This window comes from Microcaecilia unicolor, chromosome 2 (assembly GCF_901765095.1).
Source record: "Microcaecilia unicolor chromosome 2, aMicUni1.1, whole genome shotgun sequence".
Classification (NCBI taxonomy): Eukaryota; Metazoa; Chordata; class Amphibia; order Gymnophiona; family Siphonopidae; genus Microcaecilia; species Microcaecilia unicolor.
The window spans coordinates 130,592,487-130,664,575 of NC_044032.1; the positions used below are offsets into that span (position 1 = coordinate 130,592,487).

General features: G+C 43.2%; 1 protein-coding gene across 2 annotated transcripts; it reads right to left on the bottom strand.

Moving 5' to 3' along the window:
• Nucleotides 1-2,059: 2,059 nt before the first annotated feature.
• On the bottom strand, nucleotides 2,060-42,765 carry MARVELD2 (MARVEL domain containing 2). 2 transcript variants are annotated; one of them, XM_030193324.1, is made up of 7 exons: nucleotides 42,639-42,765; nucleotides 21,208-22,412; nucleotides 16,625-16,660; nucleotides 10,810-10,952; nucleotides 8,383-8,554; nucleotides 6,443-6,493; nucleotides 2,060-3,213 (listed from the first exon to the last, which is right to left on the bottom strand). In XM_030193324.1, the coding sequence occupies exons 2-7, from the start codon at nucleotides 22,396-22,398 to the stop codon at nucleotides 3,094-3,096; spliced, it is 1,713 nt and encodes a 570-aa protein (XP_030049184.1). In that variant the 5' UTR covers nucleotides 22,399-22,412; nucleotides 42,639-42,765; the 3' UTR covers nucleotides 2,060-3,093. The 2 variants fall into 2 exon arrangements, with proteins under 2 accessions (XP_030049184.1, XP_030049183.1); XM_030193323.1 differs by having other exon boundaries at nucleotides 42,586-42,765.
• Nucleotides 42,766-72,089: the final 29,324 nt, after the last annotated feature.

A 72,089-nucleotide genomic window follows, 5' to 3' on the forward strand; every position in this document is an offset into this window, starting at 1 on the left:
GCCCGGTAAAAGAGAGAGGGGGCCGGCGGGGGCGGAGGATGGCAGGAGGCGGAGCTGAGAAGAGAGGAAGGGAGGGGGGCCAGGGCAGCTTAAAGTTTTGATTTTTGGGAAGCGGGGAGCAGCGGAGACCTCGGGTGGGGCGGGGGGGGGGGCAAGGACATCCATAAAGGACGCTCCTGATGAGCGCCTTTGCCACCTCCTGATCCTTTTTTTTTTTACATTGTGGATTAATGCCGATAACGTGTGCTTTCTGTGTGCATGCGTTTCCTACTCCGCTACGGGGGATTGCACCAGATTAGCGAAACTTTCATGCATCAGACTTTTGAATACCGTACCGAACATTTGTGAGGTGTGTTTTTAGTGCATTCTTTGTTTTTTTCAAATTCGGTAAGCATTTTTACATTTTAGATTCTTTTACGTTTGGTTGATGCATCTTGCCCTGGGTGCATTATATGCAGCTTTCAAAAGCTTACAAGTGTGGCTTGGGTATCCTGTTTTGGCTGTTTATGTTAAACACAGTCATATCTTTCTAACAAAGTTGTAGCCAAGTTGTTCCCATGTAATTCACAAAGTGTATGGGTTATTTATTAATTTGGGTTCAAAGTGAGAAGGGGGCTAGGGTAGGGTGTTACAGCTGCCTATATTAACAGTAAGCTCTAGCTATACAATTCACAAACATGGAGTGGAAGGAGGATTGGTAATTGAAGAGTTTCTAATGTCATTTGTCGTGCAGTAAAATTTTACAGTAACAAGTAGGCACACTGCAACCAGCTTGGACCCTTATCTACAGTATATATACACAACAGATTAACCTGAATCAGTTCCATATTTCTTTAGAAAAGCAGATAACTTTTTTTTTTTGTTTAGTACCACAGCTAGCTTTCCCTAGGAAATGTGGGGGAGGGTGAGAGTTCTTCCATTAGAGAGGGGCCATGAGAAGGGGTAGGATCATCCCTTGATGAGCCCCTGATGACTACTGCAGGCTCTGCAATACACCTTACCCATACCTAGGGAACAGGTATGGGACTTAGCTCCCCCAACTCAACACTAAGGGTGTGCACGCTGTGTGAGACTGAAAGGGAGAGAAAAATGACCGATGCGTGTTAAGAAGAGTTTTGTGGTAAGCACAGTTCTTGTACACATCAGTGGCACAGCTACAGGGGGGGCACAGGGGCCTGGGCCCCCCAAAACTGGCTCCGGGGGCCCTGGTTGGGCTGGCGGGGGTCCCCAACCCCCACCAGCTAAGATGCTTGTCCTGCGCTGGTCTTACTTTGACACTGCCTGCCATCCTGTCTTGTTTTTCAGCATCGTCCATGCTCAGTTTCATTAAAACAAGCATGCACGGTGCTGAAAACAGGACAGGGCACCAGGCAAAGCGAGACTGGTGCAGGACAAATGCTTTAGCTGGTGGGGGGGTTGGGGACCTCCACCAGCCAAGGCACCTTCCGCGGGCGGTGGGGAGGCAGAAGCAGTACTTTCCGGTGGTGGTGGGGGGGGGGGGGGTAAGCGGGCCAAAATATGCTCCCCCCACCTTGGGCTCTGGCACCCCCTCCCATCGAGATCTGGCTACGTCCCTGGTACACATGCCCAAGGCAAAGCTGGAAGTAAAGCACAGATCCCATTCCTCTGCACCTTTAAATATAAGCTTTTCAAATTTTTTTTCACTTTAAGTGCAGAAAACAGGCACCAATGTGTGCTTTCATTTTTGGGTTTGCTCAGACCGCACACATTTGTTTTTCACTCCCCCCCCCCCCCCCCCCCCCCACACACACACACTTTAGAGGCTTTCACAGGCTTCCTTCTGCTTCAAGACTGACCAATTTTAAGCTGGGAAAAAAAAATTAGAAATCCTCTTTCAAAACACCCCAACACCAGCTCTGAGCTGGCATTCAGGTTTCCAGCAGTAAGGGCAAGGTTTGTTTGTGCGCAGTTCTGAGCTTTGGGAGGGAATAGCAAACGACTTCCTTTACATCTCTTTGACTACATTTAAATACAATTTGCAATTATCTTTAGCAAGCACATGGTTTTCTGCACTGAAGCCCTCTGAACATCCTGCACAGATTAACATTGGCGCTAGTCCAGCACTAATTTGCTCTACTAGCGGTGTTACGTTCTGAGCATCAACCCATGAGACTGGCTGTGCTAATTTTGTGCATTACAGGGTCAAGCACAATGTAGGTATACATTTTGAAAATAGAGGGTATGACAAGCAACTGGTATACCACAGAGTATGGCTTTGTATGCTATACATAACACAGGGTGCCAGCTCCTTTGCTTTAGGGACCACAGCTCAGTGTTTAAGTGCTATAGTTATCCCACATGGTAATGGATATCATAGCACAGCCTCCAGGCAGGCATTCATTGATTGATTGATGCTGGTAGGGAAAGGTAATTGTAAAATGTTGTACCAAATCCACTGAAATCAGCACAATTGATTTGATGAAGGCAGGATAACTCTCAAAAGTTTGTCAAAGCTACATTTTTTAGTCCAAGAAAAAGAAATCACATACAACTTGGTTGTACACGTTTTAAAAACTTGCAAGACATGAGGTTCTAGTGTTACCAAATCTATATTCAGGAAACATTTTAAAATATCTTCTAGATTATAACTTAACCTAATACATATGATACATCAGTGCTCCCTTGTGCGCCCTACCAGCAACCTAGATCCTGTATTTCTAGTGCTGCCTCAGACCATGCCAACAATACACCATTACAGGATGTGCCAGGCTGTCGCAAGAACAAATACAAAATATATCAAATCCTGTGTACATCTTGTCCAGGTTCCCAGCAGCAATTTAAAAAAGTACCACAAATTATAAAACCTCTTCTAGTACATAATACAGAAAGAATTGGTACTGATCTGCAGTGCCACTGACAAAAATTATGAAATGTTCTATAAAATACGCCATAATTCATCATTTCTACAACTGCGATGTCATTCTTACTGAACACTTTGCTTACATTTCTTTACAAAATTATTCCTTACATATGAAGAGGAATAAAATTAAGAGGCTTAACACACTGAGGAAATTCATTTCACATTTTTCCAATCTCTGAAGATGTGTGGCAGCAAATGGCAGGTGCCATGCTTTATCTGTATCCATCGTTCCAGTTCATAACTTTATCATATTCCTGGATTCTTTGTTTAATGTGAGATAGTTTATTCTTCAGATATTCGCAACGCTCCTTTTTCTCCAAAAATGTAGGATCCTGTAGGAAAAAATGAGGTAAATGAAACCGGGCTACCAGCAACACAACTAATGCCCCCCCCCCCCCCCAAATCACTGTTCAAAACAAAATGCAGGGATATTATTAGTTTGATATTGCGATAGACTTATTCTTTAAAGAATAAGAACAGAGTGGGAGGGTGGACATCCTAATTTCCTTAAGCGACAAATACCTATGATGCTAGCAGACCATACTGACACAGCACTTAGACATTGCGAAGGCATAGAGAAGACAACCCTAGGACAACCCTAGGACACAGTATGGGGGCTAATTTTCAAAGCACTTAGACTTACATGGAGGGGCATAATCAAACGCGATCGCCCATCTCCATGGGCTCCTATCTCCGAGGATGGGTACGCGAAGGGGCGGGACAGACCGTATTTTCGAAAAAGATGGGCGTCCATCTTTTGTTTCAATAATACAGTTGGTGCCGGGCAAATGCATCGGATTTGGGCGGATTTGAGCTGGGCGGTATCGGTTTTCAGCGATAATGGAAACCGAAGGCGGCCAGCTCAAAAATGAACAACTCCAAGGCATTTGGTCATGGGAGGGGCCAGGATTTGTAGTGCATTGATCCCCCTCACATGCCAGGACACCAACCGGGCACCCTAGGGGGCACTTGTAAAAAGTAACAAAAGTCCATTGCTCCCTTCCTATGGGTGCTGAGCCCCCCAAATCCCCCCCCCAAAACCCACTGCCCACAACTCTACACCATTACCATAGCACTTATGGCTGAAGGGGGGGCACCTAGATGTGGGTACAGTGGGCTTTGGGGGCGGTTTGGAGGGCTCCCATTTACCAGCACAAGTGTAACAGGTAGGGGGGGGATGGGCCTGGGTCCACCTGCGTGAAGTCCACTGCACCCACTAACAACTGCTCCAGGGACCTGCATACTGCTGTGATGGAGCTGGGTATGACATTTGAGGCTAGCATACAGGCTGGCAAAAAAAAGTTTTTAAAGTTCTTTTTTTTTTTTGGTGGGAGGGGGTTAGTGACCACTGGAGGAGTCAGGTGAGGTCATCCCCGATTCCCTCCGGTGGTCATCTGGGCAGTTGGGGCACTTTTTGGGGACTTGTTAGTGAAAAAAAAAAGGGTCCAAAAAAAGCGGCCCCAATTCTCGCTTCTGCCGCCCTTCTTTTTTCCATTATCGGCTGAGCGCGCCCATCTCTCCTCGGCCGATATAATCTACATCATTTATTTTGTGTGGCAGAACACTGCAAGACCACATCAAAAGGAGCAAAAAGTGGGCTACATTTCATTTAGATTAAAATGAACCAAATGAAATTAAGATATATTTCTCAGCTTGCAAAACACAAACTCTTTTTCTATCCAATATGGACTAATTTTAGGGTTAGAACTCAGCACTCTGTATCATATTGTGTGTTTTGTTCTGTTCTGTTGCATTTTCTGTGGTGTATTGTTATGATTTAATACATTTATTATAAAATTAAAAAAAACCCTCAAGTTTGGCTTTAAACTTAAATTGTGATTAATTTTGTACAGTTACATGAAGACAGAACTGTCTGACAAACTGACAACTTCAAGTGTAGTGATATTTCAGCAGCAATATAACAATAGCTCCAGTTTATATTACATATAATTTATTTCCATTTGCTACATGGTTCTTCATAACTAGAAATCAAGGTGATTGACAATCTCAGTGAAAAAAAAATAACTCCTTCCACATAGATAGGAAGGCACAAAGATTAAGTAGGATGTCCAGGAGAATCTGAGATGCCTCCTACTGCTGCAATCTGTGATGGGAAACTGCTTGGAATTGATTTTCCACTTTCATAAGAACTGAATCTCATGGATAAGAGGGAAGAGGCAGTGTTCACGAGTAGACGTTGGCTGCTCCCTGGTGTGCATTCGATCGAGAAGCAATATGCAGCTGGTTTGAATGTATTATCTACTTATGCTAGAAACCTTTATGAGAGAGATTCTGCTCTAATCAGTCGTAAATCAATGGTTCTCACACCCAGCCCTCAGGATCCTCATCCCAGTGAACATGCAGGATATATTTTATTTCTGGATCAAAGTTTGGATGAAATCAGCAAGAATCAAGGTAGCAAATGAGGGGAAAACAATCCATTATGGTTTGGAAGACAAAACGCACACACAGCAATTGGGAAAAAAGGGAATCCATACATTTTGTCATCTAACTTTGTTGTTCGATGGCACAATTTAAGCAAATCAAGCAGCACTATGTAACTGACTGCCTGAACTCAATGTTTCCTTGTTTACCATGCAAGTATAATGTTATTGTTTACACTAACTGTGAAAATGGTGTTTACTGATAAAAGTTACCACCAAGTTCTTGTGACAAATACATGTTACCACACTCTACTACTGTAGTCTCAAAAATTGGAACTAAATAGTTGTCCAGCATACATTTAGCAAAGTTTTTTCAATTAGAAATAGCTTCTCCTGCAAAGTAAACAATGTAAATTTTAGTTGGTTTATTCTCAAGTCCTCCACAGGCAGACACACAAGCATGGTCAATCACACATTGATCAAGTTCTTTCCATGCAGTCACTACCTTTCCGATGTACCAGCTTCATCAGTTTTTTCCAGATGTTTATTTAAACCTCCAATGTCCAGTTCTTTGTTGAAAATTCAGCAATCATTTCGCACCATAATCTGTTATCATTGTCTAGTTTTCAGAACATTTCGGACCATTCCCTGAAAAGTGTGTGTAAGGCCGCTGAGAGACAGGGCCACCGTGCCCCCCACCCCATTACCTTCCTGAGTCTGCTCCTCCCATGGTCTGCCACTCTCCTGCTCCTCTGTGTACCAGGACCCAGGTTAATGCGTTAACGCAATCACCTAGGTCCCGACACACAGGAGCAGGAAAGAGACAGACCGAGGAAGCAGAATGCCCGAGGAATCTTCCCTACCCTCTCTGCAGCCCTGTCTGTGTGTTCATTCCAATTTCTCAGTCTTGCATTTTAGAAGATATAGGACAACAGCAGTAGAATGTTCTTATGTGTATTATCATTGCTTGGTTTTCAGTACATTTCTGCACATTTACTAAAAAGTGTGAGTGTCTGAGTGACAAAACAAAAAGTATAAGCTATATGCAATATGCAAATTAACACACCTCCTCTTTAAATCTAATAACCAGACAATTCTACCTCTTGCCCAGCAATAAAAAAGGATACACAGAGATGGACATACTAATACAATGTAATATAAAAGGTGTTCCACTCACATTCTTTTTCTTTTTGTACTCCTGAAGAACATTTGAAATCCTGTCATACTCCTACAAAAAAGAGATACAAAATAAAAGAATGTATGCATTTTATAACACACATCCCCCATTAGGCTCTGTGTTTTCATTTTGTTCCATTCATTTGAGTTACAAGGAAATTGTTGGGGGCTGCTGCATAGCTGATATTTCTAACCCTGAGGCAAACTGAAACAGCTAAGACACACCAAGCAGGGCTATGGCTGTATGAGTCAGAGCTGCTGCACCACAATGAAAAGTGGAAATTAAACCAGGAGAAACCAAAGAAGCATCACACAGTAAGCATCCTCAGAACCTGTGTAGACACTGGCAACAAGACAATCAACTGAACCTTTGAGTTACAAGCAGTAAACGGTAACTGGATCATTTTTTTTGCAACCTGTTCTCCCTTTTTCATTTGATTTTCCTAAATTTGGAAGGGAGTTATATAGCTTAGGGGCAAATATCCCTGGGTAGTTACAGTTCCATGAGCCTTCATTTGCAACTCAATAGAGGCTGAAAGCCCTAAGGAGCAGGAGGAACTAACAGGTCAAAGGACAAGACACTGTTTTTGATTCACAGGTTAAATGAACAGATCGTCTGAAGCTCCCAGGGAAGACACAATTCCATGGCTGGAGTTACACGTTCTACAGAGCATTTTTTACCAAAACATCCTTATACCTAGAGTATTCATGCAGTGGAGGAGTAGCCTAATGGTTAGTGCAATGGCCCGAGTTTGATTCCCACTAGAGAATGACATGGGGATGCTGACAAACTTTGTCTCAGTGTCATTTTCTACTTTGAAGCCTGTTAACGAACTGGACTGTTATTTATGTTCGAGTGATGCATACAACAATATTTTGATTTTTTTTGGGGGAAAAAAACAAGCAAACATGCTGGCCACAACTAGCAAAATTTGCATGGGGGATCCTGTACATTCCTGCTAACAGCACATCTTCTAAGAAGACAAACTGCTCGTTTTTATTATTGTTTTCTATTTGTGATTTATAAACAACAGTTGCACAGCATATTGCTCCTTTTCATACTTCAATAAAAAGATTTAAATATAAAATCATAAATGTTCGAGGCTTCTGCAGATGAGGACAGAGCCGATGGGGATGAGGTTCAGACAGAGACAGAACCCAGGGGGACAAACTTTGACCTCGTGTCATTCTCTAATTCCCACTGCAGCTCCTTGTGACCCTGGGCAAGTCACCTAACCCTCCACTGCCCCAGGTATAAAATTTAGCTTGTGAGCCCACTAGGGACAGGGAAAGTACCTGTATATATGTAAACTGCTTTGGCAGTACCACAGAAAGGTGGTATTATCAAATCCATGACCCTATAGAGTAAGTGGCTTCAAATAACTTTTGCATGTTGCTGAATCCATTTTTCTAAATTACAAGAGAGTTACCATCACTCATGAAATTAGGAAAGCAAAATGTATTAGTACCAAAATAACCATTTAATCGCTGTGCCACTGCAGAGGGTGACTTAAGTGCTGTTGCTAGGACTCAGCTGGTCCCTATTTCCCTCTGTCAGAGGACAAAAGTCAGGCATGTTTCACAAAAGACAAATAATAAGCTGATGCAGTAGGCAAACCCAATCTTGAGGGCACAGCTCTGGCAGAGACTGGATTCATCTGGCTTAGAAGCTGGTCTTGGTGTTACTGTATTAAATGTTATTTTTGAGGTAAGCCTGGCCTTTCCACCCTGTGATTACATTCTTTGTTCTGTAAGCTCTGTGCTGCTAGAGCACTTTGGACCTTTCTTTGCCCATTTCCATATGCTGCTTTGGAGAACTAGTTGAGCTCTGAAGTCAATTGTACTTATTAGTTTTAAACATGAAAAGCACATGTCAAACCAAGCTCTTCTTTACACATACACACACAACTGCAGGCTGGCTTTTTGCGTTTAGACACTCACAAGCTGGTTGTCAGGACGAAGAGGCAACTTGCTCATAACCGCATCCAGGTCATCAAATTTCTTTAGCACTGCCTGAACTTCAGCAGAGAGCTCCTTATACTCGGAATACTGGTCATTGAAAACAGCTTTGTAACGCTCCCGTTCATCATCTGTCTTAATTGCAGGGTATTTTCTGTGAGAAAAACACAGGGGGATTAAATAAGTCGGCGATCAACTGAATGTGCTGTCCTGGCTTTTTGTGCCAATGTGGCGTGTAAACTTTTACACGAGGTATATCATCATCAGATTTGAGGTTTAGCTTTTCAGTAATAGAAGTATTTTAGGCTGATGTCATCCTTTTCTTTTTGGATAAAGGACAACTGTGCTGCAATACTTATTTGACACCCCCACGCAGGTAGTGAGGTATTAGCATTGAAAAAAAGGTCATTCCAAAAATGCCTGCCTGAAGAAAATACTGGGTATAATATGCACCATCTTTCAATAAAGCCAAAAAAGTTAAGCATAATTTGTTCTTAACTTCTGCAGAAATCTCACAAGGCCACTGCTTGAAATCTCGACAGCCATTTTGAAATAGCACCAGGAACGAGAGAGAGGTCTGCAGAAGGCGCCGGGCAGGAAAGAGGGAGGCCACTAGATCACCAGGACACAAAAATAAGGTACATGATTAACCAAACCAAACCACAGGGCTGTTCACAGAAACTATGCAAACTATCCTCGAGCACATGGCAAGACAGGTTATCAGTACACTTCCCAGCCACTGAGCTACTTCAGTCTCTTCTGGAAAGACATTACTGGGAAAGTCCCTGCCCAAAGCAATGCTGTATTCTGAAGCATAAAACATGCCATGGACTCCCTCATTCTGTTATCAGAGCCAAATGTCAGCCAGTGGGGAGGGTAACAAGTTTAAAATCTGAGCAAGTTGCTTTTATAAAAAGTGGAGGAGAAGATACAGTATGTTTTCTCAAATATGAGGGCATCTCAGTTATTCTGCGAGACAGATGACTGCTCGCACAAGCACTAAAGCGCCAAACAGAAGTAAGGGAAAGGCATTCTGAGTAATGTGGAGTGGAGGAGTGGCCTAGTGGTTAGAGCACCGGTCTTGCAATCCAGAGGTGGCTGGTTCAAATCCCACTGCTGCTCCTTGTGATCTTGGGCAAGTCACTTAACCTTCCATTGTTTTAGGTACAAACTTAGATTGTGAGCCCTCCTGGAACAGAGAAATATCCAGAGTACCTGAATGTAACTCACCTTGAGCTACTACTGAAAAAGGTGTGAGCAAAATCCAAATTAAAAAAAAAAATGTGCACACTAACAACAAGGAGATTTCTGAGCTGCACCAACATAACAGGCAAAAGTATGGCTGGCTGTTTTGGGATCTTGCCAGGTACTTGTAACCTGATTAGCCACTGTTAGAAACAAGATGCTGGGCTTGATGGACCTTCGGTCTGTCCCAGTATGGCAATACTTACGTACTTACTAGGAAAAAAGGCCCGTTTCTGAAATCAAGGAAACGGGCGCTAGGCAGGCAATCCCCCACCCTCCCTTGGTGTTTCACAGTCTGCCCTCCCTCCGTTTTCAACCCCGCCCCCGCGTTGCGGCCCGTGGACCCCCCCTTCCGCGACCCTGTCGCCCCCCCCCCCCTTCCCGGCGAAAACCGCCCCCCCCCCCCCCCCCGCCGTTGTCTACTACCTGTGCTGACTGGGGACCCAAACCCCCGACAGCCGAAGGGCTGTTCTGCCCTTCGCGTTGGTTCCTCAATGCTCTTCTCAATCTCTTCAAGTTTCTGCGCGTGCATCTGAGACGTCAGACGCATGCACAGACGCACGCACAGAAACCTGAAGAGCTTGAGAAGAGCACTGAGGAACCAATGCGAAGGGCAGAACAGCACTTCGGCTGTCAGGGGTTTGGGTCCCCCGTCAGCACAGGTAGTCTACAACGGCGGCGGTTTTTGGCGCTAAGGGGGGGGGGGTTGCCAGGTTCGCGGAAGGGGGGTCCAGGGGGCCATAATGCGGGGGTGACAGCCGATTCCGAGACTGGGGGAGGACGCTCCGCGTGTTTCCCTACTCCTCCCCTTGGTTTCAAATCAGCTGTCATTGACGTCAGTGCGTGCCTGCCTAGCAGACCACCTCCGAGGGAGGCACGGTCCCTGGCACATTCGAATGTTGGCGGTGAGAGTTATTATATAGGATGGTTCTACTTGCACATCCTGGGAGTCTTCCTACCCTGCCAAAAATCTTAACTGTAGTACAAGCTAAAGCTTTACCCTAAGGTTATCAGGATACCTTAGAAACGTCTTTCACTCGTTAGGGAAATCTTTCTGCTTCAGTTCAATACCCTTCAGCCAGATTGTGGAGAGTACCTTAACAAGCAGAGCAATTTCACAGCCACTTCACATACAGAGAATTCCTTCCCTGCAACCATACTTACGCAATATAGTCTGGCATCACTATGGGCTTGGGTATATGTCCCGCTGGTATGGGTCCACTAAGAAGCTCTGGTTTCAGCTGGACAGGCTTAAACTCTGAGGAACTGACTTCTCTTGAAGAATCATTACCTAAGGACACTTTGTGCTAAATGAAAAACAGGCAGTTCGTCAGAATAGTAAGCATACAACTTAAAAACAAAAAAAATTTCAACTCCTCCCCCTTGCTGGGCTTCATTACTTGATTTATCTGCTACCCCCAATGCCATTCAGGGCTGCAACTAAGGGCAGGATGAAAAACAGGCAGGCAGTCAGATTTTAAATATTTTTAGTAGAGAGGTGTGGTAGCCGTGTTAGTCCACTTTTCAAGGTAATCAATAGAAACAAAATAAAACATGGAAAAGAAAATAAGATACCTTTTTTATTGGACATAATACATTTCTTGATTAGCTTTCGAAGGTTGCCCTTTTTTGTCAGATCGGAAATAAGCAAATGTTGGTAGATGACAGTATATACAAGTGAAACATCAAAGCATTTCAGTGACAGTCTAACAGGATGGGGGTGCATATCTCCCTGTCTCTCATCCACCCGACTCTTCCTGTCTGTCACCTATCCACCCCCATCCTGTTAGACTGTCACTGAAATGCTTTGATGTTTCACTTATATATACTGTCATCTACCAACATTTGCTTATTTCCGATCTGACGAAGCAGGGCAACCTTCGAAAGCTAATCAAGAAAATGTATTATGTCCAATAAAAAAGGTATCATCTTATTTTGTTTTATTTCTATTGATTACCTAAATATTTTTCGTAATCATACAACTTATAAACAAAATAATTTCATCCCCTCCCCCTTGCTGGGCTTCATTACTTGATTTATCTGTTACCCTCAATGCCATTCAGAGCTGCAACTAGGGCAGGATGACTGGGGCTTTGCCCCAGGTGTATTTTAAGAGTGCTTCTGGCACTGCTCTGTGGGGAGGCGTTAGAGGGTGCGTGTTCTGCCGTGTGCCTAAACCCCTCACCACATCACATTCTTCTTCCTTGCTAGATTGCTTTGTATGTGGATTTTTAGACTTGTTTTACAGTGGTTCCAGTCCTTGGATCTGAATATTAGATTTTCTTTTTTTACTTGTCTTTTCTAAATCCAAGCTCAAGGTATTCTGGTACACGAGTTATTTGCCTACCCAAGTGGGCTCACAGTCTAATGTGTAATTGTGGCAACAGAGGTGAAGTGACTTAATAGATGCCCGTTCTTGTGCTGGCACCTGCTGAGTCAGATATTCCTGAGATCAGTGCCTTGTTCCAAAGGATCAGTGAAGGTAATAACATGATACAAAAAAAAAAAAAAAAACCCACAATGCAAAAAAAGCTAACAATGAAGTTGTCACCAGCTACACAACATGTTGTTCTACTTAACAGTACAGATGAGGGCAGGGAACAATTCCAATACTTCCAAACAAAAATATAATGTACAAACTGTATGAAATGGGAACATGATAAATGTGTTTCAGGGAAGTGAAAGCAAGAGTGATCCCCCATAGTGTTTACACTGTTTGATTTAGTTTTCAGTTGAAATAGTCTGTCTTCTGCACAAAACATACTCTAGGTATATACCTTCGTGGCAGGTGAATGGTTTGTTTTCCTCTATGAAAATGTAACCAAAATGCATTTGGTCTGGTTTTACATATCCTGAATACAGACAATATGTTATTAAGCCTCTAAAGAGAAGGACAATAAGCCAACTAAGCTGCATTAAAGCAGCAGTACCACAGAAAACTACATTTTGGTCAAATCTAAGTGACGCAGACGACAACCACAGCTTTCTGATCCAGTTCCATATTGGCCTGATTAACAAACAAACTAACAAAAAAAAACCCAGCTACTTCACTATCAACTCATTCTGCATGTCTTACAATATCTTAGTCTTACAGTCCAGTTAAGTACCGCACCTCCGAAAGACAGTAAATAAGCCTTCTCTTTAGGGAAGGGTCCCCAGGGAGACTAAGAGGGACAGGGTCCAAAAACTCAGCCATATTAGCCGAAGGCATAGCCAGGGCCTGAAGCTGGGGCTGAGTAAAAGTCCTTTTCAACATGTAGGCTAGACAGGGATCCCATAGCAGCCACCAACGGAATAGAGGAAGACCCGCAGGAGAAACAGTAACCCACAGAGCACCGCAGACCGGCTCTGAAACTGCCATCAGCTGACAGGCGGGATGCCACGTCAGGAGAGGGAGCCAAAATGGTGCGTGCACCATCAGCGCAGAAGAGACAGTTCCGGAACAATAGCGCTGTCTCCTAGAAAGAGCTCCAAACAGCCCCTTGGCGGATCTTCAACTCCCACAGCAGGAGCACTGTTTTACCATTTCCACCGCCATTCCTGAGGCACACCACAGCAGAAGCAGAAATTAAAGGGACTTACCCCACCCTGGTGGCCCGGGCAAATACGACGCCTCCCAACCACAGACCTGCTGCTAAAAGACCCAGCAGGCAAACAAACACTCCACTGGGTAACCGGAAGCACCGACTGTGTGCAGGTCCTGTTGCTCCCCAACTCAGCTGCTCTTGTTTATTTATTTAATTTAATTGGTGAGGAAGGGAACAGCCAGAAAGACCTGCAGGGAGGCAAGGCAAGGGAACACGGGGTAAGGCAGAGACCCAGACAGGTATGCCCCTAAGGATGGCTCGACATGGCCAAACACCCCCAGACACAACTGGCCAAAAAAGGCCCAGGAATAGTAGTCTAGAAGAATTCAGGAGCTGGTGAGAAGTCATCCACCACCTGCTGGAGACAGAGATATACTGGCTGATGGAAGGGCTGGTCATCCAGTATCACTCACTCCAGTTTGTAATCTCTATCTCCACCTGCTGGTAAACTGACACAACCCCACCAGTTACTGGATTCATCTGCTGTCTATGCTAAGAAAATAAAGAATTTGGTTGAATGTTAATTAAAAAAACAACAACAACACACTGATAGACTGATCCTTTGTTATGTACTGTTTATTGTGGATGTTGTTATTCAGTTTGTTTAAAAGAGAGATTAAGTGTGATGACTAAGGAGAGTTTTGCCTGCCTTATTTGGGTTTGTAATCGTTCTTGATTATTTTTTGAAAATTGTTTGTAATATATAAGTGATTTCATTTTAAATCAGATTTGGAGAAAGCCCCTGCTTATCCCTAGGGTAACTAGCATGAAGTCTTGCTACTTTTTGGGATCCGGCCAGGTACTCGTGACCAGACTGTCCACAGCTGGAAACAGGATGCTGTGCTAGATGAACCTTTGACCTGATCCAGTATGGCTATTCTTATGTTCTTATGCAAGGCAACAAGAATGAGCAATAAAGGAATATACTGGTAACCAGGTGCAGGGTGAAACAGCTCCAAAATAGCTACACCAGATTTTGACTTTCTAATTATTAATAAGATTACTAGATAAGTTCGGGATTGGTGGAAACATACTTAACTGGATCAAGGGCTTCCTAACCACAAGAACATATCAAGTAAAATCAAATTCAAACATATCATCACCGTGGAAAGCAGACTGTGAAGTACCACAAGGATCACCACTATCACTGATCCTATTCAACTTAATGATGACCCCACTTGCCAAGTCCTTATCCAACCATGGCCTTAACCCTTTCATATATGCAGACGATGTCACAATATACATTCCTTACAAAACCAAACTGACAGGAATAACCAACGAAATCAAGTTCGGCCTGAACATCATGGATTCATGGGCAAATGCATTTCAACTAAAACTCAAAGAAAAAAAACAACTCATTGTCTCATCCTCTCATCCCAACACAGCGCGGACATCCCCACAAGTATCAACACCCCAGATCACACCCTTCCTATCTCAGACAGCTTGAAAATCCTCGGCATTACAATGGACCGTAACTTAACACTAGAGAGCCAATTGGCATCCACAACAAAGAAAATGTTCCACTCAATGTGGAAACTCAAATGCGTGAAGCAATCTTCCCGAGGGAAACATTTCGCAACCTGATACAATCAATGGTACTAAGCCACTTAGATTACTGCAATGGAATTTATGCGGGATGTAAAGAACAAACCTTAAGGAAACTTCACACCTCTCAAAACACGGCAGCTAGGCTTATATTTGGTAAAGCGCGATTTGAAAGCGCAAAACCCCTCCGTGAAAAACTACACTGGCTCCCAATCAAAGAACGCATCACCTTCAAAATCTGCACCTTGGTTCACAAAATCATCTACAAAGAAGCCCCCCATTACATGACAGACTTGATCGACTTACCAATTAGAAATACATCCGAATCAACACGATCTTATCTAAATCTGCACTACCCAAGCTGCAAAGGACTTAAATACAAAACAACTTACGCATCTAGTTTTTCCTACATAAGCACACAACTGTGGAACGCATTACCAAAAGCCCTGAAAATGACGTACGACCACCTAAAATTCCGGAAATCACTAAAAACCAACCTGTTTAAAAAGGCATACCCTACCGATCCAACTTAAATGCCTAAACTCTGCAACACAACCAAACTAAAGCACGTAATGGGCATAACACAACTCTTACATTCTCCGATTCCCTAATGTGGCTGTGCCACATGAACTTGATCTTACCACAACATCACCCTGTATTTGTTCACACCGAAGCCTGCAAAGGCCTCTCCGGTACTATGTAAGCCACATTGAGCCTACAAATAGGTGGGAAAATGTGGGATACAAATGTAACAAATAAATAAAATAAATACCTGAAACAAAAATCAAAACCCAACTTATATACTAATTACCAGATACTGTATTTTGGTGTACAATTACTAAAACAATTTTATGCCATCTGTACTGATTTTTCCTAACCCAAGGTTATGAATAGCCTTGTTCTTAGCCCTCCTTCCTGAAGCGCACACAGAGGGGTCTTTTAATAAGGTGTGCTAGTGTTTTTAGCTCGTGCTAAAAATAAGCTGCGCTAAACTCTGAGACACCTATAAGAATATTATGGGTGTCTCAGCGTTTAGCGAGCTAAAAATGTTAGCACACCTTAGAAAAAGACCTCCACAATTTGCTATTTTAACATTAACAGTAAATTTATATTTCACGGTTCAATGCGGATTACACTCCCTAAGAAGCTGGCCATTTCCAGGAAATACAGAACATTAATCAAAAATAAAATAAATTACAACTTAAACATATACTAATCATTATAGTTTAAAACCTACTTATTTAGAAAGCTTGTTTTAATTTGCTTACGGAACCGACTATAATTTATCCCAGAAAGCAATAAAACTTGAACATCCTTTTCCAGGTAAGCTGTTTGATATGAAAGAGTATCAAGTAACCTGATTCTCCTTAAATTTGTTAATAAAGGAAACTTTTTTTTTTAATGCTATGTTCTAGTAACTCTAGAATTTTGCATAAAAATAAAATGATCCAAGAGATAGACAGAGCTAATCCATGCAATATTTTATAAATAAAGCACAAAAATTTAAATATTCTAGCCTGTACCAGAAGCCAATGTTTACATTTGGTCATTTTACTATTGTTATGTTGTTAACGAAAAAAACAAACAAACAAAAACTTTACCTTCTGCACACTGCCTTGGATGAATCTCTTCATAGAAGCAGTTAATAAATCCAAAAAGAAATCTAAAAGCATAACAACCTTGAACAGAATGGCATTGGGGGTAACCTGTGCAGAGTGGCAGCTATAACTCTGAATGGACCATTTTGGTCTTTGTCTGCTGTCATTTATTATACAACTATATGGAAGCATCCTCCCTAACCATCACCCCCCAAGGGGGGAAAACAGAACATGGACATTTTGGCTTACCAGCATCTTTGGTGAAGTGGTCTGTGGTGAAATCACCTAAAAAAAAAAAATACATATAATCCTGCAGTTATCTTAAAATATTTCCAAACATGGTGCCTTTTAAACGTTACAAATATCCTTAAATATAAATGGGCTCTCCTCCAATGTGATGAAAGCAGAGGGTACCCAGTGCTCTCGACTATGAATTGCTCACAACCTCCCACCCTGAAAACATACGATTCAATAGCCAGTTGTGTCATACTATATCAAACCTGTGGACAAGAGTTAGACATATGTCACTTGTCTAAAAGCACAGATTGTGAGCCTTCCAGGGACAGGGAAATATCCAGTGTACCTGAATATTAACTCACCTTGAGGTACTACTGAAAAAGGTACAAGCAAAATTAATTTTGTTTTTTTATTTAAACCCCCAAAACAAAAAAAGAAAACCCCACAATCAAGGCTGGAAAATATTTAAAAATCTCCTGTACCAAACTTTTTAGGACCGAGAATTTTTCCATTAATGTTTCCTAATAAAAGCCACTTTCCTTGTACTTCCATTTCCAAAGTCACATCCACACGGTCTACACAGCCCCCCCCTCCCCCCCCCCCCCCCCCGTCAAAAGTCATCCGACACCCACATTCCACCCCTGCACATCTGTATTTACTTCCACTGGTCACCTACTTACAAACCTCATGTCCACCCAATCCACAAATCTATATTTTTTAACCTACTTCCAAAGCCATACCATGGGAAAAGTAGTAAAGGAAAAAAATATACTTTTTCTGCCTCTGCACTCTTCCCTGTAGGTCTAAATTTGATTTTTTTTTTTTTTACGAGAGAGAGAGAGAGAGAGAGAGAGAAAGAGAAATAGACAGATCTAGAGATAATGCTTCAAAATAAGGACTAGTTTCACAAAGAATTTGGAAGGCTAATTTGAAGCTTAAATGAGAAGGTTCAAAGAAGAGCGAGCAAAATAATAAAAATGAACTTCTCTCGGATGAGGAAAGGCTAAAGAGGTTAGAGCTCTTCAGCTTGAAAAACAGATAGATGAGGGGAGATATGATTGAGGTCTACAAAATCCGGAGTGGCGTAGAACGAGAAGTAAATCAATTTTTTATTCGTTCCAAAAGCACAAAGACGGGACACTCGAGGAAGTTACATTGAAATACTTTAAAAACAAATAGGAAGTATTGTTTCACTCAACGAATAATAAAGCTCTGGATCTCTTTGCCGGAGGAAGTGGTTAACAAAGGTTAGCATATCTGGGTTAAAAAAAAAAAAGATTTGGACAAATTCCTGGAGGAAAGTTCAGTCTGCTATGGAGACAAGACATGGGGAAGCAACTGCTTGCCCCAGGATTGGTGGCATGAAATGTTGCTGCTAATTGGGATTCTGCCAGGTACTTGTGACCTGGCTTGGCCACTGTTTGGAAAACAGGATACTGGGCTAGATGGACCATTGGTCTAACCCAGTATGGCTACTCTTATGTTCTATATAAAGCACACCTTCATGTAAATGCATCCGATGTGGATTAATGCTGAATAGCTGCCACTTAGGTGTGCACTTGCCCAAAGCGCTATTCAGTAAGCTGACGCAAAAGTGGAATAACGCACAATTGAAAAAAAAAAGGGGGGGGGGAGAATGTATATGTGGCAGGACATGGGAGTGTCACCCATCGATGAGTTCCAAGTTTATTAAAAGACTTTCTATTCCACCCATACAAGCATGTCTGAGCGCTTAAGGGAGGGAAGTGTAAAGATAGTATTGTCATAGTGAAGGGAAGGGTTTGGAACTACATAATTTAATACAATAGAGGGGTGGGGAAGTACAGAAGGAAGTTACTCAGGGAACAGTGAACTGCTCGACACCAGGTCGCTTTTCTTAAAATAAAATAAATAAATAAATAAATAAATAAAGAGAAGAAGGGCCTGAATGAGGCCATGCATATACATCTGTAAATAGAAAAAGTTTTAAGATCTATTTAAGAGATTATTCCAGTCTGAGATGATATGGGAGCAAATTCTCAAGTCTGGGCCCTTGAAATGAAAAAAATGGAACAATGAGTGGTGTTAAGGGAATTTCTCTGAAAGTGTGGACAAGTCGTCTGTTTTGTTGTGAAGATCTGAGTGCTTGGGTAGGACAGTAAGGGATCAGACGCCTAAAGAGGTAAGGTGGTTCTCCTGTGTGGAGGATTTTAAACTCCTTATACAGTGTTTAGCCCCACCCAGTGCATCCCAGAATGCACTGGGGAGGGCCTGGGTACTGTCATTTTCTTCCAGGAGGGTCCTAGGCAGGAGGGAGGAACTATTGCTCGTGCCCTCCTGCTTCCACCTTGAATAGGTACAGGGAGGGGTCCGGTTCACCAGGGAAACAGAGAGAGAGAGAGCGAAAGAGAGAGATCATCCATCTGGTGCAATAAAGCTGTCTAATTGCATTGGACAGCCTGGACTTGCAAACAGCGAGCTATGCACAAAGGGAGATCCGTGCACCTCATTTGCATGCAATCCCTTTTGTGCATTGCTCGCTGTTTGCGAGTCGCTAAATTTTACCGAGGCAGCTGTATTTTAGGGGCTGCCTTTGTGCGTTGGGCTCTAAGAGCAGAATTTTATATATAATGCGGTGAGATATTGTTAGCCAATGGGCTGACTTGAGAAGCGGAGTTACGTAATCATATTTTCGGTGACTAGTTTAATGAGCATATCCGAGCACATCTTATAGAATATTATCTGATGACTGACTGATAGATCTTGGCATGCCCTCCTATGTCTTGTGTTAATATTCTTCTAATGGCATCAGGGTGCCCTGATGCCAGTATAGAATTGTGCTCCCCATGCCTTATCTGGTACTAAAAGGAGGCAACAATTTACAGAATTTCTACCTATATGTACATCCATTACAAAGTGATCACTCACTCCCATTTTTCCCCGTTTTTAATTTAGCAGCTGTATTTCACAGTAGCTGCAACCAAGACAAGAATCTCTTGGATAGTTCCAAGTGTAGTACGTTACAGTAATCAAGATGGGAGAGGGTGACTGTATGCACCACTTGCTTTATATTGAGAGAACTAATCTCCAGAAACTCTTCCTGTATCTCTTTTCAGGGCCTTTTCCTTCTCTTTACTTGCTTCAACCTTCTTCTCTCTCTTTCTTCCTGCCTTTGCTGTACCCTCTTCCCCAGTCCCTTTTCTTCTTCATTTTTCCTATCAGCCACTCAATACCCCTTTGCTTCTCCAGGAAGCAGTTCTCAATCACAGAATGGGTCTAAGTTGCAGCAATGGGACTCTTCTCAGGCCCAGGCTAACAACAATGTCTGATCCCAGCCCAGGGAAAGCTCTGGATTTTAATGACCAGATTTTCCACAGCTAACAGCAGATAACTGCCACTGTCAATCAAATCTGTACTTTTGCACACATCTGAGTAAAAATGCTTTATTAATAAGATGTTTAGGCACCTAATAAATAGCTATGATATGACCATAAATCAGGTAAACTAAACCTCTAAGTTAAAGACAGAAGGTACCAACCCTGATTTTCCCCCCATTCTGTATTTGGATTTGCAGGTATCAGAACTGATAATTTATGCATGGACCGCATCAAGATCGGGACTAGCTTAGCTAAGCCCATGTGACACAGATTTCTGCTCAAGCTACTGACAGGAAAACCTCTATTTTGCAGATGTTTGCATCTGCGGTGTCCAAACTGTCTGTCTCTGAACCATTAAGAAAAATGAGTCAGGGGATGTAAATTTTCAAAATGGCAACCAGAGAAAAAAAGCAAACAGTTATCACTTCTGTCCCTTACTAGATTTTCTACCATTGGGATAATTCTTGGAGTGGGAAGGAAGGGGATCCACAGCCCAGCAGTGGAGGGCTAGGGAAGTTGAAGACTCACTAGCCCTGCTTGCCAGTGATTAGAGGCTCCTCTGATATGGGGGCCACTGGGCTCTAACTGCATGCTGCCATAAGAAGAGGGCCTCCAAGCTGGTAAAATAATAAGTACACCTCACTGAGATATTGGGGAGGGGGGGGAACAAAAACTGGCCTATTAAATGTTTTGTACACTTGTTGAAAAAAAAGAAACACACTACTCAATGAGCTTATATGTATGTCTCCTCACAAAAAAAAAAGTCCTTTACATTAGCTACAGCATTTGAATGGAATAGTCTGCAACTGGAATATGAACTGGTGGTTAGGTATACAAATGCTTTTAGTACTTTTAGAAAAATTTTAAAAGCTGTATTATTCAAACAAGCATTTGACAAACAAACTGAAGTATACTGACGGTTCTGTAATACATCATGATGGGAAAAGGAATGTTTATGTTAGAACTGAATTGTTTTGATTGTTATTTATTGCATATGTAAATTTATACTCTGCCTAGAACTGTGAATAGAGCAGAATATAAATACTTTTAAATAGTTCAACTTTCAGAGCCAAAGCAACAATCTTCATTAATTCCCATAAGTTAAAAACAGAAAAACAGAATCCCACATTAACTCCCAACCAATCACCGATAGATTGAGAGAAAGAAACCCTACTGGACTGGTAATAGCTTTAATGCTCCAATTAGAAGTTTAATGCAACTATGATACGTTCTACTTACCTTCTGCTCTATAAATTCTCGCCGCTTCCGTGCTCCCTCATGCCGCCACAGCTTTAAACTAACAATGGCACTAATGAGATATATAATCGTTAAGACAAACAGAAAGATAATGGCTGCTGTCTGTCCGCCTTCAATGCGACAAAATGATGCATTTAGAGGCGTATTAAATAACGGGTAGTAGCAGAGGCCACCTCGGTTTGCATCGTTCACATAAACTATGGCAGCAGCCAAATACAAAATGAATACAGCCAGATTAATGCCAAACTCTGTTAGAGGCCACCAACTGGAATCTAACAGAATAGTCCGATAATACATGGACATACCAAGAACAAGGAGGATCACGGTCACTACCCAAGCCAGCCCTGCGATCACTAGTACAAATGGTGTTTTAGGGCCACTGTAGTAGTATCCGCCATATATGCTGCTAGTACCATAACCATATGGCTGGGAATACCCGTACATGTTGTACCATTCATTGTCTTTATGGATGTAAGTGGTAACGCAGGCAAAGACTGCTGCACCCAAAAGCAGCTCTACGATGCACAAAATTCTTAGCAAGCCTGCCCAGGACTTCATGTAGGAATATCTCATATTATATTCTTCTACCCTCTCACTGTAGGTTTTTGCAGTCTGAGTATGGCGGCCAAGAGATCCGTAAGAATTCTGAAGAAAAATGGGTTCAGTTTCTTTCCGTGAATTGTAGCTCCCTCCTGATCCACCATATGGATCCTTGTAAGAACTAGGGGCTGACCTCTGGTCCTGAGCAGAGCCCTGTTGTCTTTGTAATGGAACAGCATGTCCTGGAGAGGGAGGAGGAGAACACTCAACACCATCAGAAATGTAGTTGATATCAGACATGGGCTTGCCCCACAGTCCCTCTCTTTTTCCCTTGAAGAAGTTCTTCCAGGAATCTGGAACAAATCGTCTCACTGGTCTGAGGTCCGGTGCGGTTGCTGGCTCTTCACTGTCACTGGGATAAAAGTCAGGGCCAAAAGGAGGCTGGAGCGGCAAAGGTGGTGGTGGCAAGGGGTCCTCACTGAGCGCCAGGTCACAATCTTTCAGACTCTGAAGAGTTCTTCCTGAATCCTGTGGATCAGAAGAATCCACAGGAACCTCATCATACTGGGCAAGTCTTTTTTGTTGCCGTGCTGCTCTCGACCCCAGCACCGAGGATGAACCACCTCCAGACATCTGTGTTCCTTTCCCTATCCAAAAACAAAAAGGTATTAGACATATTCTTAGCCAAACATTTACTTGAATTTCTGCCATTAGAAATTTAGTTTACTATACCAGTTATGTCTTACTGCACAACAGAACCAGGTGCTCTTAACGTTTGAGGTGTGTATTAATAATGGGTCCTAGTGAATCTGCATTTGAGGTCCTTTGTTTTCATTTATTTTTTTATTGTTTTCAATAATAAACTAAATAACAATATGAACCTTAAAGTGTAATATACAATAGCCATTCGTAACATATTCGTATGCTCTTGTCTTTTCCCTCCCCCCAACCCCTTCCCTACCTCCCCATATCCCTCCCTCCCTCCCTAATAACTCCATCGACTCAACCTTCCCCTTCACTCTGTATATGCAACTCGTCAGAGGTGTTCTGGGAAGATGACCATTGTTCATAAAGACTGCATTTGAGATCCTTTGTTGGTGTGTATTAATAAGGGGTCCTACTGAATCAGCATTTGGATGTGTGCGTGCATGTGCACGCACCATAAGCTCTTATATAATATATTTATACCCCTGCTCTAAGCTAGAATGTTGGAGGGCCACAAACCAGTCAGGTTTCAGGTTATCCTTAATGATATATTTGCATAAAATGAGGCAGGGCATGCAAATCTTTCATAAATATCTTCACTAGTTTGTGGCCATCCAGGATTGTAGTTTGACTCCGCTTGTGCCTTGTGGGTAGAAGCCCGCATAAATTAGGTCAGAAAACCCTGTATTTTTACAGATCTGTAACGTTTGTATATAGAGATAGGGAGTTCCGGGAAACAAAACAAAGAGTAAACATCATCCCAATTTAGCTCCAAAACTGCTATGGGAAATTCTAATAAACACCATATCTTAGGGGGCAAAAAGCAAACCTTAGCCTAAGAGGCCAATGCAGGGCTACCAGCAGAACCCCCTTTCCAAGAGCCACTTCTGGGGTCAGCATTTGAGGATTATGAATAATAACCTTTACCATACTAGATGCTGAGTGAGACTCAGGATTTCTTATCAGGAAAGCCTTAATAGTTCTGGGATTTACCAATGAGGGTGGGTTGTTTTACGCAAATGTAGCAGCAGCTCACAGAGAAAGATTCGGTAAACTGCAGTATCCATCTCAAGACTGGAGTAAAGCTACTCCAGCTTACCACTCTCTCTAAGGCATGGAGTACTTAATGAATGTACTGTAACTTTTCTGTGGATTGGTCCATGTGAACATTTTCTCATCTGTAAATTTAAAAAGTCAAATCAGTAAGGGCAGGCATGGAATAATTTTGAAGCAATACCTTGTGGTTCCAACAAAAGGGCTGCTTATCTTTCCACAGGAAGGGGATCTATATCAAACTTCCAAAAAGGAGTTTATTTTACAAAAGTGACATTTAGCACTGTCCCCAACAATGAACAAATCCTTATCTGCTCTGAAGTACTCCATTTATGTACTCATGTATTTTATAAAATGCCTGTATATCACAATTCCATTCCTATTCCACCCAAACTACACCCCTGGGAATGCCTAAGTGTATAAGTATTTGCCACCTTGTTGCATGGACTTATATGTGCATATTTGTTCACAAAATTTTATATGAGCTATTTTGTGTATAAAACATACGTAATGCATGGGAAAGTCCTCCAAGTACTTAATTCCTGATCTACTGCATCAGCTGATCAACTAATCAGAACCCTTAACCCAGTGATTTCCAAACCTGGTCCTGGAGGCACCCCAGCCATTCAGGTTTTTAGGATATCCACAATGAATGTTTAAGAGAGATCTGCATGCACTGCCTCCACTGCATGCAAATCTCTCTCATGAATATTCATTGTGGGTATCCTAAAAGCCTGACTGGCTGGGGTTCCTCCAGGACCAGGTTTGGGAACCACTGCCTTAACCTGTTTAGAAAATGTCCCTTGAAGACCAGTTATACTCGTTAACACATTGATTCCTCACATACAAGTACAATCATACTCGGGCGTCAGATCACACCAGTGCAGCTGCTCCCAAGCTCTAGAAAATTTGTTAAATATTATGTCATGCCAGGTCTTGTATGCTGCCTATACCTTTACAGTTCAAGGAAACAAAAGCCAGACCGTTTTGTCCAGGAATTATAAACAAGTTATAAAATTAAAACAGATTACATTAGTTAGTTTGAGAGACCAAATTTGCAAAAGAGAAAGGTTTTCAAATTCCTTCTAAATAAGAGATGACCACAAGATCTTAAGGCAAAAGGAAGTAGGTTCCACATCTCTGCCATCTAATAGTAAATGGAATAGAAGAGCTGTCCGATCGATTTTAAAATTTCTTACCCATTGGAAATATTAGCTAAACACAATTAAAGTCTTGTATCTCATAGTTAACCCCTGCAACAGAGTCACATGTAGAAAGGGGCTTCACTGGTTAAAATTCTAAAAAGTTTAAACACACTGCCCAGTAGTGGAAATGACTGCTGGGGACAACCGTTTCTTTGCATTGTCAAAAAAAAGAAAGAAAAAATGAACTCCCAAAACAAAAGGCAAACAGCGAGTTGTGTAAACCCCCAAGCAAGCTAAGTTTATTGAATTACCAGTAATTATTCCGTCTCTAAAAAAAAAGTGGTATTAAAAATAGAGAGTTGGGGTAGGGAGGTTAGATAGCTGAAGAGTTTTTAAAGAAGGAAAATATACAAGCAGAGATGCTAAGAGGCATATTTTCAAAGCACTTTGGGAGGCTAAGTTCCATAGGTTTCTATGGAACTTTGGGAGGCTAAGTGCTTTGAAAATGAGCCTCTAAGTCACCCAATTCCAGGAGGGAGACATTTTGGCCAACCTTGGTTTTTAACTTATTTCCCCAAAGCAGTCTGGGATTTATAGTTTCTGATTTTACTCATTGAAATCCATTCTACAGGTCTCATACTGCATCAGAATACGATTGTCAGAAAGTCAGGACTTGTCTAAAACCCTCTGTTGGAACTGGGTATCTTGCTAGCTCTGGACAAGTCTGGAAAAAATAAAACACACGCCCAAACCCAAAAAGTAGTTAAAATTTTGAAAGAAAACAAGTCTACTGGACTAAAAGTTTGGCCTGGAGCAAAAAACCCTGTCAAATTAAAATATATGTTAAAAAAAAAAGAATAATAAAGCCACCTATTGCAGTTGTGTGTGATCTCTATGTTATTACTTACCATGCAATGCTGGAGAATTAACTACAGAGAATTCTTATTCCATAAGTAGTGGGAAACTTTTACCCCTCCTCATAGGAGCCGACTCTGTGGGTGCTTGAGCACCCCCAATATTGAGAAAATTCCTTGAATGTGTCCAAGGAAGGGTTATTTCCACAGGGCTTAGCACCCTCAATAATTTTGGAAAGTTGGCTCCTATGCCCCTCCTGATTTCTCCTATTATTGCACATATGTCACACTGAATGGTTTGTGTATCCAAACCTCACTATGGAGCCAATGCAGGAAGACAAGCAGTACAGCCAGCTCAGCTTACTGGTTCTACTATGAAATTAACCTGAAAAAAAATCCACTGCTATGCTTACACAATGAACACGCAAGCTGCAGCTTACTGCAAAATGTCACCTTTTCTGTCAGTGCCTGGAACAGTGATTTGCTCAGGAACAGACAGGAAAAAGTGATATTTAAAAACCGGTTGGTCTGCATCAGCTCCCACTCCCCAACTTATCTCTGATGTCTAGTGCACCCCCATACCACCCAACCCGCCCTTCAGGCCTGCCCACCTCAAAGGAGGCAAGAGAAATCAGGGCCTGTCTTAGGCAGGGGTGGTCGCACAGGGCCTCTCGCTTCCAGGGACCCCGCAGCGCTCCCTCCTGCTCCCTGCTATTGCCGTCTCCTTTACGCATGGGTTGCGATCTGACTGCTTTGCCTCTCCTTCCCCCGAGCCGCAGGTGCCCTCCGGCACATACCTGAAGCCACCCTGGTGGTCTAGTGGATCCTTTGGGGCAGGAAAGATCCCCAGGCTTTCCTGCCCACTGCCAGTGCAGACTCTCTTGCTGCCGCATCGCTTTTTAAAAATTACTGATGAGACTTCCGCTGAAGTCTTGCGAGGCCACCGTTGGAAGTCTCAGCAGCCATTTTAAAGAAAATGCAGTACCAAGAGGGTCAGCGGCAGCAGGCAGGAAAGATTGGAGATCTTTCCTGCCTCGAAGAATCCACTAGACCACCAGGGTGGCTTCAGGTATGTACCGGGAGGGCACCCTGCGGCTCAGGGGACCGGGGGAGCAGGTCTGGAATAGGTGAGTGGGGAGGATTCTGTTAAAACGTAATATCTGTTTCCCCTTCCTCGTGAAGCCAGATCCCTGTGCACTCAAGCTGCTGCATCCACATTGTTTTTCTTTATAGTTAGTGGAATTTTTATTTAATCTCACTTAGATTTTCAAACATGCCGGCTTGTGCATACAGTTTGTACACAGAGGAAGAAAAAGTACAGTAGTAATCTACTATAATAATTTGCACCTCCAACGTTCTGAAGCTGACTCCGTGGCAGACTGCAGTGAAGGGTTCGTAACTCTGTCACCATCTCTCTCTGTCCCGCCCCTCGCGTCAAAACGTGATGATGTCGAGGGTGGAACAGTGAGAGGGAAGGGAATGCTGCAGAGTTGCTAGGCAAAGGAACGCAACGTCACCAGCATGAGGGACATATCAGAGGCAAAGATCGGTACAACAGCAGCACAAGGCAACTAACCAACGGCGGGGAACTCTGTATAGTTGCCAGCCCCTGCACCTCCCTCCCTCTCTCTCTCTGCCCTCCAAGCACAACCTGTCCTCCGGCAGCCCCTCGCCTTCCTAAGTGTATTTTAAAAATTCTTACCTTGGGGTGCGAGCGGCGCTTCAAACTGCCTTCGCATGTGTCTCAGCTCTGCCTCTGGTCCCGCCCTTCCGGAAACAGGAAGTGAGGGCGGGACCAGAGGCCGAGCTGAGACACATGCGCCGCTCACCTTCACTGTGGACGCCGCACCCCAAGGTAAGAATGTTTAAAATACACTTAGGAAGGCGAGGGGCTCCCGGAGGACAGGTTGTGCTTGGAGGGCAGAGTCAGAGAGAGGGAGGGAGGCGTGGAAGTCGGAGGAGAGGGGAGCTTGGACCTCGGAGGGAGGGGGCGTGGACCTCGGAGGAAGGAAGGGAGGGGAGGGTCCTGGAACTCGAACGAGAATGGGGGTCCTGGAACTCAAAGGGGGGGCCTGGAACTCGGAGGGCACACAGACAGAGAGGTAGGGAGGGGCCCTGGAACTCAGAGGGGAGAGAGATGGAGGGAGGGGGGCCCTGGATATGGGTGGATGGAGGAGAGGCCAGGGGAGAATGCAGAGTTGATGCACATATGTGGTGGGGGGGAGGGCAAGGGACAGAGGAGAACTGCTGTACCACGATGGATGGAGGGGGCAGGGGAGAGATGCTGTACATGGATGGATGAAGGGGGCAGGGCACAGAGGACGTTTGCTGCATATGGATGAATGCAGCGAGAGAGCATAATTGATGCAAACGGCACACACACACACACACACACTACACTCTCTCACTCACACACACACACATGCTCTGTCTCTCTCTCTCTCTCTCTCTCTCTCTCTCTGACACACGCTCTGTCTCTCTCTCTCTCTCTCTCTCTGACACACGCTCTGTCTCTCTCTCTGACACACGCTCTGTCTCTCTCTCTGACACACGCTCTGTCTCTCTCTCTGACACACGCTCTGTCTCTCTCACACATACTCACTCCCAACAGTTTCCTTAAAAACATAATTGCCATTACAGGACAACCTTGCTAGCGCCCGTTTCATTTCTTTCAGAAACGGGCTTTTTTTTACTAGTTTCTTATAAATCGTAATCAGTGTGTCATTTGGAGGGGCTGGTTAAAGGGACCCCTTAGTACTATTACATTCGTGCAGAGATTTTTTTTCTTCTGGTAAAGGGCCACTAAACAGACATGAGAACCAGGTGCTCAACATTCAGAGTTTCTATCAATCTACTTACTTATTTATGGCATTTTATCCCACATTAAACATGAATTAGATTGAAACCCGAGAGCTTTTTAAATCTTTTTCTTTTTTAGCCTCTGCCTACATCAAATGAAAAAAAGATGGCATGTGGGAAGTTGCTCCTTTTGCTTTGTGGAATGCAGTGGTATATTATAAAAATGCACTTGCCTTTTAATTTTTTTTATTACTACTATTTCACAGAGAAGGCATTGATTAATGAAAGAAGGGTTTCCTTCGTGAAGAACTGTCCAGAGTCAGTCTAAATGTTCCAACATTGTCCAGTTCAGCACACTATTAGCAGCCAAGTTAATACAAAGTTAATTATGAAAATAAATCTTTTGGCTCAGGCTGCTTGCTATGTGAATATTCAATCATGGTTTCATTATTGTTACCAAGTAGTACATATTAAGAGGATTTGTTTTAATTCATTTATCCAGTCCTTACACGCACATGGTTTTGCTTTTTAAACACAAAAGTTTTCTATGATAGCATTGTGCATACTTGAATTAGTTTTTCTCTACAAGTTTTGCTTGATTCATCTTTATTTGAAATAAAAAATTTTTTTTAACACATCTTGTCAACAAAGGGTGGGCCTAGGTAGGTGTGGGAAGCCCCACCAAACTGGTCTGCACAGGGCTCCACAATTGCTAAGACCGGCCCTGAGAGCAATGCTCTCTTACTCCTAGTTCTGGTGCTATCATCTTGAAAAACTGAGGCACCCAACCCTGCACAGTGCATCCTGAGATGTAGGGTCAGTCTGTCACGTAGGAAACATTTTCCCTTTTTTGATAGTTAGACAAGACTACCAAATAAGAGAGAAGTTCCCTTATATAGCAGACTGACTGACTGACAAGTGTAATCTAAGGATGCATCGCGCAGGGCATCGCTATTTTTTTTAAGGTAGTAGCATTGGCGACATGAGTGAATGGGCATCACTCATGTCTCCTTTAAGGTATGAATAGGGGAGGGGTACTAGACACCAGAAAAAGGTGTTGTTTTTTTTAAACAGTCGAGAGGTTGGAGCTGGGTCGGGGGGGGGGGGGGGGGAATACACTAGACCAAAGGTTCTTAAACATCCTGGGGAACTATCAGCCAGTCAAGTTTTCAGGATATAGAAACACAGAAACATGAAAGCAGATAAGGGCCAAATGGCCCTTCCAGACTGTCCATCCTCATTAACCACTAACTCTTCCTTTCCTAAGGGATCACACATGCCTGTCTCATGCTTTCTTAAATTCTGACACAGTCCTCGTCTCCACAATCTCCACCGGGAGGCCATTCCACGCATTCACCACCCTTTCGTTGAAAGAGATTCCTCCTAAGTCTATTTCCTCTAAACTTCATCGTATGCCATTCCAGAGTTTTCCTTCATTTGAAAAAAAGCTTGCTTCCTGTATACTGAAGCCACTGAGGTATTTAAACATCATATCCCCCCCCCTCGCCTCTCTTCCAGCGTATACATGTTGAGGTTCCTAAGCCTATCCCAGAGACCGCTTACTAATTTTGTAGCCACCCTCTGGATCGATTCCATCCTGTGTATATCTTCCGTAGGTGCGGTCTCCAGAACTGCACACAGTACTCTAAATGGGGCCTCACCAGAGACTTATACAAGGGCATTTAACACCTCTTTTCCTGCTGGTCATCCCTCTCCTTATGCACTCAAGCATCTTTCTGGCTTTGGCCGTCACCTTTTCTACTTGTTTGGCCACCTTAAGGCCATCAGACACAATAAACCCCAAGTCCCGCTCTTCTTTCATACACAGAAGCACTTCACACCCTATAATGTACTGTTCCCTTGGAATCTTGTACCCCAAGTGCGTGACCCTGCATTTCTTAGAATTAAATGATAAAGGGGATGGGATGACTTCCCTATGAGGAAAGGCTGAAGCGTCTAGGGCTCTTCAGCTTGGAGAAGAGACGGCTGAGAGGAGATATGATAGAGGTCAATAAAATACTGAGTGGAGTAGAACGGGTAGACGTGAATCATTTGTCTACTCTTTCCAAAAATACTAGGACTAGGGGGCATGTGAAGAAACTACAAAGTAGCAAATTTAATACGAATCCGAAAAAATGTTTCTTCACTCAACGTGTAATTAAACTCTGGAATTTGTTGCCAGAGAATGTGGTAAAGGCGGTTAGCTTAGCAGGGTTTAAAAAGGGTCTGGATGGCTTCCTAAAGGAAAAGTCCATAGACCATTATTAAATTGACTTGGAAAAATCCAGTGCTTATTTCTGGGATAAGCATCATAAAATGTATTGAGCTTTTCTGGGATCTTGCTAGGTATTTGTGACCTGGATTGGCCACTGTTGGAAACCGGATACTGGGCTTGATGGACCTTTGGTCTGACCCAGTGTGGCAATACTTATGTACTTAAATCTTAGTTGCCAATTATCGGATCAAGCTTCGCTAGATCCTTCTTCGTTCCATCCACAACCTCCAGGGTGTCCACCCTATAACAGACAGTTTGGTATCGTCTGCAAAGAGATAAACCTTTCCATACAGTCCTTCCAAATATCACTCACAAAGATGTTAAAAAGAGCCGGCACGAGGACCAAACCCTGCAGTACACCACTGATAACAGCCTTTTCCTCAAAGCAAACTCCATTTACCACTACCCTGATCTGACACATCTTGGTGCTTCCTCGGGAAATAATTGAGGGAACTTAAAGAATGATTTAGTTACTCCTTCCATGTATCTGTATGCCACTTTTTTTCCTTTGTCTCTCCTTACTGCTATTGGACTTTAACTGGTATTAGGAATTTATTTATTGGGATTTATTAACCACCTTTATGAAGAGATTCACCCAATGTGGTGTACAGCAGGAACAGTTTAACATAAAACTTACAATTTTGTTAACAGTATAACAACAGTAAAATGACCAAGTATAAACATAAATACAATAAACGAGGTAAAATTGAAACTAGACTACCATGAAACAGGATCACAACATACATATTTAACAGCACCAAAATTCACATAGATATAATACGTTGTCAGCATAATACTAATGAAATGTCTAATAAACATGAACTAGAACATTCAAATAACATAGCTATGATACTAATGCTTTTCTACAATACAGCTTACCATATAGCTGAGGGGCCAAGTGCAGATAAATAGATGGAGACAAGACACATGGTAGAGTCAGTTGGGATAAATAGATGGGTGGCTAAACTCAAGGCAAGTTCTTTGTACAGTTAAACTTAAGGAACTAATTTAAAAGTTATGTTTCAAGTTAGTCCAGGTGCAGAATGAGTGTATAAGCGAGTCATCCTATGTATTTAAGGCTTGGGAGAAGAGCCAGGATATCACCTGCTTCCTGGAGTAGAGGAAGTCTCGAGTTATACGCTTATGGAGAAGTTGATTTACTGTTCTGACTTGAACATAAGAATATAAGTGTTGCCACACTGGGACAGACCAAAGGTCCATCAAGCCCAGCATCCTGTTTCCAACAGTGGCCAATCCAAGTTACAAGTACCTGGCAAGATCCCAAAACAGTACAATACATTTTTTGCTGTTTATCCTAGAAACTACTAAAAAAAAGGCCCATTTCTGACACAAATGAAACGGGCGCTAGCAAGGTTTTCCTCAGAGTGTGTATATTTGATAGAGCGTATGTGAGAGTGACTGTGTGTGAGAGAGTGAATGTGCGAGTGTGTGTGAGTGAGAGAGTGAGTCTGGGTGCGAGCGTGTCTGTGAGAGAGAGCGTGTGAGAGAGAGTGTGTGTTTCACAAAGTTACAGTGTGTGCGAGAGAGAGAGAGTGTGTGTGAGACACAGACTCTCTGTGAGACAGTGTATGAGACCAAGAGACTCTGTGAGTGACTGTGTGACAGAGAGTGAATGTGATACAGTGTGACACATAGAATGTGTGAGAGACAGTTTGTGAGAGTGAGAGAAAGACATTGACTGTGAGAGAGAGAGAGAGAGAGAGTGTGTGTGTGACAGAGATACCTCCCCCCCTTCTCTGGTGTCAGGCCCCCCTCCCTCTCTGGTGTCTGAGCGTTACTGTGAAGGACACTGAGCTCTGGCTGTGCTTCAAGGAACTGACCAATCCTATTTAAGAGAATGCACCTCCAACATTCTGAAGCCGAGAAACCTCATGTAGTTGGTCACTTCTGCTTGTGACGAACCCGAAAGTACGTGATGTCAATTCAGGAGATGGATACAGAGAGCAGGAATGCCTCAGCCATGCAGTCAGCTTCAGAATGTTGGAGGTGTGTTTTATTATGTAGGATAAGCAGTGGATTCTCCCAAGTCCATCTTAATAATGGCTTATGGATTTTTCTTTTTAGGAAGCTATCCAAACCTTTTTTAAACCCCACTAAGCTAACTGCTTTTACCACATTCTCTTATAACGAATTCCAGAGTTCAATTACACATTGAGTGAAGAAATATTTTCTCCGATTTGTTTTAAATTTACTACTTTGTAGCTTCAATGCATGCCCCTTAGTCGTAGTATTTTTGGAAAGAGTAAACAAGTGATTCACATCTACCCGTTCTACTCCACTCTGTATTTTAAAGACCTCTATCACATCCCCCCTCAGCTATCTTTTCTCCAAGCTGAAGAGCCCTAACCACTTTAGCCTTTCCTCAAAGGAAAGTCTACTCATCCTCTCTATCATTTTCATCACCCTTCTCGGTACTTTTTTGAATTCCACCATATCTTTTTTGAGATGCGGTGACCAGAATTGCATACAGTATTTGAGGTGCTCAAAGCTCAAAACTAGCATTATTAGCAAAATAATCCTGAGCATTTATTTTGCTTATTAGCATGCACACTAGTGTCAAACTTTAAGCTGAAAAAAAAGCCAGTATGCCACATTTCATTTTCCCTTCAACATCAGAATTCATATCTTTGTTTCCTTCTAGCCCTGAAAGCTGGTTTAATTTCCTTTGTGCCTGCCAAGAATGCAGGAAAAGCTTTTAACATTGTATCAAAGTTACTTAAAAAGTTCTAGAAATCTGAGCTGCTCAAAATTGCACAGTAAGGGGTTCTTTTACCAAGCTGTGCTGAAAAGCGGCTGGTGCTGTTGTCAGCACATGGGTTTTCCACACGCTGTGGCCACTTTTAGCGCAGCCGCCTTTCCATATTGTTTTTGTAACGGCCGTGCGCTAATTTCCCCATTAGTGTGTGGCCATTACTATGACAGCCCTTACCGCTACCTATTTAGGAGGCAGTAAGGGCTCCTGCACTAATTGGGTAGCACTCGGTAATGTGCCCTTGCTACCCGATTAGCACAGGCACACCTACCCTCCCACCCACGGGCACGCTTGTTTCGGTTTCCAGATTGGAATTCCGCTCCCCGAGGTCAATTGCAACTTAGTATCCTTAGCTGGAGGAGGAAAAGTCTCAGCTACTGCTCAGCAGGAATATATTGATTGCCTTAGACCACTGGACAAAAGCTCTCTTTGCAATGGCTAGAAGATTACTGAGGAAGGGGTTGATGTAACAAAAACAGAGAAACATCTGAAGGAGAGAGAGCTCCTTGGGCATAAGCCAATAGTGGCCAGTGACAACAGCCATAAACTAAGGTGGTGCATGAAGAAACTTCCAAGTCACAAACAAAAAACAAAAACAAACCCTCAACCTTTAATACACATTTACTTAAACTACAAGAAATAATCAAGACCTAAAAACATAAAAATATACTTTAGATAGAACTTCTTTATTGCAGAGGGCTTTAAGCTTTTCCCTGTAAATGAACATTCTATATTACAAGACCAAGGTCTGGAAATTACAAAACTTGATGATCCTTCACAGATTGTGAATGTGGCCCTGCAATAACATACATAACATAGTAGATGACGGCAGATAAAGACCTATACAGTCCATCCAGTCTACCCAACAAAATAAACTCATTACATACCAGGAAGGTACCACATGCATACCTTCTGTACTAATTTTAGAAGCCTAGTTTCAGCACCCCATCACCACAGGATTCAGTTAAAATACAATCATAGCCTCTTATTGTGTTCACTGACGATCACTGGCTAAACAAATGGATTCAAAACCGCCAAAGAAAAAGGAAGAATACTTGAGAACTAAATTCTGCACCAATCTCTTGGTTCTGATACTAGGGTGATCCTAGGCCCACCTTCCTGATATTATACAGACCAGTTGAGACATCAGCACTGGAATGCACAACAGAAAGACTCCTCTCTTGAGCAGGGACTGTCCTTCCCCATGTTTAAACTTGTACAGCGCTGCGTAACCCTGGCAGCGCTATAGAAATGCTAAGTAGTAGTAGTAGTTCAAAAGGGGTTTGGAACTGGAGTCACTCCGAATAGGTTTGGGCTTAAACTGCACTACTTACAAACCTCCTCTTATTTATGATGTCTACTTTCAGCCTGCAGAACCCCCCTTGCAAGGAAACAAAGCATCCTTCATCTCCTATAGCAGGTGATGGATGATGTGAGAGGCTGACGTACTCGTGAGGTGTTTGTCATGCTGCAGGATTTCTCTGACCCTACCAGATGCCAGCTGACATGAGCCAATGACAAGCCACAGGGGAAGTCAAGCATGATCACAGCCAAGACAAAATTACCAGGAGCAATGAGAAGTGCCTACCGAAACCTCACAGATGTATACAAAACATGTCACACAAAGTAGAGGGTGACTCACAACCCTCAAGATGGGAGTATTAGATGGAAGAGTCTTTATTAAAGGTACAAAAATAAGACCTGACACAGGGACTTGCCGCCTGCCTCAAGGGTCACGGGGCTGTATAAACCTATATAAAAAAACACATAGGAAAAAATATATAATAGAAAAAATGTTTAAAAAATACAAAAAGATACATAAGGTAAAAGATGGACTGCATAACATAAGAACTGGACTGTACTACTTAAAATATAATCCAGTAAAAGAATGAACAAAACAATATCAGTATGGATTGGTACTGCCATATTCAACATTTTATATATATCTATAGAGAGAGAGAGTGCATGATAAAACTACTAAAAACACTGCACACACTACCAGCACATAGAGCTTATGGTGCAAAATGCTCAAGAACCCACCTTGGTTGAGCCACTGTTCTGTGTATAGCAGGGGCGTATCTGAACTGCGGCGGTAGGGGGGGCCAGGGCCAGAGAGGGGGGGCACATTATAGCCCCCCCCCCCCGCCGCCGCCGCCGCCGCCGCCATTGCCGATCCCCCTCCCCCCAGCCACTGCCATTGCTAACCCTCCCCCTCCGTTGCTCGCCTACCTTCGCTGGCGGGGGACCCCAACCCCCGCCAGCCGAGGTCCGCGTCCTCCTGCCGCTGCCGGCTGCCTTTGGTCCTTTAATTCTTCCATTGAAGCTGGCGCCGACGAAAAAGTTTCTTTTGAATCTGACGTCGCTGCACGTTGCACGTTGTACGTGCAGGACGTCAGACTCAGAAACAATTTCTGAGTCTGACGTCCTGCACGTACAACATGCAGCGACGTCAGACTCAAAAGAAACTTTCGTCGGCGCCAGCTTCAATGGAAGAATTAAAGGACCAAAGGCAGCCGGCAGCGGCAGGAGGACGCGGACCTCGGCTGGCGGGGGTTGGGGTCCCCCGCCAGCGAAGGTAGGCGAGCAACGGAGGGGGAGGGTTGGCAGCGGTAGGGGGGTCCAGGGCGAAATCTGCGGGGGCCCAGGCCCCTGAGGCCCCACGCAGATACGCCCCTGGTGTATAGTACCCAGGGCTGACGTTGGGAGGGGGAGGGGGGAGAGAAACAGAGCAGCTGTCTTGGGCCCCACAGCTCCAGTGGGCCCCACAGTCCAGGCATCTCTTCCCCTTCTCCCCACCATAGTCCGTCTCCTCCTCCCTTCCCGACCTTTTTTAAAAATGTATTTCCCTTCTCAGAGAGACCCAGGCGCAGCAGCTATTCTCACAAGCTGCCTAGGGCTGCCCCGAACTTTTCCCTCTCTACCATGAACTGCCTCCCTCTGACACAATCTCCTGTTTCCACCTGGGTGGATCGCGGCAGAGAAGAAAAGCTTCAGGACAGCCGGAGACAGCTTGTGAGGATGGCCCCTCTGAGAAGGGAAATAAAAATGTTAAAGACCGCCAAGGTGTGGGGAAGGGAGGGCAACTGACTGTGTTGGGGAGAAGAGGACGAGATGCTCGGACCATGTAGCAGCAATGCAGGTGAGGAGATCAGAGGCCCCCTTCATAATTTCTGCCCCAGGCCCCACCATGTCTAAAACCAGCTCTGATGGTACCTTATGTAATGTGTGTGTAAGTATATACACAGCAAAAGTATACTGCCAGGTGCAAGAAAAAAAAAAAAAAAAAAAGAATAAAATTCCCTCATTGGTCTATATAGCAAGGATTGCACTGTAAAGACGGGGAGGTATAAAACCAGCACCCTTGTATGTGATAACTGGTCAAAAAAAAACTGTGTGGTTAAAAATATCTTACAAAAATAACTGGTTTAAAATATAACCAGATAAACAACTATAACCGGTTAAGACATATACCCAGTTTTGGAGAAAGCCGGTAGAAACTAAAGCATAGAAAAGCAGCATCACTACTGTTAGAGAAAAAAACGCGACAATAATGCTGTAAAACATGTACCACTGCAGTGGCAGGGCTTAAAACAAAAACAAAATGTAAGACGGGTCTGGTAACAATATGGGAACAGCTTCTAGGATTGCATCCACGTATCCCCCTTTTACGTAGGCGGCATTGCCTTTGGACCTCACTGCTGTTTGACGGAACTGCCCTCCAGTAATTAAACAGATCTTCTTATTGCCTAACCAGTTAATTTTTATGGCAATCCTACAAGCAGCCCTGCCACTGCAGTGGTACAAGTTTTACAGCATTTTTAGCGCTTTTCGTTTTTTTAAATAGTAGCGACACTGCTGTTTTATGTTTTCAGTTCCTACCAGATTTCTCCAAAACTGGGTACATGTCATAACACCATCTGGTTATATTTTAAACCGGTTATTTTTATAAGATATTTTTAACCACCGAGGCCCAGATGCACAAAACCTAACGAGCCCACAACTTGCGTTTTAAACTGGTTCCAGCCAGTTTAAAACGCAAGTAGTTCACCCTGGGCATGCACTAAGGGCATTTTCCCTGCCACGGTAGCAGGCAACGAAAACGGAATGCAAATGATTGAAAAGCTATTACAATCAGCTGCACTACCGTTGCAGCCCATTATAATGAGATGCACTACCGTTTTTCTGATTCCCTTACCGTAGGAACCCTATCGAGATGTCTGACCTCTTGTTAGGGCTCCTGTGAGGGAATCGGAAAGGAAAAGGGCCCCCAAAAAAGGTAAAAAAGAAAAAAAAAAAGCAGGGAGCGCATGAGGGGCGTCCTTTAAGGACGTACTCTCCCTGCGCTTCTGAGAGACGTCTTTTTTTTCGCATTTTTTTTTTAGCTCTGCTGGCGCTGGTGTTTTTTCCCCCCTTCTATTTTGTCTTCGCCGCCCCTCCACAGCAAAACTTTTATGTTTTCCTGGTTGCCGGAGAATCGGGACGTCCCTTTAGATTAGGCTCCTCTTCCTGGTCTCTTCAGCCAATCAGAGCGCGTTTCCCTGACAACAGCCAGCTAAGCCTGCTTTGATTGGCTGAAGAGACCAGGAAGAGGAGCCTAATCTAAAGGGACGTCCCGATTCTCCGACTCGGGTACCAAAGGACTAGAGAATGCAAGTGAGCTACAACGAGTAGCTCATTTGCATTCCCTATCGTTGATGCATTCCCGTTCCCTACCGATTCGCTATGGAATCGGTAGGGAACGGGAATTACCAATGTCTTTAATGCATCTGGGCCACAGTTTGTCATATACATGCTTGCTGGTTTTATACCTCCCTGCTTTTGCTTGCTATGCAAGCCAATGAGGAAATTATTTTTGTTGTTCTTTCTTTTCTCGCAGCTGGCGCTATGCTTTTGCTGTGTATACATTTACACACACACACACACATTACATAAGGTACCATACACAGAACAGAGGCTCAACTAAGGTGGATTCTTGAGCATTTTGCACCATCAGCTCTATGTGTTTGTAGTGTTTTTAGCAGTTTTGTTATTTGTTACATTTGTATCCCACATTTTCCCACCTACTTGCAGGCTCAATGTGGTTTACATAGTACCGTGAGGCGTTCGCCATTTCCAGTAGAGAAACAAATACAAACAGATGTTATGGTCACATAAGGTTCATGTGTTATAGACACATTGGGAAATCATAGAAAGGAAGAGTTATGCAGCGTCTTTTACAAGCTTTGATTTTGTTATCTCTTAATGTATATATATTTAGAATATGGCAGTACCAATCCATACTATTAATATTGTTTTATTGATTCGTTGTTTTACTGGATTATATTTTAATTAGTGCAGTCCATCTCTTTTGTATTTTTTTCTATTATGTATTCATATTATATATTTTTTACTATGTGTTTAATAATTTAATGTATTTTAAATATATATTTTTATACCAGTCTTGTGACCTGAGGCAGGCGGTAAGTCTTAATAAAGGCTACTACTCCCATCTTGAGACTCGTGAGTCACCCTCTTTTGTGTTGCATCTTGTGTTCTTTGTAAAGGTTCTCTCCCGTTTTCCTTGTGAATTTTACAAAACACGTCAGCCTTAACAGAAGACGCATACCTAAATCTGAAAGCACCCAGCACTGTCTGGCACATAACGTCCTCTAGGTCTGAAAGAGGCCACAACCTACAAAGTGGACAGGAGGTGAATTCCAAAATAATTTAAGATCTCCCTGCTGCAAACCAGATCAAGAAAACTAATAGGACTGTGTCACCTGTTATGAGAGCCTGAAAAGTCAGTCCAGTTGATACTTGTTGAAAATATGAAAGAATAAATGTGCAGCTTCTCCAAAGCAACTGGGTTTTGGGCCACGGTGAATACATCATCAGCATAAGCTAAATGTCATCCCCCAATCTGATTCCAACATTAACAATGTGATCAACAGACTTGTATTATGAGTAAGAAGCATAAAACCCTTGACCAAAGAGGTGTTAGAAAATAGCACTATATGTAGGACTGGTCCGAATAAATGACCTCAGCAAGCAGGCTTTGGTCAAAATCTTATACCCAATGCATAGGAAGGAGACTGGGCATCAGTTTTGAATGTCATACAGTGCTAACTTCCCTAACTGCAAAGGTCTAAAATACAAATTAATGCACGCGTCAAACTTTACCTAGTTAAGCACACAGTTATGGAACGCACTGCCGCGCAACTTAAAAAAGGTCTACGAACTAATGAACTTCCACAAACTACTGAAGACCCATCTCTTTAACAAGGCTTACCAAAAAGATCAACCAATATGAATATACACAACTCCTCCACACACATTCAGAATTATCTTATAATACTTGCTTGTAATACTACTATCATGTCTTATCATTATCATGTTACCAAAGATTCTTCTGTAACACTAAATGTCTATTTTCTAATATATTTCTATCACTCATGATGTATTGTAAGCCACATTGAGCCTGCAAAGAGGTGGGAAAATGTGGGATACAAATGCAATAAATAAATAGAGAGAAAGATAGATATTTTACAGGTAGGGCTTCTGATTTAAGGTTTTCACTGATAAAAACAGATACAACATCCCTGATGCACAAAAAAATTTAAAAAGGTGTTTATAGGATAAGCACCAGAAAACTACCTCTTTTCTGACTTATTGCCTGAGCTGGTACGCCAAGCCTCATCTCAATTGACAAAGCTTCATTATGTACACTAACGCATGCATATATTACAACACATCTGGACTACTGTAATAGTGTTTATGCAGGACTTACAGAGACAAATATAAAACGTTTACAGATGATACAGAATACTGCAGTTCGTATCATCTGCAGGGCTTCAAAATATGACAGAATGATGCCACTTTTATATCAACTTCACTGGCTTCCAGCTGAAGCCAGAATAAAATTTAAAATCTTTACACTGACTCATAAAGTACTATATTCACTAATTCCATCGTACTTATCGAACCTTATTCTGCCATATTCGCCCAGGCGAACTCTTCGTTCTCTTACAGATAACAGATTGATTATCCCCTCTCCACAGAAGGCTAGATGGGAGTCCACCAGAAATTCAGCATTTTTTTTCTTGGCCGGAATTCTCTCTGGAATTGTCTCTCAAAACATCTTAGATTGTAAGAGGCTCACATTAAATTTCGAAAATTTTTGAAAACATATTTATTCCAGGAGACAGTCAAAAATAATCTGTGATAAAATGGCAACATTAGATAGAATTGATTATGCAGTAAAATTTATATGTTAGTCATGTTTTTGTTATGAATGGCTGTTTAGCAAAATTGGTGTTTTATCTTTTAATGAATGGCTGTTTTAGTTTGCTTTCCTATCAATTTGATGGAGTTCTTTTATGTTTTTTTATTAATATTTTTATATTACTATGTAAACCGTTTTTGTTTTGTAACTACAATTTGAGACGGTATAGTAAAATGAATAAACAATAAACCTGTGGACATTATGAGACTTGTACCGCATACAAGTTTTGAGTCCCTAGGGAATCTATGCCTCTCTGCTGCTGAGTATTCTACTTGGGCTCAGGGGCATTGGTGAAGAAAATCATAAGGACATTTCAGATAACAGCATGGATCTTACAGGATTTTTGAAAACCTCACAGGAAGCTATAACAACCTGAACTATGCTGATAGGGGCCGTGTGAGAGTCCCAGTATTCCTAACATACCTTTGTGATCAGCAGCTGTTCTAGGGACTGATCCCTCCTTAATCTACTATGATTCCATCAAAATTCTTCATCAATTGATTCCCAATATTCCCACACTTTACCCTTGGAGTATTGCAGCTTTTCCTCTCAGCTGGGCTGAGGTTCTGGCCGCCTCCTTGCCTGTGAGATGGCTAGACACAGACTGTTTTGCAGAAGGCAACAATTCTTTCTAAGCAACTAAACTGTAAGTTGATTGTTTGCTATGATTGCTACATTAAAGAAGAGTTGGATTAAGAACTAGGAGTCAACTACTAAAGATTTTACTGGGGAATGGTTTAGCTTGCTGTTGAAGCTTTGTAACCACACCTAGCCTACAACAGCACAGTGAAGCTTCTCCTTAAATACAGATCTGATCTGTTTTTGGAACACTATTAGTGTATTTCCTGTCTTCTCCAGGCGCACTCAATTGAGCCTGGTTGGCCTAAAAGGCCTTAGGTCTCAACTATTGGCCCTTGGAGGTACTTTTTCCTTCAGTTTCCATGCAAGTGCTGTCTTAAAATTAGTGGTAATGACCCTATTTAACTGCTAAATTTTCCCCTTTTTGATTATTCTCCATTTTGCCAAAATGTTACTCCTTCATCTAACATAAGAGTAGCCATACTGGGTCTGTCAGATCAATGGTTCATCTAGCCCAGTAGCCTGTTTTCCAAACAGTGGCCAAGCCAGGTACAAGTACCTGGCAGAAACCCAAATCGTGGCAAGTGCAACACTCCATACTACAAATCCCAGGGCAAGCAGTTGCTTCCCATGTCTGTCTCAATAGCAGACTATGCACTTTTCCTCCAGGGATTTGTACAAACCTTCTTTAAACCTTGATACACAAACTGCTGTTACCACATCTTCCAGCAAAGAGTTCCAGAGTTTAACTATTCATTGAGTGAAAAAATATTTCCTCCATAAAGGAGATATACTGAAGAGGAACAGCTGAAAGAGAAAAGTTAAAAAGCTCTCAGGGCTTTGAGAGAAAATTTTTAGTCAGCAAGTAAATGAATACTAGAACAGCATAGAAAAAGCAGGAAAAATGAAAGAAGGCGAGAAGCAAAAAAGAAATAAATCTAACAGTCTCTGAGGGAAGACTAAGCAGGGAAAAGGGAAATACAAAGTAACCCCCCCCCCCCCCTGTTTACTAAATCGTGCTAGCGGCTGCAGCGAGGCTTAGTAAACAGGTGGGGGGGGGGAGTGAGGTGAGGAGGGCATAGGGTAAAAGGAAGGAAGAAATTCCCATTCTCCAACTTTTGAGGCGATTAAGGAACACAGAAACGAGTTAAACACAAAACAAAAAAATGTCCATCTATAAGTCTAATACGTTTGTTCATATGAAAAGAAAGGTGACCCGAGACAGGAAGCATAAGGCTGTAATTTTGCGGGCGTGCAGAAAAACAGTATTATACAACTTAAACTTACAAACAAGCAAAGGAACTAATCCACTACATGAAAAAGGGTCAAACAGAACTCCGAATTCAACTAGACAAGTACAATTAAAATACACTCACATACGTCCCTCCAGTACAATCGGATTGTCCCCTTTCCTTTTTCTCTGTCTCACCTGTTGGTTTCGTCCAGTTTCTGCCTCCGCCCCCGCTATGCGAAAAGAGCAGACATGGCGACCTCTTGGCCACGTGACAGCCTCGCCGTGACGTCACCAGGTGCTTCCCGCAGGACCAGGTGTGTGGGCTCGGCTCACTTGCTCATGCGTTTCTGTCATTACTCACTCATACGTTATAGCGCGTTGACTCACACCAAGCTCTCCCGTAGCCTCCAAAGCTGAGACCTGTGTTACTGAGAAACTAATAAAGAAAAAAAAAAAGTATGATTTATGGCTCCAGCGAAAGAAGCTGGTTCTGGCAGTAACAGTTCTTCTAGGGGCTGAAGCTAGTGATATCTGTATATGTGCTGGGGAAAATATTCTCTTTCTTCAGGGTGAGCTTGCAGTATCTAAATGGAAACAAAACGGCTGTGGAGTGATAAAAATAAATAGCAGTGAGCAGTGGCATAGCAACAGGTGGCAGGCCCACCCAACAGTAGCATATGTTTAGTGGTAACTGGTGGGAATCCCAAGCTTCGCCAGCTGAAGATTTTCCCCTGATGGTAAGGAAAATGCTACTCTCCATGACACCGACACCTGCGCATGCTCAGTTTCCAGTGCATGCCTGCTGCCAAGGTGGAAAGAAGTATTTTCCCACCAGCTGAGATAAATTTTTTTTGGAGGGGGAGAACACTTGGTGACCACCCAATTCTTGCCTCGGCCCACCCAAAACCTGTTGTCTGGCTACGCCTCTGGCAGTGAGTGAAAAAGCTGTCAATTTTCTTGTAGGGAACCCTCAAGGAGGTTAGATAGAGCCTGCATAATAATGAACTGCTGGGAACAGCTAAAAACAATTTGGCTGATGGATCAGGCAAAACGTGCAGGGAGGAATTTGAGCTGTCTAGGAGATGGTTAGTTGGGGAAAGGGATAAAAGAAAACTGGTGTTGGTTTTATGCTCTTGTGAGGGCAATTCTTTTAGGTAGGAAAGATTATATTTCAGAAGTTGTCCAGGGGCGTAACCAGATGGTCAATTTTGGGTGGGACTGAGCCCAAGGTGGGTGGGCATGGAATTCTCCCCCCCCCCCCCCCCCCCCCCCCCCACTTACAGTCACCCTCTGGTTTGCTCCTCTTTCCACCCCTCCCTGCCACAAACCCCAAATATTAAATCCTCCAGCTGACAGGTGACATGCCCACATCCCAGGTTCCCAGCCAATGAGAAGCAAGAACAAGACCAAGCTGTGCCCACTCCCTACCCAAGTCACTCCCTATTTCCACTACTAGCTGCCATCTTGGATGGGGGTCACACACAGGAAGTGATGCTAAACACCCCCTACACCACCCCCTACAGCCTTGGAGGAATATGTGCAGCTTAACCTCTTTTCTCACAGGCAAGAAAATAGGCATTTGCTTTCTTTTTCTTTCAAAAGGATACCTTGTGCCTATTTTAAGCTGGATCAAGTTAGGTCCATCTGTTTTTAATAATGACAGGCTGATTATTAACAAAAGGGTTAACCCCAGACCCTCCTCTTTCTCCTCTTTGCTTTAAAGGGAATATAAATAAAAGAAACAGTGTGAACACAATGTGCTGTGCCCCTCCTCTCACAGCCCTCCTGCTTTTTGTGCCTGAAGAGCTGTTAAGACCAGACCTGTCAAGTCTCCCACATTCAGCGGGTCATCTCCCGCCAAAGCGGGAAAGTCTCCCACTGAGACACGGCGTCGGCAACTCCCTCTTCCACCCGGTAGGATGGCAGGGGTGGAAGGATGGCAGGCAACCCTAGCAAGAGAAAGATGAAAGAAAGCAGAATCAAGAGACTGGGAGCAACACCAGGGCTTTTTTCGAGGGGGTACTCGGGGGTACTGAGTACCGGCACTTTTTCCACTGTCTGCTAAACTTGAACCATGGTTCTCGTATTTTAATGAAAGAGCTCAGGTTCTACATACAAATTCTGCCTTGTCATAGATTCTATGACTGGTTGCAGGTGTCCTGGCTATTGTGGGGTGAGTCCCTCAAAGATCACTCCACCCCTGAAGGGTGGCCTGGCATTTGAGTACCGGTACCTTTTTTGCTAGACAAAATGCACTGAGCAACACAATTAGAAAAAGTCAATGGCCAGACAACAAAGGTAAAGAAAATAATTTTATTTTTAATTTAGGATAAAGTAATGTGTTAGCTGTGTTAATTAAGTTTAATAAATGCAAATAAAACATAAAATAGAAAATAAGGTGATACCTTCACTGATTTTAAAACATTTTTGATTAGTTTTCAGAGACCAATACTTCCTTCCTCAGGTCAGGAGAGGATACCATAACAGCATTATACTGACCTGAGGCAGAAGGTTTTGACCTCTGAAAACTAATTGAAAAGGGTATTAGGCTATTAAATAAAATATTTTCTGAAATGGCTGCAGGTTTGAGGTGTGCCAGGGGGTGGAGCCATGCAGAGTGGTTGGAGTCAATGCAAAGTGGGGCAGGGCTGGGGCGTGTACTAAAATCTCCCTCTCAAAAATTGGGACCCCTTGGCAGCTCTGTAAGACATGTCAAAGAAAAAAAGGCATTTTTTAAACGATGCAGGGAAAAAGCAAAATTATTTTTTTTAGGTTTTAAAGGCCACATAGACAAAAGAACTAGTGTTGAATTGTAAAACAGAGATGGAACAAAGTGCTGCTTCCTGTGGGAGAATCCACATCCCACACGTTTTACACTGTTTGCAAGTTTGGCTGCTTTAAAAAAGGTAAGGTGGTGATTAACATCATGCTGTACCCTGTCCCTCCTCACCATATTTATACACTGCCCCCTTCATAGGAGCCAACTTTTCAAAATTATTGGGGGTGCTAAGCCCAATGGAAATAACCCCTCCCTGGACACATAAAAGAAATTTTCTCAATATTGGGGGTGCTCAAGCATCCACAGCACCCACAGAGTCGACTTCAATGGCCCCCTTCCCACCAGGACACGTGACAAAGCTAGGGAAGATCATGTGATTGAAAAAATATATTTTATTGACAGGGAAAGTTACAGATAAGCAAAGGCTTTGCTCTAACAGTATCCATCTAGGAAGCATATATGACCTTTTGAATTTTTTTAAGTAAACGAGATTTTTTTTTTTTTGTTACATTTGTAACCCACGCTTTCCCACTCATGGCAGGCTCAATGGGGCAATGAAACACCGAACCTTGTTTCTGACTATCTCTTTTTGCTGGATGGATATTTTGGTTTGTTCACCCAGTGGCCAGGGGCGTAGCCACGGGCGGGCCTGGACGGGCCCAGGCCCAGCCAGTTTCCCTCCAGGCCCGCCCAGCCAATGTCTGCCCGCCCCAGGTGTCAGCAGGTGGGGGGGGGGGTGCTCTGCTGGCGCTGCAGTCCCCACCTGCCTTCCAGCTCCATGATCGACGAGCAGACGACCCTCGTCTTCCATTCGGCACCGAGCCTTTAAAAAAAACCCGGAGAAATGCCTCACGTCTGCTATGCACTGCTGTAAAGCAAGCAGCAAATCACTTCGTCGCATCGGCCCTTCCTTCACTGTGTCCCGCCCTCTGATGTAACTTCCTATTTCCGCAAGGGTGGGACACAGTGAAGGAAGGGCCGACGTGACGAGACGATTTGCTGCTTGCTTTACAGCAGCGCACAGCAGACACGAGGCATTTCTCCGTTTTTTTTTTAAGGCTCGGTGCCGGGTGGAAGGTGAGGGTCGTCTGCTCGTCGATCATGGAGCTGGTAGGCAGGTGGGGACTGGGTCGTGCAGGGGGGCTCAGATGGGATGTCGGGTGGGGGGGTGGAGAAGGGAAGAGGAAATGCATGCCCACCCAACCTACCCACTGACTCACCCAAAAATTGCATTCTGGCTACGCCACTACCAGTGGCACCCTTGGATCATAATCCATAACTAGCTCGTTTAAACTGCAAAAAATGCATTTTCTTGCTGTTTCTGCTTTGTGTGATTCCTTTTACCTTCAGGTGGGTCTCCCTGCTGGATAATCTGTACTGATATGTTTTAGGACTAGCCGAGACAAACTCTCTGATATGCTCACCCTTAGGGATCTCACTCATTAATTCACATAAATAGTCACCCAAAGGAGGATTCCACTTACCATCCTTGCTCACAAAAATCACAGAGTCTTGTGTTGTGATAAAGACTGCATTCTTGTAAAGCATCAAGAACCCTGTACAGCTCTAGCCATGCATGCATAGTTGTAAAAGAGGCTATGAAGATGTTAGTGTTACCCAGCGGTGCACAAAGTTCCTTCATGCACTTCCAGGTGACACAAGCCACATCATCGTCTATAAGATCACAAGATGACACAGTATATTCAGAGAAAACAGGTACATATATAGCTCATCTGAGTCTCTCACAATGCTTGTGGTAGGTAGATTTCTTCTGTGACCAAAGTTCCCCCACAAAGCATTTAAGAACAGTTTTGCAGTTTGTTCTTTTGCAAGGTTCATGGTTATCTGATCAGCGTGTAAATGCACACCTTCTTTCTGATAGAAATCTTCTATGTACCTGTTTTATTGTTCAGCATCAGTACACTAAGGAAACCTCGATGCTTCCTGCTTTTGACATAGATGCATGTTCAAAAGAGTTGTGTACATGTCTGTTCAAAATGCCAGACCTCATAAATTTCACCTACCCTGTACCCTTAATGGATAGCCATTTCCAGTTCTATGGTACACCACATCCCCACCAGAACTCTCATTGTGGGAGCATTTTATCCCGCTGACCCGTTACGGCGCACGTGCAACATAATGGAAATATGAGTTTACCGTGCAGCCTAACAGGCAGTATGGGGAAAAAAGAGTTCACACGGGGGGAACACCTTGAATTTCACTAGTCCAAAATAATCAGAGATTGGGCTGAAATTTTCATTGATGATTTGTGGGTGACCAATCGGATATTCTTCAGTTTTACTGACAAAAGGGTACAGGCTGGTAAAATCATAATATTGTATTTTCTCACCCTGTTTAACCCGATAGTACAGACACACAGCATTCATTCTGCCTCCAAAAAGGGCGTCACATAGAACTAAAGGTTCTGGTAATGTGGCTCTGCTCAGAAAGGCCACACATTCCCTATCTGTTTTAACCAAACTGTCCCACTCATTTTCCCAAATACTGACGACCTTAAACCCTTTCTCTTTCTGCCTTGCATTGTGTTTTCTAGTTGAGAAACCTGAAGGTGGTGCCCGTCAACGGATTCTGTTTTTTAGACTCGTAGCAGGTCGTTCCGCATACAATTCTATGTCTTTTAGCTTGACAGCGGTCATGAGTACCTGTTACGTCTGTGCTCACTTCGCCCTCTGGTGGCCAGAACCAGTGGCTGCTATGAATTGCTATAGACTGTCTTGCTGTTCCTGCCCGTTCCAGACTTTAGCTCAGTCCAGTCCGGATCTTCCAGGCTGCCAGACTTACTCTTCTTGTTTATCCCTGATCAGCACCAGTAGCTGCCTGGTGATTGCTGCAGCTGAAGCCTCAGCTGCTGCTGGGCTTATTAGCACTCAGTCTGCTGCCCCTCACTACCTCTATACCCTCATCTCCCCTTACGTTCCCGCCCGAAACCTCCATTCACAGGACAAATCCCTCCTCTCAGTACCCTTCTCCACCACCGCCAACTCCAGGCTCCGCTCATTCTGCCTCACCTCACCCTATGCCTGGAACAACCTTCCTGAGCCCTTACACCAAGCCCCCTCCCTGCCCATCTTCAAGTCTTTGCTTAAAGCCCACCTCTTCAATGCTGCTTTCGGCACCTAACTCTTACCTTTCAGGAAATCCAGACTGCCCCAATTTGACTGCCCCCATCGGACTGACTGTTCACTTGTCATTTAGATTGTAAGCTCTTTGAGCAGGGACTGTCCTTTAATGTTAAATTGTACAGCGCTGCGTAACCCTAATAGCGCTTTAGAAATGTTAAGTAGTGGTAGTAGTAGTTCTTGTTTGTCCCTGATCAGCAACAGTAGCTGCCTGGTGATTGCTGCAGATGAAGCCTCAGCTGCTGCTGGGCTTATTAGCCATTCTGAAATCTCTCTGCTTGCCTTTGCATTGCGTCTAAGGCCCTGGTATGTTGGTGCTTGTTGCACTTCAGCCTGAGTTTGTTTCCTTGCTCTTGTTCTTGCCTGAAGTCTTGCCTGTTCTACTTAGTCCATGTTTAGTTTAGGGTATTGCTTGTTTACTGTATTGCTTGTGTCCCAGTCTTGTGTCTTGTTTGTAGGTCTTTGTCTAGTTCTGGGTTTATCTGTGTTTGTTCCCTGCTTCAGTGGCTGCCTGCAGCTTTCAATTCAGTCTCCTGTCTAGCTGTGTTTGTTCCCTGTTTCAGTGGCTGCTCGCAGCTTTCAGTCCTGTCCTTTAGCCTATCCTTTCCCTGCTTTGCTGTCCCTGTGCTGCCTAGCTGTTATCCAGTCCTGCCTTGTCCAGTAAGTCCTGCCGGCCACCTGAAGCCTGGAGCTCAACTCTTGGTGAAAAGTGGCCAGGTGCAGGTGAAGCCTAATTGTTTGTCAGAGATCTGCCCTGTCTCTAGCGTGGGGTGGTTTTGCCTGCCACTGCTGCTCCTCGGCAGTGGCCCAAGGGCTCACAAACCCAGTTACAGCTTTGTAAACGTGACAGTACCTTGAGACTCCCTTGTTTAGACCTACTAAACGTCTTCTTTTTTTCCCCCTGATAATGTGGCTATCAAGAACACTTGTAAAAAGACCTGTTACAACCCCTGCCACCACCACCACCTTTGTTTCTGATAACCGTCACAATGAGATGCATGTTCTCATTGATGTGTATTTCTCTGAACTCTGTAGGAAATTACTGACCTGTTCTAAGAAATGCCCCGCCTCGGTCCCTCCTGGTCTGTGACTTTTAGAATACAAGGAATTATATAAACCACCAGGCATAAATCTTATTTGTAAGTAATCCTCAGGCGATGCTCTACTGTTTATGATACCTAAAGCTTGTTGGATACCCTGTTGTATGGCGTTTTGAACATCGCTGAATGATCTTGTATCTATATTAACAAAATGAAATTGGTCTTAGTAACTTCCCTTTCCATTTTATGATTTTTATTATTATGATATATGGTACATCAGTTACTGCTGCCTTTTCATATGTTTTTATTCAATGACTGTAGCCTGTGAAGGCTGTGATCTACATTTGTACGCATTGTCTGTATTGAACATGTCCCAAAGGCTGAAATAGGAGGAGTGGCCTAGTGGTTTGAGCACCCGTCTTGCAATCCAGAGGTGGCCAGTTCAAATCCTGCTGCTGCTCCTTGTGATCTTGGGAAGTCACTTAACCCTCCATTGCCTCAGGTACAAACTTAGATTGTGAGCCCTTCTGGGACAGAGAAATATCCATTGTACCTGAATGTAACTCACCTTGAGCTACTACTGAAAAAGGTGTGAGCAAAATCTAAATAAATAAAATAAATATTGAGAACAACACACTTTTGTAAAAGGAATCATGTTTTCTTTCGAGTATAATGCATGCCCCAAAGTCTGAAACAGATACAAACATGTTGAGAACTATACACTTTTGTAAAAGGAATCAAGTTTGCTTTTGAGTATATAGTACATTGTATATAATTTATATAATGCCGGTTCAATAGGATTAGGTGCTGATTTTACACTTTTGATGAGGCCCATAATGGTGTTAATAATTTTATAAAAAAACATCAGTAATTCCATTTTATACCCAGCTGTCAGAATGATGCCTAGAATACGCTCCAAGCACAGTCTCTTGAAAAGCGCTCGTAGTTTCTGCGCTCTTACATCAGGGTGCCATCTCAGGCACTCATGTTGACTTAGCCCCCACCTATCCAATGCACAGCCGTGACAGTTTTTAGCCACAGCCTCAGACCAACAGCAATGTATAATGCCGTAAACCACTATTCATATGAGCAAATTGAAGACTCTTTTCCGGTAAAGACCATGGATCCTTGGTTGTGTGCCAAATATAACCGATAGGTTCGAGTATAGACTAATGCATGGAACTCTCTCTGATCTGCAGTAGTACGTGAAAATGGACAGAATAATGGAAGGATAGTATACTAGTTGAATGGAATGAAGACAGTAATTTAGGTTCAAACTTCAGATGCATGCTAAGAATCACTGTATTGTGCAAAATATGTGTATTTGCTGCACTGCATCCTACAAAAATGTGTATATGCTGCAAATTTCAGTAGTGCTTGATCCTCACAAATATAGCGCTCTGATGTAATTGCTGGTATAAATTGCTTTGTCTAAGATACATATGTCTTACATTTCCCTCTCTGTAAGAATGTGATATATAAAACAATTCACTCTGCTAATTTCACCTATCAGGGCACCAAAATTTGAACTTCTCTTCCTAAATCAATTAAGTTTACAGATGATTACCTAACTTTTAGAAGTCTTCTAAAAACACATTTCTTTAGTCTGGCCTTTCTGAATACAAAAAAACTCTATTTGAATTTTACCCACACCCTTTTCTTAATCTCATTTCCCATCTAGTCCTACCTAATTATGCTCTCACATATCTACCCTTAATTATTTGTTTGTCCTTGAGATAGTCTAAATCCCTGGTTACTTACTGCACTTGTATTAATTTGCTTCTTGAAGTTATTGTAATTTGTGTTATATTCTGTACATTATTATGTTTTATTCACTTTATTATTTGTTTGTAAGCCACATTGAACTTGAGTCTATTTCAGGCTAATGTGGGGTATAAATGTCATGAATAAATAAATAAATGTCAAATCAGCTGATTGCAGTAGTTTAAAAGGAGTATCTCTATAAGAGTATGCAGTAATAGAGTGAGGTCCGATGTTATGACTGGAGGTCATACTGCGGGCCTGAGATGTAAGAGGTCCTGCATAAATTATGTTGGAACCGGTGAACTAAGCATATGAATATAAGCAATAAAAGCATAGAACAGCAAAAATTAAGCTAATGGTACTCTCACAGACAAAAAAGAGAGTTCACTATTGGAGAGTTTAAATAAATAATCTAATTGTTGAGGAATGCACAAGTAATCGGGTTCAGGTTACATGCCACATACCAGAAAAAGAGTAAGTGCCATTTTGAAGTAGGTAACTGCTTGTGAAGTCCTTATTATTTTTATTTTTTTTATTACATTTGTACCCCGCGCTTTCCCACTCATGGCAAGCTCAATGCAGCTTACATGGGGCAATGGAGGGTTAAGTGACTTGCCCAGAGTCACAAGGAGCTGCTTGTGCCGGGAATTGACCTCAGTTCCTCAGGATCAAAGTCCACCACCCTAACCACTAGGCCACTCCTCCACATGCCATCAGAAGGACACAATGTACCTCCAGATAAAAAATAGAATCAGTCATCATGATTGATCGATGAGCCCTATTTCTAGGTTAGGTTTGAAAGAGCCGAGTGGAAAACAGTCTCTTGGGTCTGTGGAATGAGATTCAGTATCTTTAACAAGAAAACTGGTTAATACGGAGTTATGAAAAGCAACACTGGGAGCACATGTGCCATGGCCAGTACAGTGTAATGAGGAGTATGCATGCTGAGTCTCTTGCTGCATTGTGTAATGTTTGTGCTATGACAGGAATTGGAGGGTAGACATACAGAGTATTCAATCCTAGGTCAACAGAAAAGCAACTGGGGGTAGATCAGTGTGCTCTGACTGAGCCACCTTGAACAAAATCTGTGATATTTCACAATAAGAAAGGACGTGAACAGATCCATGGAGGGCTAACTGAATTTCCTGAAAATGGAATGCAGAATTGTGGTCTTGAATGACCATTCAAGCAACTGCATTTGTCTTTTCAAAGCATGCACTAGAGTGCTGAGCCTTCCCAGGAAGGATGATGCTCTGATGGTACAGCCTCTTTATATAGCAGACAGGCATCTGTGCCACCATTTGCTTGTTGACAGAATACCTGGCAACTGATTGTCCATTTGTACTTGAATTATAGGAGCTGCCAGATTGTTGAGGGAAGCACAAAGACGTAAACGAATGGTCCTCATTCTGATCAAAGTGATGCCGTGCACTTGCAGCATCACGGCCAAGTACCTTGGGTCATATGACAGAAGCACCCTCCAGCCATGTGTAGAAGCATTTGTTTCTAGTATAGAGAGGCAAAAGTTGAAAAAGTCTATCCTATTGAAGATTGTTTTATACGGTTCATGACCAAAGAGATTATTTGAGGCGAAAAAGAAGTGGTATGTTAGCTGTGAACAGCTGATCAAAATGTGAAATCGATACGTCAGGTGCCACTGGAACTGTGTCATGTGAAACCTTGCCTGAGGTAAAAAACAGAGTGGCGTTGCCATGTAGTCCAACAATGAGAGAAGGAGTGTGGTAGTGGAACATATACAGCTTGAATATATGGTACTAGTGAGATGATAATGTAAGCTATGGAGAATGGCAATTAGATATGAAGTAACTGAGTGATGATGTGTTATATACTCCAGGTGTTGCACTGGCTACCAATGATACCTGCCAATATTTACAAGAAAACAGGCTGTAGGAGAGCCAAAGTAATCTGTAAGGTATGTAGGGCATCCGTTGAAGTTTGGCCTAAAATTCACTAGTCATTCAAATATGGAAATATGATGAGTCCATTCTGGTGGACCACTGATGTGACCATCCATGGTGTGAACACTCATGGTGTTGAAGTTAGACAGAATGGAAGGACTCAGAAGTAATCCTTGTTTGCAACTGTTGTGAAACCTGATGTGCAAAATCACTTGGAAAATCCTCTGTCCTCCTCAATATAAGGAAATACCTGGAAGAAAACCTATTGTGTATTTGGGAAGGATGCCCATTGTCAATCGCCTGTGCTGCTATGAGTTGGGACACCTACAGTTCCAACAGATGTATTTGTTCTACTTGAGTTGTGTAAGTAGATAACAATCATGGTGCCGGTGACTGCCTGTAGCTGAGTTGACATCTATTCTGAATGCTTATCAATACCCAGGTTTCTGCATTGATAGCTCTGTAAACATTGTAGAAATACTGAAGAAAACCTTCCACAGGAATATGTCCTAAGAAATCATCCCTCTGGTATGCCATCAATGAGGTTGGAGCCAGCCTAGACAACTAGTTGAGAACTCTACTGCAGGTCCTCTAATCGCAGTGTCATAGCTATGAGTAGCTGACCAAATTAGATGGTTCATGAACCTGTAAAGCTGTCGAGAACTGATGGAGAGAAGGTGTAGATACCTCTGGCAATTCATCAATGGGTTGATGCAGATTGCTTATGATGGTGGGAGAATGATACTGAATCACCATTGTGAACCACAATACAAGCAGTAAACATAGAGGAATGAAACATGTGTTTGCTTGTTTAGTCAATACATTTAAGGTGCTGAATAGGAGATGACCTGTAAACTCCTTATCCATTTAGACTTCCTTATCGCTAAGAGCAAAAGCATCGAAGTAAAGGATAATTGTTGGTTATTATGCCTTAAGATATCTAGAACACCATATGTAGTATTGATGGTTCCCTGAATTGACCTGCTGTATAAGGATGTAACCATATAAATGTAGAGAACTTGCAGGATCGTCTCAGGTGGTAGTGTTATAGAATCTCATCCAGCTGTAGACAGTACAACACTTTAAGATGAAGTTGAGTATCCTTTGTGTTTCATTGAAAGGCTGTACGAAGTGATAGAGCAATAGCCAATTGTTAATAGAACATTATAATAGAAGAAATCCTGTTGATCCACCGGTTGCACCTGTGAGCAGGAAAACAACCATAGAAAGATTGTGACTCCTTCTCCTAGATGAAGGAGAATTCTGAGTTAGAGGAGATACGGTTGCCGGTGAAAATCAGTCAAAGGATATAGTAGTATGAGAATAAAAGACCTGATCTTGAGTAACTGAAGTAGACATTGAGTTTGAATACATTCTAGAGGAAGCCTCAGACTAAGAGGACAATTGCTTCTGTGGTTGGAGGACTGAAAAGATTCTAGTTAAGGATCCTGCTAAGAACTAGAAGGAGCACCTCTAATAGACTAGGAAGTTGGGAGATAATAGCATGAGCTGATCTGCCAACTTCCAAAGTACTCTGGATCTCATCAGGCTGTTATTAATACTAGGCCATTCATGCACACTGCTGGTGCTGCTGAAGAAATGAGTGAAGTGAGCAGCTGAACTATATTAATAACAGAAAGAGTCAAATTTGAGACAGATGCCTGCTGTCTAGAAAGCAGAGACAGACACAAGGAAATGGCTCAAACTCTGGTATAAGATAGAAGTCCAGAATAAACAATTGGAGAAAGTCTCTGAAGAGAAGGCACAGCAAAAATACAAACACTAGCAGACTTGATGGAGCTGAGGGAGACAGAGAGGTACATAGAGGAGACCTACAGGGATGTTGTAGAGAAGTCCCACCTCCAGTCAGGTAGCCCCTGTGCTACCTTGGAGGAGGGAGGTCTCCTAGAAGGAGAGCATCACCCTGGTGAAGTAGGAAGTACTCCTGTAGCCAGGACCTGCCCACCAGGGGATGTATTATCCTTTCGCACCGAGGATATATCTCCAAATGTTGCCCGGGAGGGAAAGGTTAGGACAGCTGTTGTACTTGGTGATTCGATCATTAGGCATATAGATAGCTGGGTGGCTGGTGGACGTGAGGATCGCCTGGTGACTTGCCTGCCTGGTGCGAAGGTGGCGGACCTCACGTGTCACCTAGATAGGATTCTAGATAGTGCTGGGGAGGAGTCCGCTGTCTTGGTACATGTGGGTACCAATGACATAGGAAAATGTGGGAGAGAGGTTCTGGAAGCAAAATTTAGGCTCTTAGGTAGAAAGCTGAAATCCAGATCCTCCAGGGTAGCATTTTCTGAAATGCTACCTGTGCCACGCGCAGGGCCCAAGAGACAGGCAGAGCTCCAGAGTCTCAATGCGTGGATGAGACGATGGTGCAGGGAGGAGGGCTTTAGATTTGTTAGGAACTGGGCAACATTCTGGGGAAGGGGGAGCCTATTCCGAAAGGATGGGCTCCATCTTAACCAGAGTGGGACCAGGCTGCTGGCATCGGCGTTTAAGAAGGAGATAGAGCAGCTTTTAAACTAGAAATGGGGGGAAGGCCGACAGTCGCTCAAAAGAGCATGGTTCGGGATAAGGTATCTTTCAAAGATATCACCATAACAGGGAAGATAGAGTATCCTGATAGTGAGGTTGCAAAAGAGATTGTAGTAGATCGGGTATCTTTAAATAACAATAAAAATCAGACAAAAGATTGCCAGTTAATACTGTCAAGTACTAAGCATGATGTACTTAGGAACAACAAACAGTTTGAAATGTCTATATGCGAATGCCAGGAGCCTAAGAAATAAGATGGGGGAGTTAGAATATATTGCACTAAATGAAAAATTAGATATAATAGGCATCTCTGAGACCTGGTGGAAGGAGGATAACCAGTGGGACACTGTCATACCGGGGTACAAATTATATCGTAGTGATAGGGTGAATCGGATTGGTGGAGGGGTAGCATTGTATATTAACGAGAGCCTTGAATCAAATAGATTGAAAATTCTGCAGGAAGCAAAACACTCCTTGGAATCACTGTGGATTGAAATTCCATGTGCAAAGGGGAAAAGGATAGTGATAGGAGTGTACTACCGTCCGCCTGGCCAGGACGAACAGACGGATGCGGAAATGTTAAAGGAAATCAGGGACGCAAACAAACTGGGCAACACAATAATAATGGGGGATTTCAATTACCCGCATATAGACTGGGTTAATGTAACATCTGTACACGTAAGGGACATAAGATTTCTTGATGAAATCAAGGACAGCTTCATGGAACAGCTAGTTCAGGAGCCGACAAGAGAAGGAAAAATACTAGACTTAGTCCTTAGTGGTGCTCATGATCTAGTGCAGGGGGTAACGATACGAGGGCCGCTTGATAACAGTGATCATAATATGATCGGTTTTGATATTGGCATTGAAGGAAGTGAAACTAGGAAATCAAGTACGCTAGCGTTTAACTATAGAAAAGGTGATTACGACAAAATGAGAAAAATGGTGAAAAAAAGACTGAAAGGAGCAGCTCGCAGAGTAAAAAACTTGCATCAGGCGTGGATGCTGTTTAAAAACACCATCCTGGAGGTTCAGGACAAATATATTCCACGTATTAGAAAAAAGGGAAAAAAGACTAAACGTCAGCCGGCGTGGCTAAACAGTAAGATAAAGGAAATCATTAGAGCCAAAAAACAATCCTTCAGAAAGTGGAGAAGAGAACCAACTGAAAGTAACAGGATAGATCATAAGGAATGCCAAGCCAAATGCAAAGCGGAGATAAGGAGGGCAAAAAAGGACTTTGAGAAGAAATTAGCGTTGAAAGCAAAAATACATAGTAAAAACTTTTTTAGATACATTAAAAGCAGGAAACCGGCCAAAGAGTCGGTTGGGCCGCTGGACGAAAATGGTGTTAAAGGGGTGATCAAGGAGGACAAAGCCGTAGCGGAGAAATTAAATGAATTCTTTGCTTCGGTCTTCACCGAGGAGGATTTGGGGGGGACACCGGTGCCGGAAAGAATATTTGAAGCGGGGGAGTCGGAGAAACTAAACAAATTCTCTGTAACCTTGGAGGATGTAATGGGTCAGTTCAGCAAGCTGAAGAGTAGTAAATCACCGGGACCTGATGGTATTCATCCCAGAGTATTAATAGAACTAAAAAATGAACTTGCGGAGCTACTGTTAGAAATATGCAATCTGTCCCTAAAATCGAGTGTAATACCGGAAGACTGGAGGGTAGCCAATGTTACTCCGATTTTTAAGAAAGGTTCCAGAGGAGATCCGGGAAATTATAGACCGGTGAGTCTGACGTCGGTGCCGGGCAAGATGGTGGAGGCTATTATTAAGAATAAAATTGCAGAGCATATACAAAAACATGGACTGATGAGACAAAGTCAGCACGGATTTAGTGAAGGGAAGTCTTGCCTCACCAATCTAATGCATTTTTTTGAGGGGGTAAGCAAACATGTGGACAATGGGGAGCCGGTTGATATTGTATATCTGGATTTTCAGAAGGCGTTTGACAAAGTGCCGCACGAAAGACTCCTGAAGAAATTGCAGAGTCATGGAATCGGAGGTAGGGTATTATTATGGATTAAGAACTGGTTGAAAGATAGGAAGCAGAGAGTAGGATTGCGTGGCCAGTATTCTCAGTGGAGGAGGGTAGTTAGTGGGGTCCCGCAGGGGTCTGTGCTGGGTCCGTTGCTTTTTAATGTATTTATAAATGACCTAGAGATGGGAATAACTAGTGAGGTAATTAAATTCGCCGATGACACAAAATTATTCAGGGTCGTCAAGTCGCAGGAGGAATGTGAACGATTACAGGAGGACCTTGCGAGACTGGGAGAATGGGCGTGCAAGTGGCAGATGAAGTTCAATATTGACAAGTGCAAAGTGATGCATGTGGGTAAGAGGAACCCGAATTATAGCTACGTCTTGCAAGGTTCCGCGTTAGGAGTTACGGATCAAGAAAGGGATCTGGGTGTCGTCGTCGATGATACGCTGAAACCTTCTGCTCAGTGTGCTGCTGCGGCTAGGAAAGCGAATAGAATGTTGGGTGTTATTAGGAAGGGTATGGAGTCCAGGTGTGCGGATGTTATAATGCCGTTGTATCGCTCCATGGTGCGACCGCACCTGGAGTATTGTGTTCAGTACTGGTCTCCGTATCTCAAAAAAGATACAGTAGAATTGGAAAAGGTACAGCGAAGGGCGACGAAAATGATAGTGGGGATGGGACGACTTTCCTATGAAGAGAGGCTGAGAAGGCTAGGGCTTTTCAGCTTGGAGAAGAGACGGCTGAGGGGAGATATGATAGAAGTGTATAAAATAATGAGTGGAATGGATCGGGTGGATGTGAAGCGACTGTTCACGCTATCCAAAAATACTAGGACTAGAGGGCATGAGTTGAAGCTACAGTGTGGTAAATTTAAAACGAATCGGAGAAAATTTTTCTTCACCCAACGTGTAATTAGACTCTGGAATTCATTGCCGGAGAACGTGGTACGGGCGGTTAGCTTGACGGAGTTTAAAAAGGGGTTAGATAGATTCCTAAAGGACAAGTCCATAGACCGCTATTAAATGGACTTGGAAAAATTCCGCATTTTTAGGTATAACTTGTCTGGAATGTTTTTACGTTTGGGGAGCGTGCCAGGTGCCCTTGACCTGGATTGGCCACTGTCGGTGACAGGATGCTGGGCTAGATGGACCTTTGGTCTTTCCCAGTATGGCACTACTTATGTACTTATGTACTTATGTACAATAGGCATGCTGTCGAGAATGACGATTCCAATGTGGACTTTGAGAACCCGATCGACATCAAGACCAACGTCTAGGTACTGAGCATAGTACATTGAGAAAATACACTTGTCTTATTATTGTACTTCCTCATTTATTGCACCTTGGGCATCAGGCTTGAGGTGCTCCTCTCGACTCCGAATCTGAGTCCCAATTGATATTCATACATGTCCATAACGGAGGCATGCGTACTGATGTCAGAAGCTGGCATGGCACCAAAAATGTGCTCTGATGCCATTTAACACTGAACCTGATCCTGATCTCCTAGCGACAACACATGGGAGAGGCAGAAAACAGTACTAAGGCACCATGGGTTTGGCATCGAGGCTTCCTGTCCGATGCCAATGATGCCGTTCTGACATTCACACAGTACCGTGTCAGAGTCGTGCGCTCTGAAGGCAACAGCTGACCTGGCACTGACCGTGCACCAAATGCCACTGAACTTGATCCTGCTGTCCGAGGGCCAACACAAATGGGAGAAAACAGAAAACAAGTATGAATACATCGAGTGTCTCGGTATTGAGATGCCCTCTCGACTCCGATGTGCACATGCATATCAAAGCCATGGGTAATGACTTCAACAGTTGTTTTGGCACTGACTGTGCCTCGAATGCTACTGCAAACTTGATTCTGATCTCTAAGCACCACGCATAGCAGAAAACAGAACAAGTAATATTGCCTTGCTCGCAGTGACAGCTGATGAAGTAGCCCAATGACCAGTGCTCAGCAGATTTGATAGTAGAGGAATCATTCAATTTTAGGCTTGTTATCCCTGATAAGTGAGCATCCTAATTTAGGTAGTTGCTACTGACCAAGATATCCCAAGACGGAACATAATTATGTTTATTCCTTGTGCAAGTCTAAGACCCCACCATGGGGGGACAAAAACTGCCACTAAATTACATTGAAAAATTGAAAATAAAGTTTAGTAACAGTAATAAAATCTTAAAGGAAAAAGAAGCAATATAACTAGACTAAAAACTCTTTTTTTATTTTAATTTTTTAAAGGGACTGAAAGGCAACACAGGTCTTATTGCAATCGCGGACTGGGGGGGCACGCAATGAAGTTACTAAGTAGTAAATTTAAAACAAACGTGAAAAAATATTTCCTCACTCAACGTATAATGAAACTCTGGAATTCTTTGGCAGAGAATATGGTAAAAGCAGATAGCATAGAAGGGTTTAAAAATGGTTTGGATAATCTCCTAAAAGAAAAGTCCATAAGCTATTATTAAGATGGACTTGGAAAAATCCACCCATTATTTCTAGGATAAGCAGCATAAAATCTGTTTTTAGTGTTCTGGAATCTTGCCAGGTACTTGCAACCTGGATTGTTCACTGTTGGAAACAGGATATTGGGCTTGATGGAACTTCGGAATGTCCCAGTATGGCAACGCTTATGTTCTTATTGCCAAAAATGAATTGATGTGTGTTGTTGGTGATTCAACTATTACATTAACCAAAAGGTAACTGAACACAAAGAAAACCCAACTAGTCCGACCTCTGGTTCAACCAATCCAATTTATTCCTTGAAACGTTAATAAAGACTCGACACATCAACCGTGTTTTGGCATGCACTATCGCAGTGCTAAAGCAGTTACGCACTGGAACTATTTACCTTTTTGCATCATCAGGGCACTCACTACTACCCTGCGATACGATAGTTCCAGCGCGTAAGTGCTTTAGCACTACGATACAGTGGCATAGCTAGGTGGGGGCCTGGGCCCCCCAATTTGCTCTAGAACCCTGGTTGGCTGGCGGGGGTCCCCAACCCCCAGCAGCTGAAGACTTCGTCCAGAGCTGGTTTGCGGCGGTGGCGCCACATTGCCTGCCCTGCTCTCTCTTCCCCTCATGTCGGGTATGCTCCTTTTAGTGAAACTGAGCATGCTCAGTTTCACTAAAAGGAGCATGCCGGACGTGAGGGGAAGAGAGAGCAGAGCAGGCAATGTGGCGGCACTGGAGACCAGCACTGGATGAAGTCTTCAGCTGGTGGGGGTTGGGGACCCCCACCAGCCAAGATGTACAGCGGTGGCAGTGGGTGGCAGAGGGGGGGTGGCGAGGTGGCGGGGGGGGGGCAGTGTTGGGGCGGTGACCAAAATTTGCCCCCACCTTGGGCTCTGGCCCCCTCCCACCTTGAGGAATGCCTACAACCCTGCTGCGATAATGCATCACCTATATGTAAACGGTCTTTTCAAAGACCTATACATTGCTCCCAGGCTCCAACCAGCATTTCCCCTTTTTTTATCTCCACACCAGCATACTCCTGAAGCAGGCATCGTGCATGCCGAAACACGGTTGCCTTGTCAAGTCTTTATTAACGTTTCAAGGAATAAATTGGATTGGTTGAACCAGAGGTCGAACTAGCTTCCCTTCATTTCCTACTCCTGAATTTCCTGTCAACTATTACATTGCCTGAAAGTGTTCTTTTGTCAGGGATTCCTGGGAAAGTTTCTAGTTGCGTACAGAGTCTAGGAAAACTCTTGGATTCCCACGTCATTTAAATCGCAGGTTCAATTGGTGATTTGTAATTCCTATTTTAAGTTACATTTGTTAAGTAAATTGCGACCTTTGTTGCCTACAGCTGACTTTGTGAGGAGTTTGCAAGCAATGATATTGAGCTGGTTGAATTATTGGGGACAGACAAACAGGACAAATAAGGGATAAGGGAAATTACTAAAGGAGGGAATGGCAGAACAGACATGAGTACTGAACAAGAGAATAGAATTTACTAAGGTACGCTAATGGATTTAGTGCGCACTAACAGGGCCGCCGAGAGACTGGGCGCCCCCAGGGCCCCGCCCATGCTGCCCCTGCTGCCACCCCCGAGGTTGTCTTCGTCTTTGCCGCCCCCTCCACTCGCCCCCCTCTGTCCACCACCGAGCCGGGCCCCCCTGAATTCAAATCATAGCGCCTCACCTCGACCTCGCTCCGTGTGAAAGAAGCACAGCAGCGGTAGTCTGCAGATCGCCTCCCTTCGGGCCTTCACTCCCTGTGTCCCGCCCTCACCATTGTGTACTATAGGGTCAGTAGAATGGGACTATGCAATTTTTTTCAGAACTTTGATGTTTTTCATGTTCTACAGCCTAAAATCATCAGGTACCTAAAGTGGGGTATGTGATTTCTGGGGTTAATTAGGGGCCCTTTTACTAAAGCGCATAGGCACTAACCATGCCAAATTGGAACTACCACCCAGCTAACGCATGCCTCGGGCAGTAATTACATTTTTGGTGCACACCCAAAACGCGGTAGAAAATATTTCTATTTTCTACAGTGTGGCTGAGTGTGGAGGAGTAGCCTAGTGGTTAGTGCAGTGGACTTTGATCCTGGGGAACCAAGTTCAATTCTCACTGCAGCTCCTTGTGACTCTGGGCAAGTCACTTAACCCTCCATTGCCCCTGGTACAAAATAAGTACCTGAATATATGTAAACCGCTTTGAATGTAGTTACAAAAAACTCAGAAAGGTGGTATATCAATTTCCATTTCCCTTTCCCTATTTGAGATTCTAAATGGAATATTGAGATTCTGTTGCTACTATTGGAGATTCTACATGGAATGTTGCTACTGTTTGAGATTCTATATGGAATGTTGCTATTCCATTAGCATCATTCCATGTAGAAGCCTGCCCTTGCAGATCAGCAACACGGCTGTGCAGGCTTCTGTTTCTGTGAGTCTGACGTCCTGCACGTACGTACAGGATGTCAGACTCGCAGAAACAGAAGCCTGTGTGGCCGCATTGCTGATCTGCAAGGGCAGGCTTCTACATGGAATGTTGCTAATGGAATAGCAACATTCCATGTAGAATCTCAAACAGTAGCAACATTCCATGTAGAATCTCCAATAGTAGCAACAGAATCTCAATATTCCATTTAGAATCTCAAATAGGGAAAGGGAAATGGAAATTGATATACCACCTTTCTGAGGTTTTTACAACTATATTCAAAGCGGTTTACATATATTCAGGTACTTATTTTGTACCAGGGGCAATGGAGGGTCACTTAACCCTCCATTGCCCCTGGTACAAAATAAGTACCTGAATATATGTAAACCGCTTTGAATGTAGTTGCAAAAACCTCAGAAAGGCGGTATATCAAGTCCCATTTCCCTTTCCCTTTACTTACCCTGCAGTAATCAGCAGTGTATGTGTGCTGGCTACTTGACCCGATGGTAACCTGTATGTAAGTCTAAGTGCTTTGAAAATATACCTCTTTGTATCATATGCTCTGTAGCTCTTTGCATGCCCTTTTCAATACATCAAAGTTAAAATTGATAGGGCTGTTCATGAAAACATTCCCAAGTCTCAGTAACAACATGAAGGAGGCATCAGGGTATGGCAGTGTTTTCATTGGTTTTCTGCTCTGTTTTTATTTGTCTTTTCTGAAATGTTATTACTGGCTATTCTGACATATGCACAGGATCATACTTTGTTCTTACTGTCCACGCCGCTGTCTAAACATTTCTCAGTTTCTCAACAGAAACTGTGGTTCCTAATATTTTTTTTTCTAGAATTAAATCTAGTGCCTTGTAAAAACCATCACACTGTACTACATTCTTCACATCCTATCTGAAAAAATATAATTCAAAATGCATTAACGTAGGAGTTTCTTTCACTGATCAACATGTTGTACACTTTCAACATGAGGGAACAAGTATGAAATATTCAAATAGTAAATACATTTAAAAAAAATCTTGATGAAATAATTCAAATCTCTACGGCACATGCTTACTGAAGGAAGGCTTATTTTATAGCAATAAGTGTCATGAGTCATTTAGGACAAGTGTCTACCAGCTTTGTACAGTAGGATGGTGCAGTTTTCTCATTCTTCATAGTGGAAAGCTCAGGGTCTTTCAAGTTGACTGGGCATCATCTGTAGACTGCAGTTTTCAGTCTATTGGATTTAGAGCTAAAGTTTGATTGGGTCACTCAAGGACATTAACTTTCTTCTTGCTGAACCACTCCACTATTGCTTCTGGTTTGTGCTTAGATTCACTTTCTATGACAGATTTGAACAGTTGATTTTTTTTTTTTTTTTACAAGTACAAAGACTAGGGGACACTCAATGAAGTTATATGGAAATATTTTTAAGGCAAATAGGAGGAAATGCTTTTGTCACTCAAAGAATAGCTAAGCTCTGGAACTCGTTGCCAGAGGATGTGGTAACAGTGGTTTGAACAAGTTCCTGGAGGAAAAGTCCATAGTCTGCTATTGAGAGACATGGGGAAGCCACTGCTTACCCTGGGATTGGTAGCATGGAATGTTGCTACTACTTGGATTTCTGCCAGGTACTTGTGACCTGGATTGGTCACTGTTAGAAACAGGATACTGGGCTGGATGGACCATTGGTCTGACCCAGTATGGCTATTCTTGTATTCTTATGTTTTAGTTTTTCCTCCAGAATCTGCCTGTACTTTGCACCATCCATCTTCCCTTGACCTCCACAAGCCTCCCTGTCTCTGCAGGTGCAAATCAGCCCTACAGCATAATGCTGCTGCTATCATGCTTTACTGTTGAGGTGATGTGCTAATCTTGGTTTATGCCCCCAAATTTTCTCACATATGTGTGCAGTGATTTCTTTGCAAACACTATGCAGCACATCATAAGGCTTTTCTTCAGCAGTACCTTCTTTTTTTGCTACCATCCCATACAGGCTATGGGGCTTATTTTCAAAGCACATGGATGTCACAAAATAGCAAAACAAAAAAATGTCCATCTGCCAAAAGCGTCCAAATTGCCATTTTGAAACAGCAGAATTTGAACATTCTACACTGCTGTTTGTCAAAATAGCAAGAGAGTGTGGGGAGGAGGGGAAGGGGGAAGTGACGCCATCCTATGGAATGGCTGCCTAAGAGCTTAGCTCCGCAGAGTGAATAATGCAATCTTGACATATCTCCTCTGTCCCAGGCTGTTTTATACCTTGTTTGACGCAATTAACAACTATATGACTGGCAACTAGGAGTGATGAGTGGTAGCCACTTAAAGAAGGTGAACCTGAAGGAATATGCCTTTTGCCACATGGCAATTGTGGGCCTAGCAGAAGACAATATGGCGGATTGAAACTTACCGCCCGAGCCCACGGAAGCAGGCCTGTATTCAATGCACTTCATAGTAGTGGAACAGATCAGTGAGTCACTGGATCCCCTGTGTGAGATACACAACTGGATGTGTGATATTAAGGATGACCTGAAATTGATCTGAGCAGACTTTTCCACATTGAGCGATGAGCTACGTGGTGAAATGACTACACTAGGCAAATGTGTGGAAGAGACCGAAATGCAAAGAAAGGAACAAGATGCAAATGACATACATTCTGGACAAGCTCAAGGATCTTGAGAATCGCATCCATCAGCGTAACTTACAATTTTAAGGCGTACCAGATGGCACGGAGTGCGCTCTTTTTTGTGGATGCTAAACACAATTTGGCTTCAGATCGTCACATAGTACGGAAACATTACTGCTATTTCTAACTACATATGTTGTGCAGGTCTCTAAGACTTGTTGCTATAAGTCCTATATCCCGCCGTACAACCTTGGCACACCAGTTCACACCTGAAGACTCTATCTCTCTGAAAAAGTCCTTTATTGAATAACAATGTTTACTCACAGTTAACTGCAGATCAGAGGTGCTGCCCCACTGGCAGAGAGTCTCTGTGGTACTGAGATTAACAGTGGCTCAGAGCTGGCAGAATGGTGTACAATGCCCTTTTTCAGCTTCCTTCAAGGTAAAACTAAGTGCACTAACCACGGGTAACACAAGAAAGGGTTCTGAACTGTCTTACAAGATGGCAACTACCTCATGACTAGAGGGAATAAAACAGGGGATGCTCTGACCCAGTAAGCAGGGGGGAAACCCATAAATGGGAACAGAGCTTACCCACTGGCAACAGCTTAACCAATCATTTAACAGTTCGAAACAGACAGGCAAGTGGAATCACACTGCCCTACAACTACACCCACCATAATGCATTGCTGATGTGACTCTGCAGTGAGCATAACAGAAAAAGTGTCACCCTCACCCCAGAGCCACATCACAACCAAGAACATATGTCAAACAACACCTATGCAAAGGCGACCAAGTAATTCTCCAATATATCAGTGGCGTTCAATGCAGTCAACCACACATTGCTACTCGAATGCCTGGATCAGATAGGAATAACAGGGACTGTGCTCAAATGGTTCAGGGAATTCCTTTCAAATAGAAGCTATTCTGTCAAGCAAAGCAACCAACTTTCCAACTACTGGTCTGCTAACTGCAGGGTCCCGCAGGAATCTCCCCTCTCACTGATCTTGTTCAACCTCTTTATGTCATCCCTTGCCTCAATACACCTGGGACTTAATGAACTACTATTATCCTACACAGATGACATTCTGCTTCCCTTACCAGTAACAGCATCAAACAAAGATCCAACTCAGTCTGTAGTGAATGGTATGACTGCTGTTAGCACCTGGGCCCTGACCAATACATTTAAACTGAACGCACAAAAAACAATGTCCTGTGGTTCTGTAATCAGGGAGTTGAGGTCCCATCATCAATATCTTTGTCCAATGGTCAAAGCTTTATAGTCGAATCTGAAACCAGAGTATTAGGGGTATTGCTTGATTCTTCACTCACTGTCACTTCCCATATTAATTAGCTATGGAAGAAAACACTATTCAAAATGAGACAGCTATGTCTAGTCAGACCATTCTTTGACCAAAAAGCCTTCACGCTACTAGTCCAAATGTGAGTCCTACCTCTCTTGGATTACTGTAACGTTCTATTTCTTGGTATTAAGTGTCAATATCAGAAAAAAATGCAAGACTAATATACAGATTGAATAGATATACTAGTGTTTCAACTCATCTAAACAAACCGCACGGGCTTCACCTCTGAACTGCTGACTAAGACCGCTTCGCTATATCATGTTTCAATCCCTTGTCCTCACCAAATTTGACTATTGCAATTCCATCTATGCTGGACTTAAAGGTGGTCTTCTCACATAATTACAAACAGCTCAAAATACTGCTGCTCATCTTAGATGTAGATCTCCTCACTTCGCCAAAGCCACTCCACTTTTATATGAGCTACATTGGTTACCAATAAGAGACAGAATATCTTTCAAATTATGTGTTTTCTTTCACCAAATTCTGTTTGGTCAAGCCCCACCATATATGAATAATCTTATTGAATTACCCCCTCATAATGCTGTTTCATCATCTAGAGAATATCTTGTTTTACATTTCCCTATCTGTAAGACTGTGATGTATAAAACAACTCTGCTAATTTCTCCTATCAAGGCAACAAAATTTGGAATTCTCTTTCTAAATCAATCGTTTAAGTCTTCTAAAAACACATTTCTTCAGTCTGGCCTTTCTGAATACAAAGAACTCTATTTGAATTTTACCCACACCCTTTTCTTAATCTCATTTCCCATCTAGTCCTACCTAATTATGCTCTCACATATCTACCCTTAATTATTTGTTTGTCTTTGAGATAGTCTAAATCCCTGGTTACTTACTGCACATGTATTAATTTGCTTCTTGGAGTTATTGTAATTTGTGTTATATTCTGTACATTATTATGATTTATACACTTTATTGTTTGTTTGTAAGCCACATTGAGCATGAGTCTATTTCGGGCTAAGGTGGGGTATAAATGTCATGATTAAATAAATAGCTGGTCCAGTTTAACAGACTGAAACAACAACTAATGCTAGCATCACCTTTTGAAAAGACAATTTGAAATCAGAAGATTTTCAGCTCTCTATTCCCCGTACTTAAGAACAGAAAACAGCTACCTCAACTTCAGGAAGAGGCTAAAAACCTTTCTCTTCATAATAATCCATCATGACTTCTACTTCCTAATATCATCCATTATCCTTTCCTTTAATGTTTTTAGTCTCATGCATTACACCAATGGTCTCTAATGTTTCTCATACCTCACACTAACACTATCTGCTTTTGTCTCACCTAGAATGTAAACCGCTCACTGAACGCTGGAAAGGGGATATTAGCAGTATACAAGATTTGAATTGAAGTTTTACAGTCTAGGCAATGCTATTTTGTTTGTAGAATGCTATGGGATGGAAGGATATGTTGTAATATTCTCATCTGACAACCTATAACACTCTGACGTCGCTTCTCCTACTCAGAGGCACTTTTGTGCATTTGCGCTGTTGTGCCCTATGTATGAGAATGGGGGGAGGGGGAGAGGGTTTTTCAGGCTGAAGGGACACCACACTATGTACTGAATACCTCCTTGCTGGAGGGATTGGTCCATTTTGAGCTGGGCCCCGGCTCTGGGATGTTGGGCTCGCATTTTGACCACCCTATAACACTATTATGTGTATTGCTCAATGTCTGGGGGCTTAATATCTCAATGAAGCATCAGCTCTTCTTTAAGGGGCTGCTACGATTAAAAACTGCGATAGGTTTTCTTCAAGAGACCCATATATTACCATTATATGAATGGCTTATTAACCACAAGCACTTTCCTTTTGTCTTATGTGCCTCTAGTAAACTTAATAGGAAGACCAAGGGGGTCCTTGTATTGCTCTCTGGTTGCTACCCATAGCAGGTCCGGGAGGTAGTGAGGGACGAGGAGGGGGGAGACACGTGTTGGTAAAAGTACAGTTGGGTACTGTCCTGTATACCTTGCTTAATGTCTATGCACCTAATAAGAATCCGTGCACCTTTTTCGATTAGCTTAATCTGTTTTTTTCTGAATCATGGTGAGGGGTGTATCTTGCTGGGTGGAGATTTTAATCTAACCCTCCATGTTAGATAACTCTACTAGCCCATGTTAGATAACTCTACCAACCAAGCACCGTATGCATGTAGTGATAGGGCTCAGTTTCAATCCTTCCTCACTAGCTGGAGTTTGCTGGATCTGTGGTGGCAGTCCCACCTGGACTCATGGGATTATACATTTGTCTCACAGGTAAACCAGAGTTACTCCCACATTGATATGTGGTTTGGTGATATACAGGCCTTTCATTCATTGCGGGGGGCTCAAATCCATGTCCAAACCTGGTCTGATCAGTCTCCTGTTGAAATTAGTTTGACTCAGAGGTTGGACCAGGAGGGACAGTGTTACTGGTGATTTGTTGATGCCCTCCTGTCGAATCCACCCCATGTTGAGCAACTGGAGAAAGATATTCAGGAATATCTCTCCCTTAACGAAGTGGAGGGCATAGACCCAGTCATTCTTTGGGAAGGGCAGGGTAGAATTATATCATTGCAGGCTTACCTCCGTAGGGCATGCATTATCTAAAAGGCGGACCTACATAGGCAGATTAGCACCCTAGAGTCTCTTCATCAGACAGGCACACCCCCTGTGACAGTAGGAGATAGCCACCTCAGCCATTTGTAGTTCATTAAGCATCAAATGCAGCTGGTGGAGGCAAAGGTCCTGCAGAGAACCCGCCAGGTACACTCTGAGTTTGGCGACAGAGCCAGTCGGCTCTTGGTCTATCAACTGAAAAAACATGCCCAACGTAACTACATCACCACTATTCTAGACACTGAGGGACTTCAGCAGATTAACACTAAAGACATAAGCGAAACGTTCCTGCAATACTATGAGAGTTTATACCAGTCTGAACAGGTTTCAAGTCCCATCACTGCACAATCCGAGTCATAAAGACTTTCCCGCCCTATAGATAAAGAAGAGGTCTTTTGGGCTATTAAGCACCTGCCTAACGGGAAAGCCCCAGGACTCGATGGAAATACACATCACTTTTATAAATGCTTTGGGAAATACCTTCCTGCTCCGAGTTTTTAACATCTTTGGCCCTAATACACTTTTACCTTACTTATGACTCCTAGCTGCTATCACCCTTATTCCCAAGCCAGGAAAAGGCTCGGCTCAGTGCAGCTCATATACACCTATGTCTTTACTAGGGGCAGATTATAAAACTTTCACAAAGATTTTAGATAGCTTGCCTGCTGCATGCAGACCAAGCAGGGTTTATATATGGTAGGCAAACATTCCATAATATTCACCGAGCCCTCCACATTATCCAACAGACCCAAGACAATCAAATCCTGGCGCTACTGCTCTCAGTCAACACTGAAAAAGCCTTCGACAGAGTGCAGTGGTTCTTTATGTTTAAGGTCCTTCAGCAGGTGGGGATAACTGGGTGTTACTTGGACTGAACGTGGCTACTCTATAGGCAACCATTGAGGTTCTTGAAAATAAATGGAGCCTATTCTATTTCCTTTGAACTCCAGTGGGGAATGAGACAGGGTTATGCACTTTCCCCACTGGTATTCACTCTCTTCATTGAATCCTTAGCACAGCAGGTTTGTACTTACCCCATTATCTGTGGAGTATGTTGTGGTGGTATGGACCATAGGATTACACTCTTTGCCGAAAATGTACTGCTTTCCATGGCGGCCCCAGATAGCTCCTTGACTCATGTGATGCAGACATTTGTCAGATTACGGGGCAATATCTAGATTCAAAGTTAATATGTCCAAATCAGAGGTACCAAATTTGATGATACCTGACATTGAGGGGCATAATTGAACGGGCCGTCCTTGCAGGACAGCTCCGTGAAGGGGCGGGGAAACCCGTATTAGCGAAACAAGATGGGCGTCCATCTTTTGTTTCGATAATACAGTCGGGGACGCCCAAATCTCAACATTTAGGTCAACCTTTGAGAGGGTCGTCCTTAGAGATGGTCGTCCCCGGTTTTCTGCGATAATGGAAACCGAGGACGTCCGTCTCAGAAACGACCGAATCCAAGCCATTTGGTTGTGGGAGGAGCCAGCATTCGTAGTGCACTGGTCCCCCTCACATGCCAGGACACCAAACAGGCACCCTAGGGGGAACTGCAGTGGACTTCAGAAATTGCTCCCAGGTGCATAGCTCCCTTACCTTGTGTGCTGAGCCCCCCCAAAACCCACTCCCCACAACTGTACACCACTACCATAGCCCTAAGGGGTGAAGGGGGGCACCTACATGTGCGTACAGTGGGTTTCTGGTGGGTTTTGAAGGGCTCACATTTACCAGCACAAGTGTAACAGGTAGGGGGGATGGGCCTGGGTCCACTTGCCTGCAGTGCACTGCAGTACCCCCTAAAACTGCTCCTTGGACCTGCATACTACTGTCATGGAGCTGGGTATGACATTTGAGGCTGGCAAAAATAAAATTTTAATTTTTTTTTAGGGTGGAAGGGTGTTGGTGACCACTGGGGGAGTAAGGTGAGATCATCCCCGATTCCCTCCGGTGGTCATCTGGTCAGTTCGGGCACCTTTTTGAGGCTTGGTCACAAGAAAAAATGGACCACGTAAAGTCGCCCAAGTGCTTCTTTTTTCCATTATCGGCCAAGGACGCCCATCTCTTAAGCACGCTCTTAAGCACGGCTTTCGATTATGCTGATTTGGGCGACCCTGAGAGAAGGACGTCCATCTCTCGATTTGTGTCGGAAGATGGGCGCCCTTCTCTTTCGAAAATAAGCCTATCAGATTACGGGGCACTACCTGGATTCAAAGTTAATATGTCCAAATCAGAGGTACTGAATTTGACGATACCTGACCCACAGGCCTCTTGGCTGTGTAGTCACTTCCCTTTTCGATAGACCTCTTGCTCAATTTTGCATTTGTGGGGTGCATGTTATAGCTCATGACTTTGATCTTTATGCATCTAACTACCCCCCAAAGATTCAGGCCCCTGATGGAGGAGCTGAATCATTGGGAAGGACTCTGTATCTCTTGGTATGGCAGAGTTCAGGCTATAAAAATGACCTTTTTACCTAAGCTACTTTATTTGTTTATGGCTTTACCTATTCCATTACCCAAGTCCTTTTTTCATAAGCTGAATCGTAGGTTTGTTTCTTACATTTGGAAGAAGAGGCTTCCCAGGGTGCAATGTTCTGTATTTTGTGACTTGACCCTGAGGGGTGGTATGGATGTCCCCCACTTTTAAACATTACTATATGGCATCCTAGCTTCATATACTCAGTGAATGGGGGAGGGGGGTTCTGTCACCAAAATTTGGACAAGGATGGAACAAGTTAGTGTAGGGCAAACTGGGTGATCACATTGGCTGCCTGACCTTAAGATGCAAGGGCTATTAGCCTGGCTTCCTATGTTTATCCAATACCCACTGCACACGTTATAAGACACGCCAAGAGTTTTTCCCAGACAGGCAGTTATTTTCACAGACACCCATCCAATATGCCCCAGCTTTTCTGATGGGGCACTTAGATCCAGTATTTGTTTGCTGGGTGCAAATTGGACTTT

Bases quoted from the DNA above. Each gene is read 5' to 3' on its own strand.
- MARVELD2 (XM_030193324.1), bottom strand. From the start codon at position 22,398: ATGTCTGGAGGTGGTTCATCCTCGGTGCTGGGGTCGAGAGCAGCACGG. The intron at 10,953-16,624 runs GTAAGCCAAAAT...TTTTTCATTTAG, and splicing joins CCACTTCACCAAAGATGCTG to CACAAAGTGTCCTTAGGTAA. The intron at 6,494-8,382 runs GTGAGTGTCTAA...TCTTTTTTGTAG, and splicing joins TTCGTCCTGACAACCAGCTT to GAGTATGACAGGATTTCAAA.